The 72089-nt window shown below is 42.4% G+C and overlaps 1 protein-coding gene across 1 annotated transcript; it reads left to right on the forward strand.

Annotated features, from left to right (window-relative positions):
- The first annotated feature begins 5889 nt into the window (after positions 1 to 5889).
- Positions 5890 to 55230, forward strand: LOC139560659 (ephrin type-B receptor 3-like). The gene is made up of 15 exons (XM_071377645.1): positions 5890 to 6406; positions 13155 to 13219; positions 15404 to 16076; positions 19073 to 19228; positions 22381 to 22716; positions 23167 to 23291; positions 33446 to 33602; positions 34341 to 34449; positions 34738 to 34790; positions 35269 to 35391; positions 37014 to 37261; positions 46091 to 46306; positions 47070 to 47219; positions 48647 to 48840; positions 53247 to 55230. The coding sequence occupies exons 1-15, from the start codon at positions 6343 to 6345 to the stop codon at positions 53359 to 53361; spliced, it is 2784 nt and encodes a 927-aa protein (XP_071233746.1). The 5' UTR covers positions 5890 to 6342; the 3' UTR covers positions 53362 to 55230.
- The last annotated feature ends 16859 nt before the right edge of the window (positions 55231 to 72089 follow it).

The following is a 72089-nucleotide window of genomic DNA, read 5'->3' on the forward strand; positions in this document are numbered from 1 at the left end:
CAGTTGCGATACCAAGCGGTGATGCAGCCAGTCAAGATGCTCTCAATGGTGCAGCTGTAGAACTTTTTGATGATTCAAGAGCCCATGCCAAATCTTTTCAACCTCCGCACACACACACACACACACACAGATGCACAACCCCCCCCCCCCCTTCCCCCACACACACACACACACACACACACACACATACAGTAGCAGAGTTAGACATAATTCCAAAGTAGCTTCCAGGAGAGCTCAGGCTGTGAAATGATCTGTCATCCTGTCCTGTCAGCTGCTGTTTCTCAGCTGATACCCCCCCCCCCCATTGCAATACTATATTCCCAGGCTTATCCTTCTCTGAGTCCCAAATGGCACCCTATTCCCTACATCGGTGCACTACTTTTGACCAGAGCCGTATGGGTCATGGTTAAAAGTAGTGCACTATATAGGGAATGGTACCATTGGGGACATACAGATGCCGTAACTTAATTTGATCATCCTGTTGTTTCTGGAATTTGCATACTTGTAGTGTATTCAAGGTTTAAAAAGGATTCTAAAGTTTGGAATTTCCACTTTAAAATGTCAGACTTGATTTGCCCGAGCAATAAAATGATCAACCCCCAAAATCGAAATTGTAATCTACATAATAATTAACATTTCCTGTTGCTGCAGGATTATTTTACTGCTGTAACAAACTGGCTCAAGTTAAGATCCTACATCTGTAGCCCTTGAATCGTGTCATATCATGGCAGCCTCTCTTCGCCATGCTTTGTGAAATATATATTTTTCCACCTCATCCCAAGGACTGATTTCTCATTTGTGGACTGCGGCGGGATGGCAAAAGGTTCTCTCAACCATGATTCTTCATAACACACCACTTGCCGTCACAGCAAAAGCCCAGACGCATATATTCTCAGTCTATGATCAAAGCTATAGTATATGTGGTAGACTTGACTGCCTGGGTTAGGATCTGTTTGAATGAATTAATGAATTAATGAATGGGTGAGAATTATTGTTGGATGGATGGCTAAATTATTGAATGAATGAAGAGCTATAGATACGTTTCTTATGCAACAATAAAAAGCCTAACATCTTTAATGAGGGTGACTCAATATCAGTATTGAAACTTCATGAAGGCCTTTAAAACATACAGTAGCTATGTACCTATGGATCATGCAGTAAACATGTAACAGCTGTTGACCTCTGATTAACATACAGAATACTGTATAGAGCATTCTCTCAGGCCTCAACCTTCTGGAAACAGCAGAAAGAATAACGGTCATGTTGATGATAATGTGTTGACGATAATGCATTGACGATAGTGCGTTGACGATAGTGTGTTGATGACAATGCGTCGATAATGTGTTGCTAAATGCTGCCTCTGTTACTGCGTCTGTTTGTCACAATGTGAAACGCTGATCTGTTAAATCATACTTCCCTGTGTTTGAAGATTTTGTTGAATTCTCTATGTGTCGATGATAATGTATTGATGATCAAGTGTTGATTATAATCAAATCAAATACGGTTTTATTTGTCACATGCGCTGAATACAACCTTACCGTGAAATCCTTACTTACAAGCCCTTAACCAACAATGCAGACACAGTGCAATAGAATGCAATGTGCTGATGGCAATGTGTTACAGTTCTCCTTGATTGCTAAGACACTTTTAATGAAACTGGGGACCACTTGATGTCCATCATAGCCTAGACAGCACAACAGTATTCTGTTTTTGCAAAACTGTAAGTCATTTCTCATAGCTTTTACGCACAAAGCAAATGATAAGCACGTTTTTGCAAAACTGTAAACACAACTTTCTACAAAAAAACGCTAAACTCAGTTGAGTAAATCAAGACAAACAACATTTACACATTTTAGTCACAGCTGATACAAATTACTCCCATGAATGTGAACCTCTTCTGCACGTGTCCAAAACATTGCACAATTGTTCAATCAGTAATCAGTCCTTATTCATGCATAAAAGAGGTCACCTTTGACTTGCTGTTTGCAAGAATGGACCAAGTAAGAGGCAGAGGTTAAGGACAAAGAAGAGGTAGAGAGGCCCACAGAGGAAGATAGTTCTCAGTTAAAATGGAACCAGGTCAAATAAAGCCTTTTGTTTTTGAATATTGATGCTCTTGAGTGGCATTCTGCATTGGTCATCTTTGGTAAAATCATTTTAGGAAAAAGAATACAGCCCATGCTGTGATGATGTTTATTTGCCTTTTATGGTGCTGTAATTATATTATCAACAAATGGCCCAGACATATAATAGAGGGTTAAACATGTTAGGGTATATTGATAGCTGTAGTTAGTATTTATTGGGCCATTATGTAACAATTGATTGAAATAACTTTTCATTAGTTAACAAGTTGTATGTTTTGATGGAGGTAGTTGGTTTTGTGTCATGCATTTCATGTTTTAAGAGTCTTAATACATTATGTAAATGAAATGTGTCTTTTTGGCCAATGTGTTTCAGTTTGGGGCTGTGTTAATTGCTTTGAAGAAGGGAATTGTGTTTGGACAAATGTGCTCAAGCAATCGAGAAACTGTAATACTAGTGTGTTGATGATACTGTTGACCAACATGTTCCCAGGAAGAGGAAGTCACAGGATGAGTGAGAGGTTGAGACATCTCACACCCGTATACGTAGCTGCTTGCAACACTCTTCAGATGACAGTCCTTCCACTCTTCAGGAGCCCCTCTGTTGTTGACTCCAAACGCCTTTCAGTTGGGAAACACTGGTCCTCAGTTAAATCACAGACATTGATCCTCTCTCTCCTCTCAATTCAAATCAAAGGGGCTTTGTTGGCATGGAAAACATGTTTACATTGCAAAAGCAAGTGAAATAAACAAAAGTGAGAAGAAACCCCTGCAAAAACAACAACAAAAACCATAAACAAACGTACAGAAAACATTATAAAGGTTTCAAAAGGAGGCAATGGGTCACAAATGTTGCTGCTGTGATTGCACATAGGTATCCAATACACATAGTAGGGAGAGGGTGTGTTTACACCTACACAATCAAAGTCTTTCAAAACCCTCCTCCATAGGCTACTTAATTAATTGGCTATTGTATTCTTCCTCACAGCACTGGCTGTAAAAGTATTCACACCCCTGGACTTTTTCCACATGTTGTTGTTACAGCCTCATTTAAAATGGATTGAATTGAGGTGTCGTGTCACTGGCCTACACACAATACCTTATAATGTCAAAGTGGAATTATGTTTTTGGAAATCTTTACAAATTAGCACAAAATGAAAAGCTGAAATGTTTTGACTCCAGGTATTCAGGTATATATATATACTCTAGGTATTCAACCACGTTGTTATGGCAATCCTAAATAAGTTCCCGGAGTAGAAATGTGCTTAACAAGTCATATAATAAGTTGCATGGACTCACTCTGTGTGCAATAGTAGTGTTTAACATGATTTTTGAATGACTACCTCATCTCTGTATCCCACACATACCATTATCTGTAAGGTCCCTCAGTCACGCAGTGAATTTCAAACACAGATTCAACCACAAAGACCAGGGAGGTTTTCCAATGCCTCACAAAGAAGGGCACCTATTGGTAGAAATCAAATTAAAAAAGCAGATATTGAATGTCCCTTTGAGCGTGGTGAAGTTATTCATTACACTTTGGATGGTGTATCAATACACCCAATCAGTAAAAAGATACACAAGTCCTTCCTTACTTAGTTGACGGAGAGGAAAGAAACCGCTCAGGCATTTCACCATGAGGCCAATGGTGACTTAAAAATATTCCAAAACATGCATCCTGTTTGTAATAAGGCACAAAGTAAAACTGCAAAAAATGTGGTAACGAACTGAACTTCATGCTCAGAATAGAAAACGTTATGTTTGGGGGAAATCCAACAAAACACATCACTGAGTACCACTTCCTATTTTCAAGCAGGGTGGTGGCTGCATCATGTTATTATGGGTTTGCTTGTCATCGACAAGGTATAGGGAATTTTTTAGGATAAAAAAAATGGAATAGAGCTAAGCACGTAAAACCTGGTTCAGTCTGCTTTCCAAAAGACACTGGGAGACATATTCACCTTTCAGCAGGACAATAACCTAAAACACATGGCCAAATATACACTATAGTTGCTTACCAAGACGACATTGACGGTCCTGAGTGGCCTAGTTACAGTTTTTACTTAAATCGTCTTGAAAATCTATGTCAAGACTTGAAAATGGCTGTCTAGAAATGATCAACAATCAACTTGACAGAGCTTGAAGAATTTTTTTAATTAATAATTGGCAAATATTGTACAATCCAGGTGTGCAAAGCTCTTAGACACTTACCCAAAATACTCGCAGCTGTTATCACTGCCAAATGTGCCCTTTACAAAGTATTGACTCAGGGGTGTGAATACTTATGTAAATTCGATATTTCTGTATTTTATTTTGAATACAATTCGTAAGATTGTTTTCCCTTTGTTGTTATGTGGTTTTGTGTGTATATGTGTAAGGGGAAAAAAATATATTTAATAAATGTTGAATTCAGACCGTAACACAGCATAATGTGGAATAAGTCAACGGGTGTGAATACTTTCTGAAGGCACTGAATATTCTTTGTCTCGACATCGGCATAATGAGAAAACAACCCGCATAAACAGTAAATTGTTCATTTTCTCAAAAGAAAAACGCTACGGTTCCAGTCTGTCAACTACATTAAAGCACCCAATACATCACTAGATGCACACATCACAACAACACCAGTTGATTCCAAACCCCCCAACAAGTATTTCAATGTCTCTATAATAGACTACATGCTGCATTCCGAGCATTTACATAGATGACCCCCACTCTTTACAATGATGTCATTGATTCCATGAAGAAGCCAGGCAGCAGTGTCATATTTTGGGTTCAGTCAATGTAGTGGGATGTGGTTTAAAGAGCCATCCTGCCCGTCACTGTTTCAATGGAGGGGCTGACCCAAGCCTGCTGGGGACTGAACTGTAGGTAATTAGACCACAAAGACAGGGGGACAAAAGGAGTCCTGGGGGGGGGGGGGGGCTGAAGGGGAGCTGGCAGTGTGGGGGGACACAAGGGGATGTGGGGGGGGGGCATGACCGGGGGGATACGGGGTTTGGTGTAAAGCTGGCGGGCGCAGGAGGGGGGAGAGGAGACAGCGGGGACTGTCAAGAGATACAAACAAAGGCACATGGATTTTTTTATTTAACTAGGCAAGTGAAATGATTATTTACAATGACGACCTACCCCGGACAAACCCTAACGACGCTGGGCCAATTGTGCGCTGCCCTATGGGACTCCCGAACACGGGCCGGTTGTGATACAGCCTGGAATCGAACCAGGGTCTGTAGTGACGCCTACTTGCACTGAGATGCAGTGCATACACACACACGATAACATATGCACTATATATACACGTACACATGGATTTTTTCTCCAGCCCCATCCCTCAGCTTTTTAACGAAAGAGGGGCAGGGAATATTCTTTGTTATTGTTTCAATTGCTGATTGCCCCCTTAAAAAAAACAGATTACCGATAGTATGAGTTATGTTGTAATAGTTCAATAAATCACAGTAGGTCAACAGTAATTAAAATCACAGCATGCTAGCCTACAGTAGTAACCTTGACACTCTATAACCTGCGGGAGGCGCTATCTATCCATTTCAAAACAAGGCTTGGTTATTGACATTCGTCACCGATCCACAGTTCGTTTTGTATTGCACATTGATTCAGTCAGGTTATGGGGCTTGAATGAACAAAACCACCACATAAACCAAGAAAGGCTTTCTCTTCTCTCTAATGCTGGTCCCCAAAGTGCACGAGATTCTCTCTGCGTCTCGGGAGGGGTGTGACTTGCATGTTCGCAGAGCAAGGCAGAACCCCCCCCCCCTCCTTCCACCCGTCCCGTACACTCCCCAGCCCCCGTCTGTCTCGGCTGTCCCAATTGCCATTCCAATGCACACTCCTTGAGGAGCAACAGCTACAACGGAGTTAGTGAAGTGGATTGACTAGTTTTTAGATAGAAAATATTTGCTGTATATTTGGAGCAATGTGCGAGGGCATAGATGTGCGTTTGGCTAACAATTTGGCATCGGTAAAGCGCGAGAAAGGAGTTAGAGAAAGAGCGCATTGTAATGCTCCGTAAGCTTTGTCCATTCTCTTCGTGGATTTGCCCGATGATTTGAATGAAAAACAAAAAAGTGCTTTATTAATACTACTTTCGACTGGATGTAGTGGTATGGGATGGTTTTATTCTTTAGATGAATTCAAGAGACGTGTAAAACGTTCATCGACTCCAGTGCTATAGGTGGTGTATGTTGTGTGGCACCATCCGAAGGGTCCAGTCAAAGCCTTTATTCATGTTGCAAGATCCTAGTTTATGACAATGGATTACTTGCTGTGGATGTGCAGCGTTGTGCTTCCCGTGGTATTAGCTGTTGAAGGTATGTAAAAAATAATGTTAACGTACTACACTCTTTTATACGACTTTTCTTTAACGTATGTAGATGTTCCAAAGAATGTGTGTTTCCAAGCCTTGATGAACTGCCAATAAGGCATAATTTAATATGAATATTCGTTGTACAATATCATGAAGCGCAGCTTTATTTTGGCAATAGCATGGCTCATAAAAACATTCATTATTTTGATTGCAGTTTGCAGGATACCTGTAATAACCTAAAATAAAAAAAGGTTGCCAAAACGCTTGTAATGTTCCACAGTTGAAAATGGATAAGAGTAGATCGATTGTTTACGATACAAAGTTACCGTTTATGTTCATACTATTCAAATATGATTCAATACGTCGTGTTTCGTATCACACCATTTTGTTGTGTTGTGTTGTGGTTGTGTTGTTGTGTTGTGGTTGAGCCACACATTTGATGATTATTGTTCTATGAAACTGATCAATGACACACACACACACACACACACACACACACACACACACACACACACACACACACACACACACACACACCATTCTCAGTCCTCCATGTGTAACACTCCTATGCTTTCATTGCAACTGCATCCCTGTAGCTATTGTCGAGTACCTTTTGCTCTGTTGTCACACCCACAAGCTAAGGATGGCCTTCTGTCCTTATGCTGGGTTGCTTGACTAAACCCATAAAACAGCTCAGTTTGACATTCAGGATTAATGCTGTATAATACACCCAAATCAAATGGTTTCATATTTTACAGATGTTATCGCAGGTGCAGCAACATTATGTTTCTAGCTCTGACAGTGCTGTATAACAAAACTAAACACACAAATCCAAAAGATTAAGAAATATCAGAATGTCAGTGTCCGGAATATATATATAATTATATATGGTGTAATTAGTTCTCACAAAGTAAACAAGGGATTACACTGATGGGGAGGTTGTAGTTTTCATATTCAGATGTACAATCTTAATTTGAGCTAGTTTGCTAGGAGGAAAATAATCCTGCAACAACAGGAAATTTGAAATAATATGTGGATTATAATTAATGAACATTTTTTGTTAGGGCAAATCAAGTCTGAGATTTTAAAGTGGAAATTATAAACTTTTTATATCTTGAATACACTACAAATTTGCATTCTCAGCAACAAAAGAGTGATCAAATTAAGATCCTACATCTGTAAATTCAATTGGCATAACTCCAAAATAGGTGCTTCACATTACAACATGCACATTACATGCTTAGTGTAACAAGATTTAGCGTCAGTCTGTATATTTCCTTTCTGTAGGGAAAAGCCAATATCTTTAACAATTTACATCTTGAAGCTTCCTTTCAAAATGCTTCACTGATATGTAGTCGTTTCAGAAACTAAAATAAACTGACTAATTACCAGAGGATCATACTCTCCCAGTTGCTTGCCAACCGAAAGCCTGGTCCCAGATCTGTTTGTGCTGTCTTGCCAACGCCTTTGGTCATTGTCACATTTGGCACTGTCTTACCAACGCCTATGGTCAGACATTGTCACGCGAGTTGGCAAGACAGCACAAACCGATCTGAGACCAGGTTATTTCTACAGGGTGGAGCCCAGCCAATGTAAACCAAGGCAAATTCATTTAGGCTATACCAGCTCCTTTATACAGTGGGGAGAACAAGTATTTGATACACTGCCGATTTTGCAGGTTTTCCTACTTACAAAGCATGTAGAGGTCTGTCATTTTTATCATAGGTACACTTCAACTGTGAGAGACGGAATCTAAAACAAAAATCCAGAAAATCACATTGTATGATTTTTAAGTAATTCATTTGCATTTTATTGCATGACATAAGTATTTGATCACCTACCAACCAGTAAGAATTCCGGCTCTCACAGACCTGTTAGTTTTTCTTTAAGAAGCCCTCCTGTTCTCCACTCATTACCTGTATTAACTGCACCTGTTTGAACTCGTTACCTGTATAAAAGACACCTGTCCACACACTCAATCAAACAGACTCCAACCTCTCCACAATGGCCAAGACCAGAGAGCTGTGTAAGGACATCAGGGATAAATTGTAGACCTGTACAAGGCTGGGATGGGCTACAGGACAATAGCCAAGCAGCTTGGTGAGAAGGCAACAACTGTTGGCACAATTATTAGAAAATGGAAGAAGTTCAAGATGACGGTCAATCACCCTCGGTCTGGGGCTCCATGCAAGATCTCACCTCGTGGGGCATCAATGATCATGAGGAATGTGAGGGATCAGCCCAGAACTACACGGCAGGACCTGGTCAATGACCTGAAGAGAGCTGGGACCACAGTCTCAAAGAAAACCATTAGTAACACACTACGCCGTCATGGATTAAAATCCTGCAGCGCACGCAAGGTCCCCCTGCTCAAGCCAGCGCATGTCCAGGCCCGTCTGAAGTTTGCCAATGACCATCTGGATGATCCAGAGGAGGAATGGGAGAAGGTCATGTGGTCTGATGAGACAAAAATAGAGCTTTTTGCTCTAAACTCCACTCGCCGTGTTTGGAGGAATAGAAGGATGAGTACAACCCCCAGAACACCATCCCAACCGTGAAGCATGGAGGTGGAAACATCATTCTTTGGGGATGCTTTTCTGCAAAGGGGACAGGACGACTGCACCGTATTGAAGGGAGGATGGATGGGGCCATGTATCGCGAGATCTTGACCAACAACCTCCTTCCCTCAGTAAGAGCATTGAAGATGGGTCGTGGCTGGGTCTTCCAGCATGACAACGACCCGAAACACACAGCCAGGGCAACTAAGGAGTGGCTCCGTAAGAAGCATCTCAAGGTCCTGGAGTGGCCTAGCCAGTCTCCAGACCTGAACCCAATAGAAAATCTTTGGAGGGAGCCGAAAGTCCGTATTGCCCAGCGACAGCCCCGAAACCTGAAGGATCTAGAGAAGGTCTGTATGGAGGAGTGGGCCAAAATCCCTGCTGCAGTGTGTGCAAACCTGGTCAAGAACTACAGGAAACGTATGATCTCTGTAATTGCAAACTAAGGTTTCTGTACCAAATATTCAGTTCTGCTTTTCTGATGTATCAAATACTTATGTCATGCAATTAAATGCAAATTAATTAATTAAAAATCATACAATGTGATTTTCTGGATTTTTGTTTTAGATTCCTTCTCTCACAGTTGAAGTGTACCTATGATAAAAATTACAGACCTCTACATGCTTTGTAAGTAGGAAAACCTGCAAAATTGTCAGTGTATCAAATACTTGTTCTCCCCACTGTATATGTCTCTCCAAATCCCCCGTCTTTCCCTGCCTGCCTGCCTGTCCTTCTCCGAGTACAATCTGCTTCTCCTGGACGCCAGCCAGTATTATCCCTCATTAATTCTGGTGTCAGCATCTTAAATCAATGCAGCGGCAGCCGCAGCCTCCCTAGCTGGTCCCACTGGGCCTTTCATCAGCAAGTTTCTCCCCGACCAACAACTTCAGTTACTCAACACTGGGTTGTTAACTAATGTCTGTCCTCTGGGGATGGGCGGAGGTTAGAGTGGTTAGAGTGTCTTATGGGTTTTAGGGCTGTTAGGGTCCATGCCCTGTTGCCAGTACGATGGAGATGAGTTGGAATTTGGCTCTTAAATTGGCAGTTGCCTGTTGGTTTCCATTACTTCCATCCATAGAATTAATCCAATTCATTTGAGTTAAGTTTAGTGTCGTTTAGTTAATTCCAAGAGATGATTTGGAATTAATGGAACAATTGAATTGGCAGTTTCACATTGTGTTCCATGAGGATTTCTTCCCCCAGTATTGTATGTCAGTTTAATTTCGATTTGTTTTGAGTGCAGTGGCCAACTGCATCCTTGGGTTTATCCATGAGTTTATCTGGTGAAATAAGCTCTGGCCTCCTAGTCCCCCAGACATTGGAAATGTGACGCATTGACCCTGTCATCTTCTTTATAACTAACCCCTTTAACAGTAATGTTGTGTACCTGTACTATTTTTGAGTCACATGGTATTGGAACGTAAATGCAATTACATAATTGCTCAGAAAACCTTAACATTCTATAAAACTAACTGACGTAATAGGCGACGAAAAATATGCATGACTGCAGAACACACTTAGCCATTTTTTTCTGCACATACACGAGGAACATCTCTATATCAGTGCACACTTTCCTTATCTCTTGTCTGTACATTAGAGGTAAATATGAATAATTCTGAATTGAACCATATGTGCAGATGCAAATAGCCTGAAGGAGAATGTTGAATTAGGGTCAGCTTGAGTTGATTAAAGCGGTTCATCAAGCATCAAACATAACATCTCAACATAGCCAGAAGAGGAATGGCCACCCCTCAGAGCCTGGTTCCTCTCTAGGTTTCTTCATAGGTTCCTGTCTTTCTAGGGAGTTTTTCCTAGCCACCGTGCTCCTACATCTGCATTGCTTGCTGTTTGGGGTTTTAGGCCGGGTTTCTGTATAGCACTTTGTGACATCTGCTGATGTTGAAAGGGCTTTATAGATACATTTGTTTGATTGATTGATGAATGGAGATAGAAGATGCACTCATCTAGCGAGACCAGCGAAAGTAGTCAAACAGTAGACCTACGACCTCTGAATTTGCCGCTCCGTTTCCAGTCCAAAAACCCATGTGTTATGGCCTATGTCTATCTATATGTACCTGATTATGCACAGAATCAGTGGAGGGATGTTAGGCCTTTAAATATTACATCTATTTGTGGAAGTACGTGTCAAATTAATTGAATACGAGGAGCGGCCTTCCTTTCATAGCCTCCCAACTCAACAAAATGAATTAAACATTAGCCTGTGTGCTCCAATAGGAGCAGTGAGTAAGGAGTTACTGACGCATTTTGCTCCAGTGAATAACAACAGTAAACACCATGGGCGGTGATGGAGATCCTGTAAGTTCCATCGTTTTTTTTTGCCCTGGGGGAGGCATCACTACTGCCTGTAGTTTTATGGGAGAGTATCTTGACGGATTTGAGTAATAGCAACAAAGTGAGACTTTAAAATGGTACATGGAGGGCGAAGGGGTAGGTAGAGAGTTTTACACTTGAGACGCTATTCAATTAAAAGCTGTGTCTAGCTTTCGGGGGTCAAGTTAAAAAACAATTTTTTTTTAAAAAGACTTCCTGCGCAGCTGAAGCACGTTTGAATTAGTATTGAGCCTTCTGTCAAACCTTGAGAATCTGAATTTAACTCATGTGGTAAGCCTGTGGATAAAGTACTTCTAATCTACACAAATGTTCTTTGAGTGCTACTGCGAGGAGCGGTGGAATTCTCAGGCAAAGCCCTGTTAAGTAAGCCATAGCAAGGCTCACTGAGGTCGATGGAGAGTTCAGTAGGAGAAGAGTTTATGTTGCCTCAAGCAAAGGCTCTAACATCCAAGAAATAACCTGGAACCTGAGATAGATGGACTTGGGCTTGGCGCTTGTTGAACGTGAAGACAGCTAGTCAATGTTCTCGCTGTCTCATGACTGATGAACTGTTATTGGCATTTATTTCAATACTCGTTGTATTCAAGCTTCCGCAGCTGGCCAGCTCACATCTATGGTAATGTGATCATGTGTAGTGCAGCAACCATAGCTACACACCTGTTGTAACACTTCACTCTCCTCTTTGTCAACCAGGGGTAATCCAACACACACAATAGCAAACATGCACACCTTAATAAAAATAACTATAAATACCTTTTTATAGTCATTATAAGCCTTACAATTCATAATCATTTCTAACATTTATAATAATTTCTATAATGTTATTCATGTAAGTTATTATACAGTGGTACCCACACCTTATAGCACATGTAGATCCCCAACACAATATAGTAATGGGTGAGTCCTTACACAACTGTAAATTGGAGTTGCATTTGAGTAAAGAATTCAATGTTTAGATTGATTCTTAGAATGAAGAAGATAACCTTTGGCAATTTATAGCTAATGTAGGTCCAAACTACCATGAAAATAAGGGAGTCCTCATGCTTGATTTTCTATTCAAAGTCATTGACACAACTGTAAATTGGAGGTGCATTTGAGTAAGCAATGGAATCTTTATAATCAAGAAGATAGCCTTTTAACTGTGCCTTTTGTGTGGTTTAATGACCTACACTCAACCATCACACAGCTTGACAGGTGACACCAGTGTCTATTGATCCACTAATTTACGCTTTCTTTTCTTGTATTTGTTTAACCTCATCCCTCGTTCTGACATCGTAAACACAGAGGTGTAAAGAAAAAAGATACTAGGGTCATTTGTTGCTAGGCAGGAACAAACTGACTTTAATTCTCCTGATTCTTTCACAATGACCTGTATAATACAAGGGCAATACTCTGGGGAATCCACTATGGCATGGTCGCGGAGTGCTTTGTGATTGATTGCGATATCGTTTAGCAGTAAAGCTTTGAAATCCGATCAAGATGATTTCTCCCTTCTAGAGGATGAGGCATTTTTACCCATTTCTGTATTTCCAATTCTATCAAAGGCTGACAGGTTTTTTCTTCTATAATCTTATCTCTATTTGATGGGAACTTTATGTGTGATAACAGTTGTGTCATGATGACAGATTATTTATGTATTCAGTCCTTTTCTGTGTCTGTGCGTCTGTCTGTGTGGAATTGATGTGAAGACCACAGAAATGAATAGAATGAAAATACAGAAAATATTTCATTAAGTTAATAATAAACATCTGTGTGGGCTTTTTTGTTTGTGCTATATTTTTATATCCCATAAACCACCTCTTAATACTTAGTTTAACTAACCCTCTTGTTTTTGATTTACAGAAACACTAATGGACAGCAAGTGGGCAACCACAGAACTGGCCTGGACCACGTTTCCGGAGAGTGGGGTGAGTCTGTGTGTGTGTGTGTGTGTGTGTGTGTGTGTGTGTGTGTGTGTGTGTGTGTGTGTGTGTGTGTGTGTGTGTGTGTGTGTGTGTGTGTGTGTGTGTGTGTGTGTGTGTGTGTGTGTGTGTGTGTGTGTGTGTGTGTCTGTGTGTGTGTGTGTGTGTGTGTGTGTGTGTGTCTGTGTGTGTATTTTTGGTACAGAATTTAAACCTTGACTTGTGTTCCTGCAGTATTCCACAGTATTAGTTCCATCTGCTAGTTAATAGATCTCCCCCGGACTTAAACGACATACCTCCCACTGTTTTATACCTCTGTTTGTTTTCTTGGTTGCTAAAAACAAATGATAAACATACACCTTTAAGTTTGAAATTTAAGCAAAGTTTCTCGCATATCAGGATTCCCAAAAACATAAAATTCTAAAATAGTCCAAAACACAAATCACCAAAATAGTCCAAAAATAGGAAACTCAGCTGCATAGTCATATTGGGTACACAGACCCACACAGACCCACACAGACCCACACAGACCCACACAGACCCACACAGACCCAAACAGACCCACACAGACCCACACAGACCCACACAGACCCACACAGACCCACACAGACCCAAACAGACCCACACAGACCCACACAGACCCACACAGACCCACACAGACCCACACAGACCCACACAGACCCACACAGACCCAAACAGACCCACACAGACCCACACAGACCCACACAGACCCACACAGACCCACACAGACCCAAACACGTCTGCAAGCAACACCAGCTGTAGAGTGTGGAAATATATCTCTTAAGGTGGAAGAAACACATAGGCAAATTACAGCAGGGAGTTAATGTTTCAGATGATGCTATCCCCCGTAGGAATGATGAGAAAATAAAACAACATGAATTTGACCCCCAGGCTAACAGCTTGATAGACCTCCCCCACTCCAGGGCAGTGTAATTTGTCTTTGGTACGTGAGCGCAAAGTCAGTCAATGGAAACGATGTGTTACTATGGCAACAATCTTAGGCAGTCCAGCTTTCTCGAGCTTTTCTGCAGGCTCACATCAAATGTCTTTGCACCCCTACAAGCCATACGTCATAAGGGCAAGATGGCCCTTTCAAAATGTGTGACAATCCCATACGTTCTAGCCGGGTGCAATTATCATATTTGTGAGGTATTACGGCAATGTGCTGCCCTTGATTTATGGTGTACGATGCTGAATCCTGGACCCATCGTTTTGGACTAAATTGTATGCGTGTGTGCGCCACCATATTGAATTATGCATTCTGTTCCTCCTGTTGAATTGATCGATGTCTGGAGCCCTCATTAAGAATGGAAATGTATTATTCAGGTTGAGTTGTTAGAATCAAAAGATTAACTTCTTAGAGGAGATGACTATTTCCTTGGGCAAAAATCTGTTAATAACCCAGTTAATTAGGATCATGGTTAATTATAGATATAATCCTCAAATAGATGGCTCTTTGACTATTTCCTTTAGGTAGTCATGCCTATATTGTAATAATGTCAAATGTCTTTGATATAGAAGATCTGCTGATATGAACTGATGTAAATGGTTTATTCCCCGACTGTAGAGAACCATATCATCGCTGTTGAAGTTAAGTGCTGTGAAATGATTTATTGACTGCTCGACTGGACCACATTTCATAGCATGCAAAAATACTCCTCGTGACTTGAGGTGTAGGCTTAGAAAATGTTCCACTTGAATCTTAAAAGATACTCCATAACACCTCTGTGATGCAACCAGCAAGATGAGATTTCGCTTGAATCGCCTCTTCAATAGATAATACACTGTTTGTGATGAGATGAGGTAGTTCTCATTGAGGACATGCCCTATAATCTATCTCAATAGCAGCACCTGCTAAGTGACTTATTTCATAGGAACGACATTCTGATTGCTGCCTTCTCTGTGCAATGATAATATGATTATAAGCAGACCTAGGTTCAAATAGTATTTGTTTTCTTTCAAAGACTTTGAGCGAAAGATGGAACCTGCCTGGAATTGCCAGCTGGGTGGGGTTTGCGCTTTTGGGATGATTCCATTGGTTCCATTGCACCTGGCAAACTCAATCAAGTGCTAGGTTTTGATCGAAAAATACTATTTGAACCCATGTCTAATAATGTGTACAGTTCTCTCTCTTCACTTGTTACAGTGTTTGTCTCTGTTTTCCTGCAGTGGGAGGAGGTGAGTGGCTACGATGACTCCATGAGTCCCATAAGGACGTATCAGGTGTGCAACGTGCGCGAGCCCAACCAGAACAACTGGCTGAGGACGGATTTCATCCCCCGTAAAGGCGTGCTACGCGTCTACGTGGAGCTCAAGTTCTCTGTCCGCGACTGCGCCAGTATTCCTAACATCCCCGGCTCCTGCAAGGAGACCTTTAACCTCTTCTACTACGAGTCTGAAGGCGACACCGCCACGGAAAGTAGTCCATTGTGGAGGGAGAACCCTTACGTGAAGGTGGACACCATCGCTCCCGATGAGAGTTTTTCCCTTTTGGTGGCAGGCAGGATCAACACCAAAGTGCGAAGCTTCGGACCTCTCTCCAAGGCCGGCTTCTACCTAGCCTTCCAGGACCTGGGGGCTTGTATGTCCTTGATATCCGTGCAGGTTTTCTTCAAGAAGTGCTCGACGACCATTGCAAACTTCGCCGTCTTCCCTGAGACGGCTACAGGGGCCGAGGCCACCTCCTTGGTCATCGCCCCAGGGGCATGCGTGTCCAACGCGCAGGAGGTGTCCGTCCCTCTGAAGCTGTACTGCAACGGGGATGGGGAGTGGATGGTTCCCGTGGGGTCTTGTACCTGCATGCCAGGGTTTGAGCCGGCCATGACCGACACACAGTGCCAGTGTGAGTCTTTAGTCTACAGTCGACTGTTTTGACTTTTAACTAAAGCCTGTTTTTAATGCCCAATGAAAGTCACAGTCTACACCATCCTGTCTGTGTGTATTGTGTGGCACATGAATGAAGGGTGAAGAAGGATGGAGAGTTTGCATTAATGAGCTGTTGCAGAGAGCAGCAGCATACAAATATTGAGAGAGGGCAATCAGAGGGAGAATGAGATAGTGAAAGGGGACAAGATAGTGAGGCGAGAAAGCAAGATAGTGGGAGGCAGGGCGAGAGAGAGAGACTGAGAGAGAGAATCTTTTTGTAGGGTTTGTAAAGGAGAAAGAGATTGTGAGGGGGAGAGAGAGAGACTGTGAGGGGGAGAGATATACTGTGAGAGGGGGAAGGAAAGATAACACATAGAGGGAGCGAGAGAAGGACTGAGAGATAGAGCCATGAATTTCCCATTGCCCAGGACAACATCAGGAGCGGTCAGAGAAAGAAAGAGAAGCCTCCACGCACCTCTCCTGTCTTTACATGGGCATGAGGAATGGTAAATAACGAGCCAGAGAGCTAATTTAGCGCCATTTGGCGGCTCAAGGTTAAAAGCCTGCCGTCGACGCCTGATAAAAGGCTCTCCAGAGGCTTCAGGCGCGGTGGTGGCGAGGAAGAGGAAGTGTCATTTCCTCTATGTTCTCCCCACCGTTAGTTCATCTACAGTCGGCTGCACTCATTAACACCGCTCAGACCACCGTGAGCCAACACTGCCACCGCTCACCATTAATCACAGGGATGTTTAATCTCTTACCTCAGTCTAGAGCGAGAGAGAGGGAGGAAGAGGGAGGGAGGGAGAGAGAGGGTGGGAAGAGGGAGAGAGGGAGAAAATAAGAAAGGGGGGAGGACGAGAGGAAGAGAAGGACTATGGGGATGTAGGGGGGGTGAGAGAGAGAGAGAGAGAAGGACGATGAGGGTATAGGGAGGGGGTGAGAGAGAGAAAGAAGGATGGTGAGGGTGTAGGGAGGGGGTTAGAGAGAGAGAGATGGCGATGGGAAGGAGGGAGTGGGTATAGAGGAAGCGGAAGAAGGGGAGAGAGAGAGATGTTTACTGTTCATTTTTTTGTTGTTTATTTCACTTTTGTTTATTATCTATTTCACTTGCTTTGGTAATGTAAACATATGTTTCCTATGCCAATAAAGCCCTTTGAAATTGAAATGAATTGGAATTGAGAGAGGGAGAAAGAGAGAGAGAGGGAGAGAGGAAGAGAGGGAGAGAGAGAGAGAGGCCAGTGAGGGCCACAGAACTTTCCGGTATCAGAGAAGACACAAACAAAAGGGCATGCCCTCCAAGGAGGTTAACGAATGAAGCGATTCAGGTGATGCAACCCTTCTCCTCCAGAAAGAGCAAAACAAAACGATGATGCAGTGTGTAATAAGACAAATATAAATCAGATTAAAGTGTTTCAGGAGTGTTTCAGGACCTGCGGTCTTTGTTGAATTACGAGAGCTAAAACACATTTTCGTGTTATCTTAACTTGGCTATTTATTGCATGTTTCTTTTTGTTGCTAGAATGTGGAGCATTAAAGTTCACTAATGTCACTGAAAGTGGCATTCCGGAGAATTAGTACGGAGCCTAGTTCAAACTGGAAAACCACTTAGCCCGACTAGTTAATCACACCCTCGCCAGCCAGGTTTTTATGGGCCCTCATACTGATAAGACAGATGTTAACCAGAGCCTCGGTTTTACACCACACTTAAAGAACAAAGGTCAAAGTAAAGTCTAGCTCCTAAGTGCTATTTGCAACCTTTTATGCTGCATTTAGTGTAAACACCCTTATGTTACTGGGGAAATGGTGTCTCCATAACTAGGGCTGACAGTGAGGACAGGATCAACAACCTCTGCATAATCAAAACCCCTTGCTTTGTGAGGTTTTGTTCACATTTAGCTATTGTTATGGAAATGCCAGCTGAAAAGTATCAGTGGCCTGGCTTTGGCCCCAAGTGAGAGCAGGTCCGTCGGAGCCATGGCTCAGAGAGACACGGGTGCCGGCCTGCGTAGATGGAACAAGAAAAGTCTGAGCTTTTTGTGTTAAACACTGGGGTAAATGCACCATTAGTGTACATTTCCTTAATCCTATTTCAGGTTGAGACCTGTGTTGGTTTATCGGGTAACTTTTCTTATGACATTACATTTACATGTTAGTCATTTAGCAGATGCTCTTATCCAGAGCAACTTACAGTAGGGAGTGAAAACATTTTCGTACTGGTCCCCCGTGGGAATTGAATTAACAACCCTGGCATGGCAAGTGCAATGCTCTACCAACTGAGCCACACGGGACCTCATTTAATGAAGTTGGAGATTGACTTGATAGAGGATAGGCCCCCCCAAAAGAGAAGGGCTGCCCAAAAGAATGCCTGTCTAAAACAAAAAAAATACCTTATAAGGTAGTATCTCTATAGTTGCACTTGATTGATGATCAAGCTGCTTTGGATGCGTGCCGAACCACCTCTTGAATGACGTGTTGAAACGGTGAGTTCTTCTAAGCCCCAAGTGGACACTGTGTGATTGATGTAGGTGTATCCTAACTCTCAACAGCGTCCTCCATCCCTCTTAGCCAGACAGGAGCAATCAACTGTCGTCCCTCCATCTTTATCGTTCCCTCTCAATTTATCTGTCATCCTTAGACCTATCTGGGATAGATTGATATCCCTTGTATGTTATGATGAAAATGTGAGGGTATGAAGGATTTGAACAGAAATACCCCTTATAAAGAGTTAAAACTCCCTCACATATTTCAACCCCACCCAGACAAAGATTATGACATTATGGTTTGAAGGATTTGGACTGACTAACTCCTCTCTATCACTCATCTAGAACTAGCCCAAGAGTTAGGTTGTTGTCACAAATGTCAACCCCAGCCAGACTGAGATAGTAGTGTGTGGCGTACCTTGGTTTGGTTTTGTGCTTTATTGATGTTGACAGTGTTCTGACTGTCCCTTTCGTTTCTGCCTTTCCTGTATAGCATGTACCCCCGGGTCATTCAAGTACAAACATGGGGAGGACTCATGTTACCCTTGCCCCCCCAACAGTCGCACCAGCTCCAGGGGGGCCAACATCTGCCCATGCCAAAATGGCTTCTACCGTGCCGACAGTGATTCTCCGTACTCAGCCTGCACCAGTAAGTCAAGCTCCTAGCTTTTTCTCAGCAGTTGTCATTGGCTGTATATATTCTTTGGGATTCTTTCCTGGACACAGACTGAGCCAAGTCATGGACTGAAGTGTACGCTGAATGGAGATTCCCCATTGAGCATGCTATTTCCTTAATCTGTGTCTGGGAAACCAGCCCATATGTGTCAAAAAGCACTAGGGTGTACGTGTCAGTAGAGGTAGGTTTAGTGTTAAACTGAGTGCCTATATGGTTGTTTCTACAGACAAAGCTTTGTTGATGTCAGATAATTGGTACATAGCCTAACAACCAATACCTTTTTTCACTGACATGACATTAATGGAATGTGACCGAGCCCAAATGACTCTTAATCGACTCTCCTTGTCCAGAATTCCGAGTGTTCCATTTTGGGGTGGCAGGTAGCCTAGTGGTTCGAGCATTGGGCTAATAACTGAAAAGTTGCTGGATCGAATCCCTGAGCTGTCAAGCTAAAAAAATCTGTTGTCCCCTGGACAAGGCAGTTAACCCAGTGTTCCCCAGTAGGCTGTCATTGTAAATAAGAATTTGTTCTTAACTGACTTGCCTATTTAAATAAATGTTAAATAAAATAAAAATCCTTAGGTCATTTGGGCTCCATACTTCCCCTGTAGCCTGTCAGAGCTTGTGCCAGTCCACGTAGCTCATGTTTTGCAAGGGACCGAGGGTGCCGTACTATAGAGCTCAGCTCGGGCCAGCTCCGGATCTCTGTGGGAGCCCAACGTTTCAGACTTTGTGCCCAATTAGATCAGGCCATACTTCAAACTGTGTCAGTCTAATTGGATAGGACAGAGCATGGGGGAAAACACACTCCACTCAGGGTGAACAGGCAGAGGAGCTGAACTGAGCTGGTTGAGATGTGTGAACTGAGACACTCTGAAAGCATTTCTATCTTCTTGCCGTGTGCTGCTGCAGAAGTGTTGTTGTCTGGATCTGCTTAGAGAGAGAGGGGTTTGATTGCTCATCAGCCTTAGAGAGGGGTTCGGTTAGATTATCCTTCAGCCTTAGAGAGGGGTTCGGTTAGATTGCTCATCAGCCTTAGAGAGGGGTTAGATTGCTCATCAGCCTTAGAGAGGGGTTCGGTTAGATTACCCTTCAGCCTTAGAGAGGGGTTCGGTTAGATTACCCTTCAGCCTTAGAGAGGGGTTCGGTTAGATTGCTCATCAGCCTTAGAGAGGGGTTAGATTGCTCATCAGCCTTAGAGAGGGGTTCGGTTAGATTACCCTTCAGCCTTAGAGAGGGGTTCGGTTAGATTACCCTTCAGCCTTAGAGAGGGGTTCGGTTAGATTGCTCATCAGCCTTAGAGAGGGGTTCGGTTAGATTACCCTTCAGCCTTAGAGAGGGGTTCGGTTAGATTACCCATCAGCCTTAGAGAGGGGTTCGGTTAGATTGCTCATCAGCCTTAGAGAGGGGTTCGGTTAGATTACCCTTCAGCCTTAGAGAGGGGTTCGGTTAGATTACCCTTCAGCCTTAGAGAGGGGTTCGGTTAGATTACCCATCAGCCTTAGAGAGGGGTTCGGTTAGATTACCCATCAGCCTTAGAGAGGGGTTTGGTTAGATTACCCTTCAGCCTTAGAGAGGGGTTCGGTTAGATTACCCATCAGCCTTAGACACGGGTTCGGTTAGATTACCCATCAGCCTTAGAGAGGGGTTCGGTTAGATTACCCTTCAGCCTTAGAGGGGTTGGGGCTAGATTACCCTTCAGCCTTAGAGAGGGGTTCGGTTAGATTACCCATCAGCCTTAGAGAGGGGTTCGGTTAGATTACCCATCAGCCTTAGAGAGGGGTTTGTTTAAATTACCCTTCAACCTTAGAGGGGTTGGGGATAGATTACCCTTCAGCCTTAGAGAGGCGTTCAGTTAGATTACCCATCAGCATTAGAGAGGGGTTTTGGATAGATTACCCTTCAGCATTAGAGAGGGGTTGGTGATAGATTACCCTTCAGCCTTAGAGAGGGGTTGGGGATAGATTACCCTTCAGCATTAGAGAGGGGTTGGGGATAGATTACCCTTCAGCATTAGAGAGGTGTTGGGGATAGATTACCCTTCAGCCTTAGAGAGGGGTTGGGGATAGATTACGCATCAGCCTTAGAGAGGGGTTGGGGATAGATTATTGGATGAAAGGAACCTTCTTTTTTCTTCACCAGTTGACCCCGTAGCAGTTATCACACCTCACCCAATTCCATACAGTTCTTATTTAAAGAACTCGTCTTTTTTGAGTAACACAGGCCCATGGATATATCATGCACCACCACTGTGCCATAGATACAAGCATTGAAATTCAGATGTTTTCTATTTCATGGGTGTTGAATCAATGTTTCATGAAGGGTAATGTTTGTGAATAGTAATGTTTAAGTCATGAAGGGTAATGTTTGTGAATAGTAATGTTTAAGTCATGAAGGGTAATGTTTGTGAATAGTAATGTTTAAGTTGTGAATAGTAATGTTTGTGAATAGTAATGTTTAAGTCATGAAGGGTAATGTTTGTGAATAGTAATGTTTAAGTCGTGAATAGTAATGTTTGTGAATAGTAATGTTTAAGTCATGAATAGTAATGTTTAAGTCATGAATAGTAATGTTTAAGTCATGCATGGCATGGATGTGGTTTCTATTCACTATATGAATACAGCTATTTATTTTGTCATGTATATCATAACTTATTTCTACTTTAATGGAATGAACTCCCATTGGTATTTAATAGGTACTGATTTAAGTTCCTTGAACTATAATGTTGAAGTCATGCATGGAAAGAATATGGCATATATAATAAGAATGAAGTTGACTATTTGTTTAATTCTGTGCTGGAGGTCATATTTCCCCAGAAGAAACAGAACAGTGAACTGTATGGGCCCAGGAAGATAAGTGCTAATGGACCAATGACTATCTTAGTAAGCTAATCATAAACTAAATAATTTACACCGTCAATAGTAAGGTTCTAAGAGTGGGGTTCTAAGAGTGGGGGTTCTAAGAGTGGGGTTGTTAAAGTGGGGTTCTAAGATTATGGTTCTAACAGTGAGGTTCTAAGAGTAAGGTTTTAATAGTGAGGTTATAAAAGTGAGGTTCTACTGTATTTGCCTATATAAACAGTGTTCAGAGGATATCACTAACACGTCTGTGGTGTTTCTGTGCAGCCATGCCCTCGCCACCTCAAAACGTAATCTCCACCGTGAACGAGACTTCCATCTCCCTGGAGTGGGAAGAGCCACTGGACACCGGCGGACGGGATGACGTCATCTACAACGTGGTGTGCAAGAAGTGTCTGCACGACCGGAGCCCGTGCACGCGCTGTGACGACAATGTGGACATATCGCCGCGCCGACTGGGCCTGACCCAGAAGAAGGTGGTAATGAGGAACCTGCAGGCTCATACCCGCTACAGCTTTGAGATCCAGGCGGTCAACGGCGTTTCTGGGAAGAGCCCCGGCGCACCGCGCTACGCCACCGTCAACATCACCACCAACCAGGCCGGTAAGTATCGCCATAGCGCTGGACGCCGGCACTTAACGTTAGCTGCACTCAACATTAATACTTGATATCAGCACTCACTATCACTTCACCCCACGACACTCAAGGTCACCACAAGTTTACCTCTCAGCTCAGGCTAGCTGCATCTTACAATGGCACTTACTTTTACTGCCTCATCTTGTGATCAGTACTGATGCTTTGCCTGAGTTTATGGACTCAGTATGTGTCATTTCAGCTTAGTACCAAATTAATAAACTGAAATGTCACGTAGAAGGCACAGATAAATGTCATGGTAAGAAGTGAGATAATCGTAAACAATGCTAGATGAAGAGCGTGTACATTTTTGCTAATTTCATGTATACAGTGGAACAAAAATACTCTTGACATATTCGACATGAAAGCTTAATTTTTTTAATTTTATTAACGTCCCCCATTTTTATTGTCCAATCACAGCACCGTCAGCAATACCCACAGTGCACCTGATGAAGTCCACATCAGACACACTCAGCCTGTCCTGGCTGCCCCCAGAGAAACCCAACGGTGTTATCCTAGATTACGAGATTAAGTACTACGAAAGGGTAAGGCACTGTTTTATAGCCTAGTCCCAGATCTGTTTATGCTGTGTAGCCCACTCCCATTGCCATTGTCAGAATGATCTAGCCTGGTCCCAGATATGTTTATTTGGTGTATTCCACTCCTCCTGTTCTCTAATTCAACTATGATTCACTGAAGTAAACATTTACTCTGTACCTTAATTTTGAAGAGCCACTGGAGACAAAACCCTTGTATGAAATATGTTTGAAAATGAATATGCCATGTGTGTTCTGTCTGATGTAGATGGTTGACAGAGTTGTTTGGCATTCCACAGGTTAGTGCTCACTTGATGCAGCTGTGTAGCGTTTTCTTCAAAAGCATCATGTGTACTATGTCAGCATGGACATAGACATGCTGCTGCTATAGAAAATACTATGAACCAAATACACTCGACTACATCAAGTGAACGCTGTCCCTTTAACAAAAGAACGAAGAGTTTAGTATGTTTTCTATTCTAATAGATGTGTTGCTGTGTTCCTTGATGTTTTCTTTCCATCTAGGAAGTTTATCTTAGCCAATGTGCCTCTGCTTCAGATTTCAGTCTGTTAGGTTCTTAACAAAAATAGTAAAAACTCAAAGGGACGACTAGGAAAAGCTCAGACCAAGTCTATTCACCCACAGGGTCATACAGCTGCAAAGAGAACATACAAGTCACACACGCACACATGTTTATACCTTCCGACTGGGCGGAGTCATCTCCTTCCATGTCTAAGATAGACTGTCCTTCTCTGTTGTTAGTCAGAAACACAGGTAGGTTCCTCTTACTGGTATTGTCATGGCCCTTAAAAAAAGAAAAGGAGAGCCTCACACTCTAGGAGCTCAGATGCAATAACCTAATAACCAACGTTTCGACAGACAAGTTGTCTTCATCAGGGTATAATGACAAAGACTGCAGGTCACTAGTTTATATAGTTTCAAGGGACACACAGGTGTCTATAATTATGGCCGGGTGTGGTTTATTTTCGTTGGTCAGTTTACATATATAAATAGAATATATAAATCTGACTGCATGGAGATGCTTGGGAACATGGTCAATACGGGGGACCATGTTGTGGGTGTTTCATGGAAAAGGTGTACATTTGACCTCCATCATCTAGGACGTGACAATGGTTAATAAAATCTCTCCATTTCTGCCCATTTTTTTTTTGCACAGTCTTGCAGGCCTTCTCATACAGCTGCAACTGTATATGCATTCGTAAATCAAGACCTTTCTTGAGTTGGGCTCTGGGATGGTGCAACTGTTAGAATCTGAGTCTATGTTTGTGTGGGGGGAAAGGGTTGAGAGTGTGTGGGTGTATGTGCATATCCCACAACTGTTGCGAAAGAGTAAAAGATGTTAGGGACAATATAGGATCATTCACAATAATTGTTTGCTAATATAATAATTGCTTGCAATAATGTAATTTTGGTAATGGCGAAACTGGTTAGAGGTAAAATCCTTTGCATAAATTGCCTACATTACTTCAAATATTGATAGCTAATTATGGAAAATAAGAAATAGGATTTTTAAAATAGATATATATATTTTTTTGATGGCTATATATAATACAAATCGAGGTGAGGGCGATGGAAATGCATTTGGCGGTAGATCTACTTCTGTTCTGTAAATGGCACTGTGTGCTCTTTTCAAAGGAGGGGTCCCGGTGTCTCCGGGGCTATGGGATCCGGGGGGTCGGTGGTGGTCTGCCGGGCATTGGGATGACAACCTCGGGATGAGGAGGGCTTTTAGCGGGTGGAATAGTGGGGACCAATTGGAGGTTTACTTAGTAGCAATGCAAATATCATGGTACAGCTATATAGACACTCAATCATGTTAATTTTTTATGGTACGTTTATAAACATATATTTTGATAAATTGAATTGAAACTTGTCTCATTATGGTAAGTGGTGAAATAAGTATAGCCAGTTACAATTGTAATGGCTTAGCAGATAATAAGAAAAGACAATAAGTATTTACCTGGCTAAAAGACAAGGAATATAATATCTATTGTTTACAGGAAACTCATTCAACAATTTTAGATTAAGCTTTGTGGAAAAAGGACTGGGGGGCGAAATATATTTCTCCCATGGGCAAAGAAATTCAGAAGGGGTGATGGTTTTAATTAACAGTAATTTTGATCCAAATGAGCAAATTGTCCAAACAGATCATCAAGGTAGATGGATTATTTTAAATATGTTTTTGGACAATAAACAGATATGGCATATTAACCTATATGGTCAAAATAATGATAATCCAAGCTTCTTTGAAAATATATATAAGAATTTATCAACTCTAGAAGTAACACTAGACTCTATTATTATGGTGGGAGATTTTAATATGGTTTTAAATACCTCTATGGACCGTAAAGGAAATCACACTACAAACTACCACCCTCAGGCACTTAAGGAAATCATGAATGTCAAGGATATATTGGAATTTGTGGATATATGGAGACTTAAATACCCTGACCTAGTGAGATATACATGGCAGAGGCATACTCTCTGGCACCAAAACTTTAAAAAGTGTTGATAGGGGACAGAATGTGGTCGGATCATCACATAATTGGCATATATATTACTTTTACAGAATTTCCACGTGGGCGAGGATATTCGAAATTTGATCAAATCCTACTAGATGATAAATTGTTTATAACTAGGACAGAATAATTTATAACTGACTTTTTCAGACATAACATAGGTACAGCAGATCCCCTTATTGTATGGGGCACTTTTAAATTCGCCTTTAGAGGCCAGTACTCATCTATAAAACAAAAGCAATTTAGATCAAAAGATTCCATATTAACAAACGAAATTGAAGGAGAAAAAACTAAAACAAATGGAGGAACTTATTCAAGAAAGATCCAGTGTAATATATTATAAAAATTAAGTGAACTGGATGGAATATGGGGAAAAATGCACCAAATTATTTTTCAATCTTCAATATATAAATGCTACCAATTTTTTTTTAAATTGAAACTTGTTACCAATGATGGAGTCATGCGTGATTCACCAAATTATATTTTGAAAGAGGAAGTAAAGTACTTTAAGAATATGTTTTCATTTCAGTCTCCTCCATCTCCACTAACTGAATCTAATTGTATGGATTTTTTTCCTAAAAGTAATGTAAAATTAACATCTGTACAGAAAGACTCATGTGAAGGCCAAATTACAGAGGAGGAACTTCTTGATGCAATTAAAGCCTTTAAGGCTGGGAAAACTCCAGGGCTGGATGGCATACCAGTGGAAGTATACAAAACTTTTTTTTATATACTCAGAGGACCATTATTCGCATGTTTTAACCACTCCTATATAAATGGTAGATTATCAGACACGCACAAGAAGGTCTGATATCATTATTACTGAAACAGGACCCAAGTGGTATATATATAGATTCAGTCCATTTAAAAAATTGGAGACCTCTTACACTTCAGTGTTGTGATGCAAAAATTCTAGCTAAATGTTTGGCGCATAGAATTAAAAAAGTATTGTCAGATATTATTCATCCTAATCGGACAGGTTTTCTACATGGACGATACATAAGACAAGTACTGGAAACAATAGAATATTATGAAATATCGGGGACATCAGGCCTGGTTTTCATAGCTGATTTTGAAAAGGCTTTTGATTAGGTACGACTAGAGTTTATATACAAATGCCTAGAATGTTTCAATTTTGGGGAATCTCTTATAAAATGGGTTAAAGTTATGTATAGTAACCCTAGGTGTAAAATAGTAAATAATGGGTAGAACTCAGAAAATGTTAAACTATCTAGAGAAGTAAAACAAGGTTGTCCACTATCGGCATATCTATTTATTATTGCCATTGAAATGTTAGCTGTTAAAATTAGATCAAACAATAATATTAAGGGATTAGAAATCCGTGGCTTAAAAACTAAGGTGTCATTGTATGCTGATGATTCATGTTTTCTTTTAAAATCACAATTATAATCTCTCCACGGCCTCATAGAGGATCTAGATACTTTTGCTATCCTCTCTGGATTAAAACCAAATTATGATAAGTGTACTATATTACGTATTGGATCACTAAAAAATACAAATTTTACATTTACTGTGTAGTTTACCAACAAAATTGTTTGACGGAGAGATGTGGACATACTCGGTATACAAATCCCAAAAGAAAGAAATTATCTCACTCCAATACATTTTTATAGAAAGTTAGCAAAAATAGATAAGATCTTGCTACCACGGAAAGGAAAATACCTGTCTATTTGTGGAAAAATCACCCTGATTAACTCTTTAGTCATATCACAGTTTACCTATTTGCTTATGGTTCTGCATACACCTAGTGACCTGCTTTTTAAATTATATGAACAAAAAATATAAAATTTTATTTGGAATGGCAAGCCAGACAAAATTAAAAGGGCCTATTTAAATAACGATTATGAATTCGGAGGGCAGAAATTATTAAATATTAAAGCATTAGACCTCTCACTAAAGGCATCAGTCATACAAAAGTTATACTTAAATCCAAACTGGTTCTCTATTAAATTGGTAGGAATGTCTCACCCCATGTTCAAGAATGACTTTTTTCCCTTTATTCAGATTACACCTGCTCACTTTCAGTGGTTTGTAAAGGAAATAATCTCCAAAATATCGTTATTTTTTAAACAAGCCTTAGAAAGTTGGTTGCAATTTCAGTTTAATCCACCTGAAAATACAGGACAAATAATACAACAAATATTGTGGTTAAACTCAAGTATACTAATTGATAAATAAAAACCTATTTTTCGAATACATTTTTAAAAAAGGTATAATTTTAGGGACTGATATCATAAATAGGACTGGTGGAGTTATGTCACACATGCAGTTAACACAGACATATGTAAATGTCTGCTCTACCCAAAATTATAACCAACTATTTGTAGCATTACCACAAAAATGGAAGAGGCAAGTAGAAAGGGAAAAAGTAAGGAACTTGTATGTCGGCCCTGTATTAAAGAACATGAATGGTTAAAGAAAAGTGTGATAAATAAAAACATATACCAATTTAATTTAAGGACCAAAAATCTGACAAATGTGCCATATAAATGACAAAATAGTTGGGAAGAGATTTTCAATGTACTCATTCCATGGCACATGGTTTATCAATTGATATGCAAAACAACGCCGATTTCAAAACTTCAAATTTTTCAATTTAAATTTCTATACAAAATTCTTGCAACCAATAGAATGTTATATATATGGGGGATACAATCTTCCCAGCTCTGCAGATTTTGCTGTGAGGAGGCAGAGGCATTAGATCATTTATTTTGATATTGTCCATATGTAGCTCATTTTTGGTCACAGGTCCAGGAATGGCTAAAGAATTGCAACATTTGCCTAGAACTAATGCTACAGATAGCAATACTGGGGGATTTGAAAAGCCATAGTCAATCAATCAATAATATAATAATTATTTTAACAAAAAAATATATTTTTAATTTACAATCTATAGAAGCTATGAGAATAGAAAGGTTCAGTACTTTTGTGAAGCATCACAGCACAGTTGAAAAATATATGGCAAATAGAAATCCAAAATGGATGGTGTTGAGAGATAGATGGGAGGGGTTGAATGGAGCTAAAGGATGGGACTAATAACAAGATAACCAATGTAAAACATACGGGGTCTGTAAAATGTATATAGGTTCAGAAATGTTGTGAAATAGCACAGTTACAAATAGAAATCAAACTGGATGGACATCAGAAATAGAGGAAGGACTAAAAACAAACAAAATATAACTATTGTAAAATAGATTGTCTGTAAAATGTGTATAAGATGTATAAACTGAAGGTAGAAGTGTTATTGTTTATTAGTTTACTCCAATTGGGGGAAGGGTGGTAGGGTTTGCGGGGAATAATTAAGGTATATTCTAAAACAAGTATGTATATCTATATAGGTATGTGTAAGTATATATGTGTATATGTATGCATATATGAGTATGTAAGTGTATGTATATGGATATATATATATTTACCAAAAAAAAAGATATGGGGGATTGGAAATGATGCAGACAATTACATTGATGGAAGCATCAATCTATCCACAATATTAAGCTGATACACCCCTTAGAAATAAATAAAAAACATAACTCAGGCAGTAGGAAGCTCTCTCATCCATTTATATGCAGATGATACAGTCTTATACTCAGCCCCGGATTTTGTGTTAAACGCTCTACAACAAAGCTTTCTTATGCTTCCAACACACTGACACACGTCATTGCGCAAAATAGTACACAGCATCATCTGCATATGTATGTGTGCAACAAAAGTTCAACATTCACCTTCTGCTACCATTTCTGTCAAGCCGTCTACGCATACAGTTTGATCGCATACGTTCGACAAATCCAACATACAGTATGCACCACACAGAACACACTGCAACTGCCTCTGCAACGCTATGCTGCAAGTCAAACGCAGCGTTTCATTGGATGTAATTCTGGTGTACCAAAATGCAATGCCGCTGTCTGAGTTTCTGAAGCGGTAGAGTCCAACAAGCTTTCTCTGCCCTTTAACCCTGTTCTGAACATCTCCAAAACATTGTGGTTTGGTAAGAAGAATGCCCCTCTCCCCACCAGTGTGATTACTACCTCTGAGGGTTTAGAGCTTGAGGTAGTCACCTCATACAAGTACTTGGGAGTATGGCTAGACGGTACATTGTCCTTGTCTCAGCACATATCAAAGCTGCAGGCTAAGGTTAAATCTAGACTTGGTTTCCTCTATAGTAATCGCTACTCATTCACCACAGCTGCCAAAATAACCCTGATTCAGATGACCATCCTACCCATGCTAGATTACAGAGACATAATTTATAGATCAGCAAGTAAGGGTGCTCTTGAGTGGCTAGATGTTCTTTACCATTCGGCCATCAGATTTGCCACCAATGCTCCTTATAGGACACATCACTTCACTCTATACTGCAGCCCTCATCCTCCACATACAACACCCTTTCTGCCAGTCACATTCTGTTAAAGGTCCCCAAAGTACACACATCGACTGGAACGAGCTGCAAAAACACTCAAGCTGGACAGTTTTATCTCCATCTCTTCATTCTAAGACTCAATCCTGGACACTCTTACTGACAGTTGTGGCTGCTTCGCGTGATGTATTGTTATCTTTACCTTCTTGCCTTTGTGCTGTTGTCTGTGCCCAATAATGTTTGTACCATGTTTTGTGCTGCTAACATTTTGTGATTCTGCCATGTTGTTGTCATGTGGTGTTGCTACTATGCTGTGTTGTCATGTGTTGCTGCCATGCTATGTTGTTGTCTTAGGTCTCTCTTTGTGTAGTGTTGTGGTGTCTCTCTTGTCGTGATGTGTGTTTTGTCCTATATTTATATTCTTAAACCCAGGCCCCGTCCCCGCAGGAAGCCTTTTGCTTTTTGGTAGGCCATCATTGTAAATAAGAATTAATTCTTAACTGACTTGCCTAGTTAAATAAAGGTTAAAAAAATAAAATAACAAAAATGGCAAATAGGCCTAAAAACATTTACAATGAATAGTAAAATCACAGTAATGGCTTTAGATCATTGTCATGGCTTTAACTAAGTCTAGGACCCTCATGGGCATGGAAATGTGTGTGTGTGTGTGTGTGTGTGTGTGTGTGTGTGTGTGTGTGTGTGTGTGTGTGTGTGTGTGTGTGTGTGTGTGTGTGTGTGTGTGTGTGTGTGTGTGTGTGTGTGTGTGTGTGTGTGTGTGTGTGTGTGTGTGTGTGTGTGTGTGAGATAGGACACCGTTTTTGTTGTTGTTGTTGTATTTAACCTTTATTTAACTAGGCAAGTCAGTTAAGAACAAATTATTATTTACAATGACGGCCTATCCCGGCCAAACCCGGGCCAATTGTGCGCTGCCCTATGGGACTCCCAATCACGGCCAGATGTGATACAGCCTGGATTCAAACCAGGGACTGTAGTAACCCTCTTGCCTTAGACCGCTGTGCGACTCGGGAGCCCTATAATAAGTAGTTCCCTGGCAGGGAATCGAACCAGGTCCACGGCGGTGAGAGTGCCGAATCCTAACCGCTAGACAGCGCAACCGCAACCGCTCCCTACCATAATCAGATGGTCTTCAGGGTGGGCCCCTGTGGCCCCCCTTCCAGCAGTGTCTTCTCTCTTCATCTGTTGACCTTATCTCAAGTTGAGTTCCACATCCCTCATGGTCCTGGTTCCACAGGAACTGGCCTGCCCTATCAGGAACTGAAACTAGACTGTTGCCCTTTTTCACAATAACTTTCTGCATTTCCCCTTTTCTCAGTCAGTAACTTCCCACATACCAAGTTCCTCTTGACATTTCCTCGACCCCTAATATATACATTCCTTATACATATAAAGTAATCAGTAAGTTGTAGCATGGTAACATGAATAAGTATATTTCCAGCTAGAATCCAACAAGTCTAATTCAGGGACCCCGTTTTTTCCGCCAGAATTTCTGAGGACCCCCAACTTTGAATACCACTGGTCTAAGCTGTGTTCCTGTAAAAGCATGTGACAACTGCTGATATTTAAAGGGCTTCATAAATACAGTGGGGAGAACAAGTATTTGATACACTGCCGATTTTGCAGGTTTTCCTACTTACAAAGCATGTAGAGGTCTGTCATTTTTATCATAGGTGCACTTCAACTGTGAGAGACGGAATCTAAAACAAAAATCCAGAAAATCACATTGTATGATTTTTAAGTAATTAATTTGCATTTTATTGCATGACATAAGTATTTGATCACCTACCAACCAGTAAGAATTCCGGCTCTCACAGACCTGTTAGTTTTTCTTTAAGAAGCCCTCCTGTTCTCCACTCATTACCTGTATTAACTGCACCTGTTTGAACTCGTTACCTGTATAAAAGACACCTGTCCACACACTCAATCAAACAGACTCCAACCTCTCCACAATGGCCAAGACCAGAGAGCTGTGTAAGGACATCAGGGATAAATTGTAGACCTGTACAAGGCTGGGATGGGCTACAGGACAATAGGCAAGCAGCTTGGTGAGAAGGCAACAACTGTTGGCGCAATTATTAGAAAATAGAAGAAAATAGAAGAAGTTCAAGATGATGGTCAATCACACTCGGTCTGGGGCTCCATGCAAGATCTCACCTCGTGGGGCATCAATGATCATGAGGAAGGTGAGGGATCAGCCCAGAACTACACGGCAGGACCTGGTCAATGACCTGAAGAGAGCTGGGACCACAGTCTCAAAGAAAACCATTAGTAACACACTACGCCGTCATGGATTAAAATCCTGCAGCGCACGCAAGGTCCCCCTGCTCAAGCAGGCGCATGTCCAGGCCCGTCTGAAGTTTGCCAATGACCATCTGGATGATCCAGAGGAGGAATGGGAGAAGGTCATGTGGTCTGATGATTCAAAAATAGAGCTTTTTGGTCTAAACTCCACTCGCTGTGTTTGGAGGAAGAAGAAGGATGAGTACAACCCCAAGAACACCATCCCAACCGTGAAGCATGGAGGTGGAAACATCATTCTTTGGGGATGCTTTTCTGCAAAGGGGACAGGACGACTGCACCGTATTGAGGGGAGGATGGATGGGGCCATGTATTGCGAGATCTTAGCCAACAACCTCCTTCCCTCAGTAAGAGCATTGATGATGGGTCGTGGCTGGGTCTTCCAGCATGACAACGACCCGAAACACACAGCCAGGGCAACTAAGGAGTGGCTCCGTAAGAAGTATCTCAAGGTCCTGGAGTGGCCTAGCCAGTCTCCAGACCTGAACCCAATAGAAAATCTTTGGAGGGAGCTGAAAGTCCGTATTGCCCAGCGACAGCCCCGAAACCTGAAGGATCTGGAGAAGGTCTGTATGGAGGAGTGGGCCAAAATCCCTGCTGCAGTGTGTGCAAACCTGGTCAAGAACTACAGGAAACGTATGATCTCTGTAATTGCAAACAAAGGATTCTGTACCAAATATTAAGTTCTGCTTTTCTGATGTATCAAATACTTATGTCATGCAATAAAATGCTAATTAATTACTTAAAAATCATACAATGTGATTTTCGGGATTTTTGTTTTAGATTCCGTCTCTCACAGTTGAAGTGTACCTATGATAAAAATTACAGACCTCTACATGCTTTGTAAGTAGGAAAACCTGCAAAATTGTCAGTGTATCAAATACTTGTTCTCCCCACTGTACATGTGATTGATTGATGTGTTCCACAGGGCCAGGCCATGTCTCACACGGTGACAGCCCAGCACAGCTCAGTCCGTGTGGAGGGATTGAGGGCTGCCACTCCCTACGTGGTCCAGGTCCGGGCTCGCACCGTGGCTGGCTACGGCCGCTACAGCATCCCTAAGGACTTCAGCACCTCAACACACAGTAAGTAATTTCATTTCTCCTCCTCCTCCTCCTCCTCCTCCTCCTCCTCCTCCTCCTCCTCCTTCGCTATTTCATTGTCACACTCTTTCTCTCTGCGTTCTGTGTCTCTCTCTCTTTCCCTCTCTCTCCTCCTTCTCCGCCTTCACTACTTTGTCTTTCCTTCTCTTTCTCTGTCTCTCTCCCTTCCCTTCTGTCCCATCACTATTTATCATTGTCCTTCATCATTGATAATGCCTCATCTTTTTATTCACCAGTGTTCTAAAGATTTTCTATGTTATCTTTAATCAGTACAATCCATCCAAGCAGTGAAAGAACTCTGAACAAGCTATTTCAAGGAGCTGTGCTTTTTTTTTACGGGCCCTTCCCAGCAATGCAGAATAAAATGTAAAGGAAAAAAAGTGAAAAATAACAACACAAGGAATAAATACACGACTTGGCTATATACACAGGGTAGCATATTATGGTAGCAGATGAATGCAAGGTGAATACAAATAACATTGAAGTAAAATTAATATTAGAATATAGTTTATATTTTTTACTGTGCATTGCTTTTCATAATGACGTGTATTTATTGTGAAGAAAAAAAATAAATACATGTATACACAGATTGGAATACAATGTCCATTATTTGTTTTGCCATGAATCTGCCTCCATATTTCGCTAGCTGTTTCTTTAAGAATTTATTCAGTGACATTCCATGTGTTTATTCTTTGTTCTTTATTCTTCGATGACCTTTAGGTGACCCTATGAAGTCAGTGCAGGACCAGCTGCCTCTCATAGTGGGTTCAGCGTCCGCCGGTCTCGTGGTCATCGTCGCCCTTGTGGTCATTGCCATAGTTTGCTCTCGGTAAGTGTTTGACTTATTTGTATTTATCTAAACAGGCCTTTTTGGTCATTATTTTGACATTTTCAGTCATTGTTTGGTATCTTGGTTCCTTGAATCCTGAAAAGGCCCTTAGAAATCCTTTAGCCACCCTGAGCATTGTTCCATTCTTCCAATCCCGACTGTCTGCAGACAATCTACTATCTTCTGCTTGTTATGTGAAAGCAGCCTGTGTATCTACTGTGGAGTGCCTGCCAAGACAGAGGATGGATGATGTGAATGAGATTGTGCGTGTGTGGTCCTTGTTTGTAGGAAGCAACGCAGCGGTTCGGAGCTGGAATACACAGAGAAGTTGCAGCAGTATGGTGAGTACTGAGGGGAAGGTGTGTGTCTGTTGGGGGAGGGGGTTGTGTGTGTGTGTGTGTGTTGGGGGAGGGGGTTGTGTGTGTGTGCGTGTGTGTGCGTGTTGTGCATGCAGACTTGGAGAGCTGCGCCTTTCTGTGGTCCTTTGTTCAAACCAGGACAGTAAACCACCTGATTTAATCAATTATCCAATCACCTGACCAAAGCAGGAAACTACATTTGCTCAATGAAATCATGATTATCTAGATCAGGTGGTTTATGAAACCCCAAAGTGTAGCAGACTCCCTTTTCAAGACTCAAAGAGCTGTGTGATAGATATGTCCAACTGCTGTTCATGCATCAAATTTGATTCCATTCATAACTGTATTAGTTAATAATGCCGCATTGGAACGCAACAACAAAAAACTGCCAGTGTCATGAATATCTGATGAATGTGTATATTCAAGAACATCTGATGCATTCCTCCCTTCATCTCTGTAGTTTCTCCTGGGGTGAAGGTGTACATTGATCCGTTCACTTACGAGGACCCCAATGAGGCAGTCCATGAGTTTGCCAAGGAGATTGACATCTCGTGTGTGAAGATTGAGGAGGTCATTGGTGCAGGTAACCAACATAGCTAGGTGTTGAAGTGCGGTGTTTGGAGGGCAGGGTTTTGTGGAGGGAGTGGATTTTGTGTTTTGGGGGAGGGGGATGGGGGGGGGGGGTATTTGTGAAGATGGAGGGATGTTTTGGGACAGCTGTGTGTTTAGGGGAGTGGGTGATATTGGGGTGGGTTGTTGGTTGAACAAGATGTGTGTTGGGTGGTAGGGGCAGGGGCAGGGGTTGTTGGGCGGAGGTGTGGAGGGGAAGTGTGGAGAGTAGGTGTGGAGAGTAGGTGTGTAGGGGAGGTGTGGAGAGGAGGTGTGGAGGGGAGGTGTGGGGGGGTGTGGAGGGGAGGTGTGGAGAGGAGGTGTGGAGGGTAGGTGTGAGGGGGAGGTGTGGGGGGAGGTGTGGGGGGGGTGTGGAGGGTAGGTGGGAGGGAGATGTGAGGGGGAGGTAGGTGTGGTGGGGGAGGTGTGAAAGGGAGGTGTGGGGTGGAGGGGAGGTGTGGAGGGGGAGGTGTGGGGTGGAGGGGGAGATGTGGGGTGGAGGGGAGGTGTGAGGGGGAGGTGTGGGGAGTAGGTGTGGAGGGGAGGTGTGGAGAGGAGAGGAGGTGTGGAGGGTAGGTGGGGGAGATGTGAGGGGGAGGTATGGGGAGTAGGTGTGGTGGGGGAGGTGTGAAAGGGAGGTGTGGGGTGGAGGGGAGGTGTGGAGGGGGAGATGTGGGGTGGAGGGGGAGGTGTGGGGTGGAGGGGAGGTGTGAGGGGGAGATGTGGGGTGGAGGGGAGGTGTGGAGGGGGAGGTGTGGGGTGGAGGGAGAGGTGTGGGGGGAGATGTGGGGAGTAGGTGTGGAGGGTAGGTGGGGGGGAGATGTGAGGGGGAGGTATGGGGAGTAGGTGTGGTGGGGGAGGTGTGAAAGGGAGGTGTGGGGAGTAGGTGTGGAGGGGAGGTGTCAGTGAAACAACTTCTTCTGTCGTCCAGCTAGTTTGCTGTTTCTTCTCCAAGAGCATGTGTTCTTTCTCCTGACTTCACCCTGAACCATATGTCCCTTTATTTCTCTTCCTCTTTCTCTCTTCTCCTTTATAAACACACAACTTTTTACCAAGGCACCAAAACTCCCAGGCTCCTCCTCCGTTCCCTCTCCCCCTCCACCGGTCCCAGGCTCCACTCCCGGTCACGGGATGATCTTTCCTTCTCTCCATCCCTCCCCAACCTCTCAGACCCCTAAGTTTCCTGTCTCTCTCTTTTCCTACCTTCCTCATTCACTCTCTCTCCTACACAGCTCAACCCCCATCTCTCGCTCTTTTACAATCTCCTTCTTCCTTTCACTCCTATATTTCTAGAGTTTCTCCTCCTCTTCCTCCTCCTCTTCTTCCTCCTCCTCGGTTCAACCAGTAATGCTCCCTCCCTCCCTCTCCCTCACTCCTCCTCCTCTTTCCGCTCTTCCTCCACTCCCCTCTCTCCCTCCTCCCTCTTCCTCCACTCCCCTCTCTCCCTCCTCCCTCTTCCTCCACTCCCCTCTCTCCCTCCTCCCTCTTCCTCCACTCCCCTCTCTCTCCTCCCTCTTCCTTCACTTCCCTCCCCCTTCCCAACCCTCACACCCTCTCCCCCCTCCACCATCCCCTTCCCCCCAACCCTCCACCCAGGTGAGTTCGGAGAGGTGTGCCGCGGGCGCCTGAAGCAGCCCGGGCGCCGTGAGGCGGCGGTGGCCATTAAGACACTGAAGGCAGGCTACACGGAGCGCCAGAGGCGGGACTTCCTTGGCGAAGCGTCAATCATGGGCCAGTTTGACCACCCCAACGTGATCCGGCTGGAGGGCGTGCTGACCCGCAGCTGCCCCGTGCTCATCATCACCGAGTTCATGGAGAACGGAGCGCTGGACTCCTTCCTCAGGGTGAGTGAAGCTGACACCAGTTGTGGCGATGTGCGGAATTGTACATGATACATCTAATTGATATCGAGTCTACCGTACTACATAAAAACCTGGAATCACGCATAATCACACATACCACCACCTACACACCAGTAATGCTTAGAGTCGTACCGAACACACACCAGTTATGGCGATACGCTGAACCGTTCATGATACCCCTGACCAATAGTGATAGGAGTTGTGCTGTTGAAAATCCAGAGACATGCATAGTCAGACACAACATCGCTGACTGATAGGAATTCAGCTGTACTACATGTGGTCCTCTATAGCTCAGTTGGTAGAGCATGGCGCTTGCAACACCAGGATATTGAGTTTGATTCCCTTGATCACCCATAAAGAAAATGTATGCACGCATCCCTGTAAGTCGCTTTGGATAAAAGCGTCTGCTAAATGACATAAAATGTAAATTATTATATTACTACACCTGGGGACAAGGACACACACCACCTCCTACACGACAGTGGACGCTGATGGGGGAAGTACAGAACTTCTACAACTTAGAGTTCTATTACATGATTCCTACAGTAGGCAATAGGCAGTGGGCAGTGTACACACACACAGTAATGCTCTCTCACTCAGTAAGAGTTAATTAACCTCGATGAGCTCATACGAGAATGGCGCACCGTTCAAGTCCATTCATAGGTGGTCAAACTTAAGCAATAAGGCACAAGGGGGTGTGTATATGGCCAATATACCACGGCTAAGGGCTTATGGGCTGTTCTTAGCACGACGCAACGCGGAGTGCCTGGATACAGCCCTTAGCCGTGGCGTATTGACTGTATATCACAAACCCCCTAAGTGCCTTATTGCTATTATTGCTATCCCGCCTTATCGCAGCTCACTGGTCACCATAGCAGCACCCACCCGTAGCACACGCTCCAGCAGGTATATCTCACTGGTCACCCACAAAGCCAATTCTTATTTTGGCCGCCTCTCCTTCCAGTTCTCTGCTGCCAATGACTGGAACGAACTGCAAAAATCTCTGAAGCTGGAGACTTTTACCTCCCTCACTCGCTATAAGCACCAGCTGTCAGAGCAGCTCACAGATCACTGCACCTGTACATAGCTCATCTGTAAATAGCCCATCCAAACTACCTCATCCCCATACTGTAGTTATTTATGTATCTTGCTCCTTTGCATCCCAGTATCTCTAGAGACATAAAAAGGCTCTCTAAGGTCAGGGCGTGACACCAATGTTGTCCTATATATTTTTTTTTTAAATCCCAGCCCCCGTCCCCGCAGGAAGCCTTTTGCCTTTTGGTAGGCCATCATTGTAAATAATAACTGACTTGCCTAGTTAAAGGTTAAATAAAAAATAAATGGTGTATAACGTTAATAAATACAAATAATCTCTCTTACTGGATAAATTTACGATCATAAAGTACAGAGCAATTTCCATAACCCTCCTTGGTTCATTTCATTACATCTCATTTCATCTCATTTCAATTCATCTCATTTAATTTAATTTCATCTCATTTAATTTCATCTCTCGTGACTCAAGCTCATCTGGTGACTCAAGCTCAGCCTCTCACTCCTTCTCACACACTCCTGTCAGTCAGATGTCCATCCAGCTGCATTTATGTGTGTTTGTGTGTGTGACTCATAGATACACACTGCAGTGATCTTGTGATGTCACGTCAAACTACTGTGCCTGGCTCTGGGATGCAGACAGAACTACACACATGTACACATGTGAACGCACATAACACATGCATAACAACAAGAAACACATTTGCACTCAAGGATAAACACAAACACACACTCCCAAGCAGGACTGTCCTATCCATCTATGCCTCCAATGCATTAGGGCTGTGACGATATCAGCATTGTGATATTTTTTCCATGGCAAACATGAAAACAAAAAGCAGACCAAACTGTGCTGTTGTGCTATAGCTTGTAAAATAAATAAATGTGACTCTGGACGACAACATAATGATGTTTGTTTCCAACATTAGGGCTGTTTTCCTAAAGAAGTTACATCTGCTTATGGGGTTTGTTTCCTTGCCACCCAGCCTTGTTATGAATCACAGGGGTGCAACTTTGGTTTTAGTGGGGGGGGCATAATTGTATTTTTTTATTTTTTTGTTTAAATCCAGTCGGACAGCTTCCTAAAGCATGCCGTTGCCTAGTTTTGTTTGACATTCCAATGATAAAACTGGGGGGGACAAAAATGCCATTTCAAAATGTGAAAGTTGCCCCCCTGAGTTCCCCCCTGATGGTGTTGTTGTTAACATACCCATCCAAATGTGTTTTCATGTCAAACTCCATTCAAGTGTAAATAACAAAGCAGTATGTTTAGATACTTGGCACGTTGGGAATCTAACCCTCCTGAGTTCATGACAAATGAACCTTGATTTCTAGGCTCCTTGAGACATGGAAGTATGCCATCACAAAACTAATGAGAAATGGGACTGATTATGGAGCTGTTTATAAAAATAGAATCATTAGAACGAACATCCCCATTCAAGTCAGAAGGTTGGCATTTATTTGAATGACTCATGTACTGGAGGCAGCCCTGCAGAGTGGTCTCTAGCTGGCACAGCCACAAAGTCATAAAATCTGATTTTAAACCCAACCTTAACCCACTGTTAACCCTAATGCCTAACCCTAACCTTAAATTAACCTAACCCTAACCTAAACATTTTTGTTTGCATTAATTTTTACGATTTCGACAATTTTGACTTTGCAGCTGGCCCATCTAGTGGAAATCGCCCAGTTCGGCCTCCAAGGCAAGATTCATGACAATAAATGTCAACCTGCTTCAAGTCAAGGAGACATGATTTTCCATTCTAGTTATTGTAATTCTATGGAGCTGTTGTGAGTGGTAGCATGGTTCCATCAACTCGATGCTTAATTCATTTCAGTCAAGACTGGATAAGCAGAGAAAGGTCTAACCTCTAGTCATTCTGGGAAAAGATAATTGAATTCTAACTGTAACTAATTATCAGTGGACTGTCCTATTCACTTTCACGCTGTAGCAACACACACACACACACATACACACACACACACACACACACACACACACACACACACACACACACACACACACACACACACATATTTAAATTACTCATTAGGGATCAGACACATGGTAATCTGTTGCAGACTGATAGAACCAGTCATTGATAGTTATTCCATATGTTATGTTTATGTTTATGTAGGCTTATGTAGGTTTATGTTTATTATGTTTATGTAGGTTTATGTTTATGAAGGCTTATGTAGGTTTATGTAGGTTTATGTTTATGAAGCTTTATGTAGGCTTATGTTTATGTAGGCTTATGTAGGTTTATGTTTATGTAGGCTTATGTAGGTTTATGTTTATGTATGCTTATGTAGGTTTATGTTTATTATGCTTATATATGCTTATGTAGGTTTATGTTTATGTAGGCTTATGTAGGTTTATGTTTATGTAGGCTTATGTAGGTTTATGTAGGCTTATGTAGGTTTATGTTTATGAAGGCTTATGTAGGTTTATATTTATGTACAGTAGGCTTATGTAGGTTTATGTTTATGAAGGCTTATGTAGGTTTATGTCAATGTAGACTTATTTAGGTTTATGTAGACTTATGTTTATGTAGGCTTATGTAGGTTTATGTTTATGAAGGCTTATGTAGGTTTATATTTATGTACAGTAGGCTTATGTAGGTTTATGTTTATGAAGGCTTATGTAGGTTTATGTCAATGTAGACTTATTTAGGTTTATGTAGACTTATGTTTATGTAGGCTTATGTAGGTTTATGTTTATGAAGGCTTATGTAGGTTTATATTTATGTACAGTAGGCTTATGTAGGTTTATGTTTATGAAGGCTTATGTAGGTTTATGTCAATGTAGACTTATTTAGGTTTATGTAGACTTATGTTTATGTAGGCTTATGTAGGTTTATGTTTATGTAGACTTATGTCGTTTTATGTTTATGAAGGCTTATGTAAGTTTATGTTTATGTAGACTGACCTACTGACTGATTTTATCTCCCTCTTCCCTCTCTCAATTCAATACAATTCAAAGGGCTTTATTGGCATGTTTACATTGCCAAAGAAAGTGTCATATTATGGCTATATACAGTATTGTAATGATGTGCAAATAGTTGAAGTACAAAAAGGAAAATATATAAATATGTGTTGTATTTACAATGGAGTTTTTCCTTTTCTTGTGGCAACAGGTCACAAATCTTGCTGCTGTGATGGCATAATGTGGTATTTCACCCAATAGATATGGGATTTTATCAAAATTGGATTTGTTTTTTAATTCTTTGTAGGTCTGTGTAATCTGAGGGAAATATGTGTCTCTAATATGGTCATACATTTGGCAGGAGGTTAAGAATTGCAGCCCAGTTTCCACCTCATTTTGTGGGCAGTGTGCATATAGCCTGTCTTCTCTTGGGAGAAGGCCAGCTTGCTTAGGGGACTTCTCCAGGTTAATCTCTCTGTAGGTGATGGCTTTGTTATGTAAGGTTTGGGAATCGGTTCCTTTTAGGTGGTTGTAGAATTGAACGGCTCTTTTCTGGATTTTGATCATTAGTGGGTATCGGCCTAATTCTGCTCTGCATGCATTATTTGGTGTTTTACGTTGTACACTGGATATATTTTTGCAGAATTCTGCATCAAGAGTCTCAATTTGGTGTGTCCAATTTTGTGAATTCTTGGTTGGTGAGCAGAACCCAGATCTCACAGCCATAAAGGGCAATGGGTTATATAACTGATTCAAGTACTTATAGCCAGATCTTAATTGGTATGTCGAATTTTATTTTTATTTATTTTATTTATTTCACCTTTATTTAACCAGGTAGGCCAGTTGAGAACACGTTCTCATTTACAACTGCGGCCTGGACAAGATAAAGCAAAGCAGTGCGACAAAAACAACAACACAGTGTTACACATAAACAAACGTACAGTCAATAACACAGTAGAAAAATCTGTATACAGTGTGTGCAAATGGAGTAAGGAGGTAAGGCAATAAATAGGCCAATAGTGGCGAAGTAATTACAATTTAGCAAATTAACACTGGAGTGATATATGTGCAGATGAGGATGTGCAAGTAGAAATACTGGTGTGCAAAAGAGCAGAAAAACAAATATGGGGATGAGGTATGTAGTTGGTTGGATGGATGGGCTATTTACAGATGGGCTGTGTACAGCTGCAGCGATCGGTAAGCTGCGCTGACAGCTGACGCTTAAAATTAATGAGGGAGATATAAGTCTCCAACTTCAGTGATTTTTGCAATTCGTTCCAGTCATTGGCAGCAGAGAACTGGAAGGAAAGGTGGTCAAAGAGGAGTTGGCTTTGGGGAGGACCAGTGAAATATATCTGCTGGAGCGCGTGCTACGAGTGGGTGTTGCTATGGTGACCAGTGAACTGAGATAAGGCGGGACTTTACCTAACAAAGACTTATAGATGACCTGGAGCCAGTGGGTTTGGCGACGAATATGTAGCGAGGACCAGCCAATGAGAGCATACAGGTTGCAGTGGTGGGTAGTATATGGGGCTTTGGTGACAAAACGGATGGCACTGTGATAGACTGCATCCAATTTGCTGAGTAGAGTGTTGGAGGCTAATTTGTAAATTACATCGCCGAAGTCAAGGATCGGTAGGATAGTCAGTTTTACGAGGGTATGTTTGGCAGCATGAGTGAAGGAGGCTTTGTTGCAAAATAGGAAGAAGATTCTAGATTTAACTTTGGATTGGAGATGCTTAATGTGAGTCTGGAAGGAGAGTTTACAGTCTAGCTAGACACCTAGGTATTTATAGTTGTCCACATATTCTAAGTCAGAACCGTCCAGAGTAGTGATGCTAGTCTGGCGGGCGGGTGCGGGCAGCGATCTTTTGAAGAGCATGCATTTCGTTTTACTTGCATTTAAGAGCAGTTGGAGGCCACGGAAGGAGTGTTGTATGGCTTTGAAGCTTTATGTTCATTTTGATGGCGTAGAAGGCCCTTCTTGCCTTGTCTCGTTCACAGCTTTGTGTAAGTTACCTGTGGCGCTGATGTTTAGGCCGAGGTATGTAGAGTTGTCGGTGTCTAGATGGAATTTGTATTTGTGGTCCTGGCAACCTTTTTTGGAACGCCATTATTTTTGTCTGACTGAGATTTACTGTCAGTGCCCAGGTCTGACAGAATCTGTGCAGAAGATCTAGGTGCTGCTGTAGGCCCTCCTTGGTTGGGAACAGAAGCACCAGATCATCAGCAAACAGTAGACATTTGACTTCAGATTCTAGTAGGGTGAGGCCGGGTGCTGCAGACTGTTCTAGTGCCCTCGCCAATTCGTTGATATATACACTACCGTTCAAGAGTTTGGGGTCACTTAGAAATGTCCTTTTTTAAAGAAAAGCACATTTTTTGTCCATTAAAATAACATCAAATTGATCAGAAATACAATGTAGACATTGTTAATGTTGTAAATTACTATTGTAGCTGGAAACGGCAGATTTGTTATGGAATATCTACATAGGCGTACAGAGGCCCATTATCAGCAACCATCACTCCTGTGTTCAAATGGCACGTTGTGTTAGCTAATCCAAGTTTATCATTTTAAAAGGCTAATTGATCATTAGAAAACCCTTTTGTAGTTATATTAGCGCAGCTGAAATCTGGTGTCCTGAATTAAGAAGCAATAAAACTGGCCTTCTTTAGACTAGTTGAGTATCTGGAGCATCAGCATTTGTGGGTTCGATTACAAGCTCAAAATGGCCAGAAACAAAGAACTTTCTTCTGAAACTCGTCAGTCTATTCTTGTTCTGAGAAATGAAGACTATTCCATGTGAGAAATTGCCAAGAAACTGAAGATCTGGTACAACGCTATGTACTACTCCCTTCACAGAGCATCGCAAACTGGCTCTAACCAGAATAGAAAGAGGAGTGGGAGGCCCCGGTGCACAACTGAGCAAGAGGACAAGTACATTTGAGTGTCTAGTTTGAGAAACAGACGCCTCACAAGTCCTCAACTGGCAGCTTCATTAAAGAGTACCCGCAAAACACCAGTCTCAACTTCAACAGTGAAGAGGCGACTCTGGGATGCTGGCCTTCTAGGCAGAGGTCCTCTGTCCAGTGTCTGTGTTCTTTTGCCAATCTTAATCTTTTATTTTTATTGGCCAGTCTGAGAAATGGTTTTTCTTTGCAACTCTGCCTAGAAGGCCATGGACATTTCTAAGTGACCCCAAACTTTTGAACAGTGGTGTATGTTGAAGAGGGTGGGGCTCAAGCTTCATCCCTGTCTCACCCCACAGCCCTGTCGAAACAAATGTGTGTTCTTTTGCCAATTTTAACCACACACTTTTTGTTTGTGTGCATGGATTTTAGAATGTCTTCTTTTTTTCCCCCCAACACCGCTTTCCATCAATTTTTATAGCATACCCTCATTCCAAATTGAGTCAAAAGTTTTTTTGAACTCAACTAAGCATGAGAAGACTTTTCCTTTGTTTTGGGTTGTTTGTCAATTAGGGTGTGCGGGGTGAATACGTGGTCTGTCATACGGTAATTTGGTAAAAAAGCCAATTTGACATTTGCTCAGTACATTGTTTTCACTGAGGATATGTACGAGTCTGCTGTTAATGATATAATGCAGAAGATTTCTCCAAGGTTGATGTTGACGCATATCCCACTCCACGGTAGTTATTGGGGTGATCAGTCCTTGGTTCCAAATATTGGGGAAGATGCCAGAGCTGAGGATGATGTTAAATAATTTAAGTATAGCCAATTGGAATTTGTGGTCTGTATATTTTATCATTTAATTTAGGATACCATCAACACCACAAGCCTTTTGAGGTGAGAGGGTTTGTATTTTGTCCTTTAGTTCATTCAATGTAATTGGAGACTCCAGTTGGTTCTGGGAGTCTTTAATTGTTGATTCTAAGATTTGTATTTGGTCATGTATATATCTCAATTTTGGATAAATAACTCTTCTTGTTGTTGTTTGTTTAGTGTGTTCCAATTTTCCCAGAAGCGGTTAGATTCGATGGATTCTTCAATTACATTGAGAGGATTTCTGACGTGCTGTTCCTTCTTTTTCCGTAATGTTTTTCTGTATTGTTTTAGTGATTCTCCATAGTGAAGGTGTAGGCTCAGGTTTTCTGGGTCTCTATGTTTTTGGTTGGATAGGTTTCTCAATTTCTTTCTTAGGTTTTTGCATTCTTCATCAAACCATTTGTCATTGTTGTTCATTTTCTTAGGTTGGCTGCCTGCAATTTTATTGCTGTGATCTGATAGGGGTGTCATTGGGCTGACTGTAAACACTCTGAGAGACTCTGGGTTGAGGTCAGTGATAAAGTAGTCTACAGTACTACTGCCAAGAGATGAGCTACAAATGTATCTACCGTAGGAGTCCCCTCGAAGCCTGCCATTGACTAGGTGCTGTACAAACCCAGCGTGCGACAGAGCTGCGGGAGTTGTGACCCATTTCTGTTGGTTATGTTGTCGTAGTTGTGCCTAGGGGGGCATATATGGGGGAGGGAATGCTGTCACCTCCAGGTAGGTGTTTGTCCCCCTGTGTACTGAGGCGGTGTCCTTTCTCTCTCTCTCTCTCTCTCTCTCTCTCTCTCTCTCTCTCTCTCTCTCTCTCTCTCTCTCTCTCTCTCTCTCTCTCTCTCTCTCTCTCTCTCTCTCTCTCTCTCTCTCTCTCTCTCTCTCTCTCTCTCTCTCTCTCTCTCTCTCTCTCTCTCTCTCCCTCCCTCCCCTATATATATTTCCTCTCCCATCTCCCCCATTTCTGTCTCATCCCCCTCTATCTACCCACTCCCTCTTTCTGCATTAACCCTCAATCTATCTACCCTCCCCATTACCCCTCGCCTCCCTCACAGCTGAATGATGGGCGCTTCACGGTGACCCAGCTGGTGGGCATACTGCGTGGCATCGCGGCGGGCATGAAGTACCTCTCGGACATGAACTACGTTCACCGGGACCTGGCTGCCCGCAACATCCTGGTTAATACCAACCTGGTGTGTAAGGTGTCCGACTTCGGCCTGTCCCGTTTCCTAGACGACTCATCAGCCGATCCCACTTACACTAGCTCTCTGGTGAGTGACCTGGATGGAGAGTGGGGTTGTGGGTATGGGTGACCTGGATGGAGAGGGTGGTTGTGGGTATGAGTGACCTGGATGGAGAGGGGGATTGTGGGAATGAGTGACCTGGATGGAGAGGGTGGTCTGGATGGAGAGGGTGGTTGTGGGTATGAGTGACCTGGATGGAGAGGGTGGTTGTGGGTATGAGTGAACTGGATGGAGAGGGTGGTCTGGGTATGAGTGACCTGGATGGAGAGGGTGGTTGTGGGTATGAGTGACCTGGATTGAGAGGGGGGTTGTAAGTATGGATCTTGTTAGCTTGGTCTGTGTTTAATCGGTCTTTCTATTTTTGTCTTTGTGTGTTTATCTGTGAGATTGCTTGTTTGTTTGCTTTCTTTGTTTGTTTGCAATTTTGTGTGTGTGTGAGTGTGCTCACTCATTTGTGTCTTTGTGTCTCTCTGCATTCTGTGATCATGTTTGTGAGACTTTGGTTACCTGTGTGTGTGTCTCTGCGTGTGTGTGTGTGTCTCTACGTGTGTGTGTGTGTGTGTGTATTTCTTGCGTATGTGTGTTTCTGCGTGTGTTTGTGTGTCTCTGCGTGTATCTCTGCATGTGTGTGTATTTCTGCGTGTGTGTGTCTCTGCGTATGTGTGTGTGTGTGTCTGCCTGCGTGTGTCTGTATGTGTCTACCTTCCTCTCTCTGTGTGAGTGTTTATAATGGATCCATCGCCCAGCATGCTCCACTGTATCAACCCCGCCTCCCCCTGTGTCTCTACAGGGAGGGAAGATTCCCATCCGCTGGACCGCCCCTGAGGCCATTGCCTTCAGGAAATTCACCTCGGCCAGTGACGTCTGGAGCTACGGCATCGTCATGTGGGAGGTGGTGTCCTACGGAGAGAGACCCTACTGGGACATGGGCAACCAGGATGTGAGTTAGTTAGTTCCTAGCTCCCGTTGCGTCTGATAGGCTCATACTACGAGAAGAAGTGTTTCAATATCTACTGTAGCAGACTAGAACACACTAGCAGGCGACCTGGATGTCAGTTAGTTAGTTCCTAGCTCCCGTTGCGTCTGACAGATCAACACAGAGTGTGGAATATGGTTCCAATACCCATACTACTTATTTATTTATTCAGGGTATTTATTTGATAGGGACAGTGCACATTAATCATTGAATTAAACATTTCAGTTTCAACATCAATGTAAAAGTCCCCGTTTAGCAACAAAGCAAATTTCCATCCATGTTCCCTGAATGAATTACTTAGAATGAAATAATTTATTGGGCATGAATTTAAAGTAGTATGCTAGTATGGATGTAGGAATAGAGCCACTGTTTTATTTCAGATTCATAGTCTTGAAGGGATAGTTTACACTGAGGTACATTGCAGCTGCACTTTTAGTTTGAGCTTGACAGTTATGCTTGAGAGTTTTTATCTTCACCGTGCAGGTGGTTAGTGCAGCTGTGTTGACGTTTTTTACTTTGTCTCCTGCTACCCACGTCTCCACCTGTATCTTCAATCCACAGATATTTACCACGGCAGAGTAGTTAACTACCACACACACACACACTCATACGCACGAGCTCACACACACCATCGCGCACACACACCCACTCTCTATCCCCAAAACACATCTTACCATCTCACTGGGCTTCTACCTTATTAATGAATAGAGCGCAATTATGCTCATCCAAACGTGGCATCCAACATGTTGTATCACTACAGTAGCCAGTTTCAAAAGAATCATTACATTTGTGAGCAGCGAAAAATAGGAATATGAATAGTATAGATGTTGTATGATCCCAAAGGCAAATTTGCATTGCAGCAAGAAGTAACCAAAATACATACCGACAGCATATGGATATAAATAGCTTTGTAGAGAATACAAACACGTCATGACAAATAAATGAGGAAACGGGGAGTGCAAGTTGTGCAGTGCAGTAGAGATATTCTTCATCTTTTACAAAGGCCCATTTGCTTTGTAGCAAGTAGTCAAATACATGTGAAGTTTATAGAAAGTAGAACAGAAAATAACATGTTGTTACAACAGTAATCAACTGTAATCAACTGTAATCAACTGTAATCAACAGTAATCAACAGTAATCACATGTAATCAAAAGTAATCAACTGAATTAACTGACTCTTACTTTCTTTTTTGTTCTTCCTCGTGAATTAGAATTTCAAAACACTTTTTAAATTGACAGGAATTGAGAATGGAATTGATCCCTAAACCTATTCTATCATATCATATGGTATTGTATCCTGTGGTATCATAACGTATCATATTGTATTGTACCACATTGTATACTATCACATTGTATCGCATAGTATCATATCGTATTAACCCTTTCCTTAGGTGATGACTGCGGTGGAACAGGACTACCGTCTGCCCCCACCTATGGACTGCCCCATGGTGCTGCACCAGCTCATGTTGGAGTGCTGGGTGAAGGAGAGGAACCTGAGGCCCAAATTCTGCCAGATCGTCAGCACCCTGGACAAGCTGCTCCGCAATGCCGCCACACTCAAAGTGGTCACCAGCACATACTCAGGGTGAGTGGAAGAGACTGGAGAGGAATTATTTCTTTATTTCTTTATCATGTATTTATTTCTTTATTATTATATATTTTTTAAATAATAATTATTAAACTCAGCAAAAAAAGAAACATCCCTTTTTCAGGACCCTGTCTTTCAAAGATAATTTGTAAAAATCCAAATAACTTCACAGATCTTCATTGAAAAGTGTTTAAACACGGTCTCCCATGCTTATTCAATGAACCATAAACAATTAATGAACATGGACCTGTGCAACGGTCGTTAAGACACTAACAGCTTACAGACGGTAGGCAATGAAGGTCACAGTTATGAAAACTTAGGACACTAAAGAGGCCTTTCTACTGACTCTGAAAAACACCAAAAGAAAGATGCCATGGGGCCCTGCTCATCTGCGTGAACATGCCTTAGGCATGTTGCAAGGAGGCATGAGGCCTGCAGATGTGGCCAGGGCAATAAATTGCAATGTCCATACTGTGAGACGCCTAAGATAGCGCTACAGGGAGACAGGACAAACAGCTGATCGTGCTCGCAGTGGCAGACCACGTGTAACAACACCTGCACAGGATCGGTACATTCGAACATCACACCTGTGGTACAGGTACAAGATGGCAACAACAACTGCCCGAGTTACACCAGGAACGCACAGTCCCTCCACCAGTGCTCAGACTGTTCGCAATAGGCTGAAAGAGGCTGGACTGAGGGCTTGTAGGCCTGTTGTAAGGCAGGTCCTCACCAGACATCACCGGCAACAATGTTGCCTATGGGCACAAACGCACTGTTGCTGGACCAGACATGACTGGGTCGCGGTTTTGTCTCACCAGGGGTGATGGTCGGATTCGCCTTTATCGTCGAAGAAATGAGCGTTACACTGAGGCCTGTACTCTGGAGCGGGATCAATTTGGAGGTGGAATGTCCATCATGGTCTGGGGCGGTGTGTCACATTATCATCGGACTGAGCTTGTTGTCAATGCAGGCAAACTCAACGCTGTGCGTTACAGGGAAGACATCCTCCTCCCTTATGTGGTATCTTTCCTGCAGGCTCATCCTGACATGACCCTCCAGCATGACAATGCCACCAGCCATACTGCTTGTTCTGTGCGTGTTTTCCTGCAAGACAGGAATGTCAGTATTCTGCCATGGCCAGCGAAGTGCCCGGTTCTCAATCCCATTGAGCACGTCTGGGACCTGTTGGATCGGAGGGTGAGGGCTAGGGCCATTCCCCCCAGAAATGTCTGGAAACTTGCAGGTGCCTTGGTGGAAGAGTGGGGTAACATCTCACAGCAAGAACTGGCAAATCTGGTGCAGTCCATGAGGAGAAGATACACTGCAGTACTTAATGCAGCTGGTGGCCACACCAGATACTGACTGTTACTTTTGATTTTGACCCCCCCTTTGTTCAGGGACAAATTATTCAATTTCTGTTAGTCACATGTCTGTGGAACTTGTTCAGTTTATGGCTCAGTTGTTGAATCTTGTTATGTTCATACAAATATTTACACATGTTAAGTTTGATGAAAATAAACGCAGTTGATAGTGAGAGGACTTTTATTTTTTTGCTGAGTTTATATAAATTTTGTTATTCATATTTTTTATATATATTTATATATATATGTATTTTTATATGCACAACAAGACCGGTGTAAAGAAAAAGTTAAATAGTTTCTAAACAACAGTTTCTAAATAAGCCGAGAAACCTACAGATTTGCACAAAAACCTCTCCCATGATAATGAACAGAAATTCAAAGTATACTGTCAATAGTAATAATTATCGAAACACCAACCTACACATTTAGTGGTTTTTACAGATATGGTCATATTTTGCTGTTGTTGCTGGTTTGATTTGTTGTTTTGGCGTGCGATCAACGATATCAACAGCAGCGTGTTGGGCCTAAACTGATGTATAGGGCATGAAGCTCTGGTTCAGCTCTTTGTACCCCACCAAACAAAACCACAAAATTATCATATTCCACTTATCAGTTTCTCGCTTGAGCCTCAATGTCTTCCAGTTTCACTGTTGCAGCATTACCCCAAGAGTGATTCCTATTGCCAGGAGCGGGCCTCTGTGAAGCTAATTGCGTGTGGAAATGTAATATCTGACCTATGTTTAATTCCCCGTGCTCTTGGCTGCCTCCTGAATGTAGGTAATAGGACAGAGAAAGAGATGGCGCAGACAGAGCCAGTGCTGCTGATATAGAAACAGACTAACGGACAGCTGAGATGATGGGGGATGTAGAAACAGACTAACAGAGAGCTGAGGTGATGGGGGATGTAGAAACAGACTAACAGAAAGCTGAGATGATGGGGGATGTAGAAACAGACTAACAGAGAGCTGAGGTGATGGGGGATGTAGAAACAGACTAACAGAGAGCTGAGGTGATGGGGGATGTAGAAACAGACTAATGGAGAGCTGAGGTGATGGGGATGTAGAAACAGACTAACAGAGAGCTGAGATGATGGGGGATGTAGAAACAGACTAACAGAGAGCTGAGGTGATGGGGGATGTAGAAACAGACTAACAGAGAGCTGAGATGATGGGGGATGTAGAAACAGACTAACAGAGAGCTGAGATGATGGGGGATGTAGAAACAGGCAAACAGAGAGCTGAGGTGATGGGGGATGTAGAAACAAACTAATGGAGGATGTAGAAACAGACTAACAGAGAGCTGAGGTGATGGGGGATGTAGAAACAGGCAAACAGAGAGCTGAGGTGATGGGGGATGTAGAAACAAACTAATGGAGGATGTAGAAACAGACTAATGGAGATATGAGATGATGGGGGATGTAGAAACAGACTAACAGAGAGCTGAGGTGATGGGGGATGTAGAAACAGACAAACAGAGAGCTGAGGTGATGGGGGATGTAGAAACAGACAAACAGAGAGCTGGGGTGATGGGGGATGTAGAAACAGACAAACAGAGAGCTGAGGTGATGGGGGATGTAGAAACAAACTAATGGAGGATGTAGAAACAGACTAATGGAGATATGAGATGATGGGGGATGTAGAAACAGACTAACAGAGAGCTGAGGTGATGGGGGATGTAGAAACAGACAAACAGAGATCTGAGATGATGGGGGATGTAGAAACAGACTAACAGAGAGCTGAGGTGATGGGGGATGTAGAAACAGACAAACAGAGAGCTGGGGTGATGGGGGATGTAGAAACAGACAAACAGAGAGCTGAGGTGATGGAGTGTGGGTAATAAGACAGATTGAGGAGAAGCTAAAAGAGGAATGTATTTAATTAGGTTGCTAAGGGAGGCCAAGCCCATTGCTGTGATGGGCCAAATGGGGAAGTTTGTGTGTATGTAGGTGTGTGTCTTGCGTGTGTTATGCTACGTGTCATTGTATGCCGATGACATGCCGATGATTAATTTATGGACTCATCTGTGAGTGAGTGAGTGAGTGCGAGAGTGAGTGAGTGCGAGAGTGAGTGAGTGCGAGAGTGAGTGAGTGCGAGAGTGAGTGAGTGCGAGAGTGAGTGAGTGCGAGAGTGAGTGAGTGCGAGAGTGAGTGCGAGAGTGAGTGAGTGCGAGAGTGAGTGCGAGAGTGAGTGAGTGAGTGAGTGAGTGAGTGAGTGAGTGAGTGAATGAGTGAGTGAGTGAGTGAGTGAGTGAGTGAGTGAGTGAGTGAGTGAGCGAGTGAGTGAGAGAGCGAGTGAGGGAGCGTGTGAGTGAGGGAGCGAGTGAGCGAGCGAGTGGGTGAGTGAGAGAGCGAGTGGGTGAGTGAGCGAGCGAGTGGGTGAGCGAGTGAGCGAGTGAGTGCCAGAGTGAGCGAGTGAGTGCGAGAGTGAGTGAGTGCGAGAGAGAGAGTGCGAGAGTGAGTGAGTGAGTGTGCGATAGAGAGAGATTGCGAGAGTGAGTGAGTGATTGCGAGAGTGAGTGAATGAGTGAGTGAGTGGAGAGAGAGAGTGACTTAGTATCTTTAGAATGGAGATGACGGAGGTACTAGTTTTTATTACAACCCCAACATGATTAATTTATTCTGCTCTGAGGTTAAATTGGATTTTGTAAGTGGTGCAACTGGCTTCTAGGTTGTCTTTTCCATGATCGGTATCAACACATATTTGATGGATTCTCACTGTCTGCTGTGCTGTGTGCTGTCTCCCATCAATGTTGTTGACAGCGTAATACTATACCACCTAACACAGCAGCGTTCTTCAGTCCTGTTCCTGGTTAAATAAAGTTTCAAATAGATAAGTGTAGCACTAACACACCTAATTGAACAAACCAAGGGCTTGGTGATTAGTTAATAAGTTTAACATTTTGTGCTAGCACTGAGCTGGAACAAAACCCTGCACACCCTATGGCTCTCTGCTCCAGAACCAGGAATCTAATAACACTGGTGTAACAGTTTGTACTCTTGAAAAAAAAAACACGTGACTGACCTATTGCCTCTGTTGACAGGGATCTGATGCGGATCGGGGGGACGTTGCCTGGCCACCACATGAAGAGCCTGGACAGCAGTCAGAATGACATCGTTCGACAACAGATGAGCGCAACTCTCCCCATAAGGGTCTGAGGTTTGGATCTGGACCAACAGAACAACAAACCAACAAATCAGCAGAGGAAACTGGACCCACTAGAAACTACCTAGGAGCTCTACTTGCAGAACCCAATGAATGAAGGAATGGATGACCCATTCCTAGACAAAACAAAAGTGGTCTGCTGTACCTAGACAAAACTAACATGGAAAAGGACATCTTGACTTTGGACAGCTTCAGTGGAGCTCTGTTGAGAATAGACTCTTGAGCAGCTTGTGGAGAACTTGTTTATTGGTGTGTGCTCGTACTCAGTATTGACATTTGTGATTTCGAGAACCGTCCATTGACAGAAAGCCAAACTCCCCCTCAGGTTATGTTTGCATGTCTGCATGTGTTTTCTGCTGCCTGGGAAGTGTCCTTTTGCCAAAGTGATTCCCATGTCTTCCCTGCCTTTATATTGACTTTGACCACGGATGGGAACGGATATGGATACTATGTACTGGAAAGATACAGGCGCAATGATGATACAAAAGGGTTTGTTCAAATGATGAGTCTTTGAGGATGGATTCTATGGATTCTGAAGGAACGCGGACACCTCAAAAGATTGTATCCTAATGCCCTTGGTCAGAGAACTTGATTGTGGACTTCTATAAGAATTGCTGTTTTTTTATTATCTTGTTTTGTCCACTTTCTTTAATTGTGGTCTTTCATGTCAGTGGAAGGTTTTGATCTCATGCTACTGTATGTGTCTTTGCGTGTCCCATTCACCATCCCTGTATAAAGAGGCTGACTGAGTAGGACGTATTTGACTGTAACACAGTACAGGACACACCATCATGTGCATGCCAAATTGGAACTGTTGTGGATGAATGTCATGTGAACAAGAGACAATGGTTTCGCATAACTACTACTCTATTTTCTTACTCTTATTTTATTCAACTATGTCTTGTTTTGGATGCTAAGTTATTACTTATAGTTGAAAATAGTATTGCGTTTTCTACAGTAATTGAGGGATATCTTTTTTTATTTTTTATTCTTTCACACATTAACGTAATACACTAGACAGTGAATTTAATGATTAAACAAGAATCAAATATTTTGCGTCAGCTGTGGCTCGTAGGAAAGGGTTAATGATGAACCCTAGCTACTATTAGTCACCATTGCTTGCCCACATTGTCAGCCTGTCAGTACAGTTGTCAATTCCATTATACTGGACACGCTACTGATATCTTAGCCTGGGGCTCCAGTCCGTTTGTGCTTTAACCAAATCCTCTCTGTGTTTTTCCATTGTCATGCCGAACATGTTTGGCCTGACACCGATAGTCAGGGAAGTTGGCTAAAGCACATAGAATATGGTACCAGGCTAACTGATATGTTGATGTGTCGGATGTTTTCTTAAGTAAAATGTGTCAAGGATCCCTTGCAAATGAAATATGTTGCCATTAAGATGATAACTATGTGACCTCAATATCAACCTGACCCACAAAAAGTTTGAATTATTCAGTGAATTACTCTTGACATGTTTTTTTTTTAAAGTACACCAGCTGTCAGCATCTGCCGTGTTATATGATCTCCCCATCCCTACTAAATCCGCTCAGAGTTCATCTTCATTTGACCCCTCTGACCTCCGTGTGAACCCTGGTTTGTATGTTTGTTTGTTGTTGGCAACATCAAAAGAAAAATGACAGTTAAGGGGCCATGTACCAGGATAAAAAAAATCTATGTGAAATAAGAAAAACAAGGAAATGTATGTCCGTCAGGGCAGACTTCTTTCTGTAAGACTAAGGTGTATGGAATTGTAAAAAAAAAAGTAAAAAAAAGAAAGAAACTAGAACAAAATACGCATTTCTCTCTTAGTATTTTTTCGATAATCATATGCAAATCAATTATTAAAGTGATCTATGGTATTCTCTTTTATTTCTCTGCGGGTCCAGCACAAAGTAATTCCAGGTCTTCTCTTCTTCCAGTCATAGGACGAACATAGGGAATAGCAAGTATGTTTTTCTTTTAGAATATCATATTAGTTATGAAACTCATTCACTTTTAAGCTTAATCAAAGACCAGTCCACACAGCTCATTAATTAGTGAGAAAGCAGGACTATAGATTCGTCCTCCGTCATGGGAGACGCTTCAAGGAAGCGAGATAACCTGACATCAATCCAACACTGGTAGTGGATCTATGTGCATAGTGTGGCTCAGTTGGTAGAGCATGGCGCTTGCAACGCCAGGGTTGTGGGTTCATTCCCCACGGGGGGACCAGGATGAATATGTATGAACTTTCCAATTTGTAAGTCGCTCTGGATAAGAGCGTCTGCTAAATGACTTAAATGTAAATGTTTTGGCAACCTGTACACAACCTGTACACAACCTAGCCGTGGACACTTTACTGATGTTCTGTTTTTATTGACTGTGTTAAAACACCGACCCTCGTGGATGGCCTGGAAGGCTAATGCAGATCTTTTTTATTTTTTGGGGGGACCCGATGCTGAGCAAGCAGGCGTATGATAATCTCCCTGAGGAGAGATCGGTGGTGACATGTCCGTTCTCCTCCGAATTTGTCCTTGAGAAGATAGACGTACTGCCACCAACACCATATAGTGTCCCAGTTGAAGAAGAACGTGGGGATAGGTCATTGAGATGTATGGTTAGATCTGGCATGATTTCCTTCTTGTGTATAATAGAGTATATCTGGGCTATAATGGGTCTTGTTATAGATATTCTTCTTGTACTGTAGTCCTCAGTACCGGTTGTTTAGGAACATACAGCACTAGACGTAGATGGGAGAAAACCTATTAATATAGATACTGAAGCTGCCATCTTGGCCAGGTCTCCCTTGGAGAAGAGTCTATTTATGTCAATGGGTCAAATAAAGGTTGGGTTAAAGAATGAAGAATAGTATTGTAGGTTTTCGCTGTGTAGAGCTTTGAGTATACAGCACTTCAGTGCATTAGGTCTTGCAGACGAGGGCCTTGACTAACTAATGCCTTCAGCCAGAGTGTATGCTCGATATTGACTGAGTGTAGCGCCGTTGACCCGTGGTGTCAGGAGTGGGGTTTCGCATTCTATTTTTCTACAATGAAATCAATGTTGATCCAACACAATATCTCTCAGGACCACCAAGGACCACCACAGACTAGAAGCTAGAAATCTTCAATCTTCCATCACTTAATCTCAATAAAACTGTTTCGGAATCAAATTTTTTTTATCCTTCAATTTAATGCTAGACGACAGCAAGCTTCTCGGGAAAGGATGTGACACCATCTCCATATTACAGCCTATTAGGTAATGACAAATCAACTGAGACGGTTCATCTGTAGATTTTAATGAGCGTGCTTGATGGAGTAAGAACGGAGGACGCGGCGCGTAGATGGCAGGCAATTTCCTGCTTGCTTGTCGTATGCTCTTTGATGGCCAGACACTCGTGCAGTAGAACGTCAAATCTCCAGAGTGAGCCATGTGATTACTGGGAGATTAACAACAGACAAGCTCTTGTACGTACCACTGTGTGTACATGAGAGTGTGTGTGGGGAAGGATAATCATCCACCCACACACACACATGCCAGCATGTGTACACACACACACACACACACACACACACACACACACACACACACACACACACACACACACACACACACACACACACACAGAGGAACTAATACATGCACGTACACATGCACATTTGCTTGCACACACTCCCTTCCCCCCACACACACACAGAGAGACTAATACATGCACGTACACATGCACATTTGCTTGCACACACTCCCTTCCCCCCACACACAGCCACACACACACGCACACACACACAAAACAGACAGGTCACCCCCCCCCACACACACACTATTCCACTCCCCACACACAGATACATCCCCTAACCCCCCCCATCTCTCAATACCCTCTTCTGATTCTACCCCCCCCCCCATCTCTCAGTACCCTCTTCTGATCCCCCCCCCCCATCTCTTAATACCCTCTTCTGATTCCCCCCCCCCCCATCTCTCAATACCCTCTTCTGATTCCCCCCCCCCCCATCTCTTAATACCCTCTTCTGATTCTACCCCCCCATCTCTTAATACCCTCTTCTGATTCTACCCCCCCCCCATCTCTCAATACCCTCTTCTGATTCCCCCCCCCCCTATCTCTCAGTACCACCTTTTGGTTCCATCGGTACGGTTTCTGCCAAAGCTCATAGCGCTCATTTGCTATTCTGTCCAAAGCTAGTGTAATGCCTCCAATTACTGGAGGCTGTGCTAGCAGGCAGATTTGAAGCGAGGTTTGGCAGGCAGAGTTTGCTACGCATCAGGGACTTTTAACAGAGTAGTGATTTGCTGCTGGTGAGACGGCCGATGCTGTCTGTGCAGCCTCATCAGTGGAAAACTACCCCCTTCATGTAGAAAATGACAGGCTGTTCGGCTGAAAACTGCCGGGCTAGTCACAAAAAGATCTGCCTTTCAACTATGCCTGCTATCTCTCATTGGGAGGAAACCTCAACACAGCAGATTGAAGGGTTTATCAAGGAGGATGGGGAAAGTTGACAGGTGAAGTTGTTGGGAAATGACAAACTGATGTTGTGCCATCAATAATCTACATAATGCTGTTATAGTGAAGGCATCACATTGTTCAGTTGAGTCAACATACTGCATACTCATTTACAAGAGTCACGCTTTGTGTCATGACAGTGTAAAAGTTTAGTAGGTTATTTATTATTAGAAATACCCCAATATTCATTCAAATAAAATTATATAATTGAGACAAACAAAATAATCAAAGCAACGCAGCTCCAAGTCAACTCCACAACTCCACAACTTCTGCCAGTCTTTGTCATTAATGTCTTTAGTTTCCAGTGTTTTCCAGATTAGCATGACAGTGCACTTTGTGTGCGGCCGGTGAGGCTGAAGAGGGTAAGGCCTGTGTGTCTGTTTTGTATAGTTCAGTGTGATGCGATCCACTAAAGGCCTAAAGCCTGCCATTGATTAAATGGGTGTCAATACCCGAGGGCCTGAGTCTGATGGATAGGATGCAGGATGCATCACAATGTGCCTGGCTACATTCACAAACAGAGAGCCTCGCTCTTCCAATACTGCTCAATTACCCAAGGCCTGTCTGCCTGTCTGTGCCACCCACAGCTGTGTGTGTGTGTGTGTGTGTGTGTGTGTGTGTGTGTGTGTGTGTGTGTGTGTGTGTGTGTGTGTGTGTGTGTGTGTGTGTGTGTGTGTGTGTGTGTGTGTGTGTGTGTGTGTGTGTGTGTGTGTGTGTGTGTGTGTGTGTGTGTGTGTGTGTGAATTAATCTGTATTCTAAAATAGATCAATCTGAAGTCATTGGTCTAATTGAACCTGTGTGGTTTGTTAATCGACGGTTGCTCATCATAGCTCGAGGGATGACACTAATTCACTGATCTACACATCATCACGTGGAGCTGCATCACAAGTATGCCAATCCACTGATGTGAGTTTGAGATGATTGACTCTGACAACACTCAACGAAAATATGCCCTTTAATTGGAGTCATGCAAGCTCAAAGACCTCAAATTTGAGCCATTGGCAACAGTCAAAAATATTGTATATTTCACTGAAATTCCATCATTTTATTTTACTCTTCAAATACTGTCCATGTCTTCGGCTTTCAAAGTACAAGTTTGAGCCCTTGAATAAAAAGTAACATATCATCATCTCTGTTTTTCACTCGCAGATACATTTATGTGGTGATTTCTACCTTTCACCCCACAAAATATGCTAGGGAGATTTTATCAAGTACCACTTTACTTAAACCCAATAGGTATATTGTATTGTGCCGTTATAATGCATTTTATGACATGTCATAAGCATGCATGAACCCATTATACAGTCATATGTCATCTCATAACATACAGTACATGCTTATGTAACAAATAATAACTCATTACAGTGGGTGTCTCAGTGTGTAACAGGACAAATATTAGCACCCCCCCCCCCCCAAATTGTTATTAGTTAAAAACAAGTAATAACCCATTATTCCTGTCAGCTTTAAGTGTTAACCAATATACATCCGAGGAAAGAAGTCTTGATTCATGGCTTGTGGTGCCCAGCAGTCATTCCAATCACAGTGATGGACATTAGTTCAAAAGAAGAGCCTACCAAGACAAATTAGCTTGCATGTGAATGGGTGAGGGAGAAATGGCAGATTTAGCCAGATTATGCGTCTGAGTGTTTGCTGATGGGATTGGAAGGTCTCACAAACCTCCTGCTTGCATTACAAACCCCACCAGGGAGGGGAAAGAGAAGGATAGAACAAAGAAAAGAGAGAGATAGATGGGTAACATAGGCCTTTGAGCAAACTTTGTTTGATACTGGGGTGATGAGGTCTGAGGTCTCTGAACAGATGGTGAAAATTGGGGAAGAAAGAGAGAAAGTGAAAGGGGACTACTAGATCTAAAGCCTGGGAATATTTCACCAAAAAACGAATATCTGTAGAATGTAGTATAGCAGGCAGCCGTAGATCTAAAAGGGTATTTCAAGAGTGTGGCCAGAGGGCATGATGACTCTTTGTAATGTGAACAGACTGGCACGGCTCTGAACCATTTCAACAAGATTTATATTAAAAATACAAGGAGAGAAACGCAAACAGATTTCCCGAACCAACAAAAAAGTATTGATGTAGAGACGCGTTTACCATAGCAACAAAGCCACCTCAAATTACTTTTTTGGGTTGTTTGGGTCATACAGGTATTTATAGGCAACCTTTGGCATATTCTGAACATTTGACTCCGAAACTAATAAACACAAAGGCATACCATGGCAGATTCTTATTATCTGAAACTACCTGGTATATGTGAAATAGATGGGCCTGTCGAGCGTTTGATGGGCTGGCTCCAAATCCCACATGCTTATACTGCCTCGTCTTGCTCTTAAGTAATCATCCCCATGGAAACACCTGACACCAACGATTTATTACACACCCCATAGAACTCCAGCTAGCATGTACACAACACGACACCTGTTTTAACTTTTAGAACCCCTAGCTGACAAATGACTTCGCGGGAGTATAACGATGCATACGGCTCACTCCAATCAAATCACAACGACCTTGTTAACGTGTCAGCTCGTTGGCGCATGCCACTATGTGTGATGCATCATTTGTCATTGATGGACATGAGCGGTTATAAATGATTGTGCCAGGCGGCATGTGATGAATACGAATGTCCTCTCTTGATTTTCTAGTGTACTGTTACCCATGACGACCGTTCAGTTCTTTTCAATCGACTACAGGCTTAACTGAATGACAACAAGGACAGAATGCAATATGGAATTTTATTGAATAGTTTGGGGTATGGCCTCTTCAGATGCTGATGACAGGTTGTCTTATGCTAGGCAGCTGGCATCGAACCCCTATATTCATGTAAATACTTGCTATGCTGATGAGGTAACATGATAAACACTACTGTATGAATACCTGCTATGCCCGTGCGATAGGAAGTGATGTGAATTATATTGTGTTTAAGAGATGAATTTAAAAGTGACAAGCCATTCAGACCAGCCTTCCTGATTCATCCTTCGTAAACTACATTTGTCAGTTTTGAAGTGCAATGTATCTTGATGCTAACCTCTGTAATTGAATTGAGCTTGTTCTTGTTCTTTGTAAGAGTACCAGGAGTGAGTAGTGCACAATGCTCTATCATAGACCACTGCAGAGTTCATTGTCCTCATTGTGTTTGTGTGTAATAATTATAATTTGGTGGGTGCTTATATTTGTCCTATTTCACATATGTATGAATGAATTGGAAATGTGTTTTGTTTTTGCATATCCCACTCTCCCTGAGACACCCTAGAAGAGTGGGATCACGGCCCGGGTCTACTATTATCAACTGCTACCCTGGAGCAATTTTGTTGGCTCGGGGATTCGAACTGGCAACCTTTCAGTTACTGGCCCAATGCTCTAATCGCTAGGCTACCTGCCGCCCTAACTTCAAATATTGCATATGGAAGTACCTTTATTTAAATAGGCAAGTCAGTGAAGAACAAATTCTTATTTCACAATGACGGCCTACCCCGGCCAAACCCTCCGCTAACCCGGACGACGCTGGGCCAATTGTGTGCCACCCTATAGGACTCCTGATCACGGCCGGTTGTGATATAGACCGGGATCAAACCAGGGTCTGTAGTGACGCCTCTAGCACTGAGATGCAGTGCCTTAGACCGCTGCGCCACTCGAGAGCCTAAAACATTCTGAACTGAATACCTCAGCTAGTCAAATTGTACATAAGATACATCCTTAATGGCTCCATCAAAGGAGGATCAAAAGAAGGGATTTAGTCCAACATAACAGAGGGTGTGTGGATAGGAGTTCTTCTTTAAACTCCAGTGATAGGAGTTCTTCTTCTTTAAACTCCAGTGATATGAGTTCTTCTTCTTTAAACTCCAGTGATAGGAGTTCTTCTTCTCTAAACTCCAGTGATAGGAGTTCTTCTTCTCTAAACTCCAGTGATAGGAGTTCTTCTTCTCTAAACCCCAGTGATAGGAGTTCTTCTTCTTTAAACTTCAGTGATAGGAGTTCTTCTTCTCTAAACTCCAGTGACAGGAGTTCTTCTTCTCTAAACTCCAGTGATAGGAGTTATTTTCTAAACTCCAGTGATAGGAGTTCTTCTTCTCTAAACTCCAATGATAGTTCTTCTTTTCTAAACTCCAGTGATAGGAGTTCTTATTTTCTAAACTTCAGTAATAGGAGTTCTTCTTCTTTAAACTCCAGTGATAGGAGTTCTTCTTCTCTAAACTCCAGTGACAGGAGTTCTTCTTCTCTGAACTTCAGTGATAGGAGTTATTCTCTAAACTCCAGTGATAGGAGTTCTTCTTCTATAAACTCCAGTGACAGGAGTTCTTCTTCTCTGAACTCCAGTGATAGGAGTTCTTCTCTAAACTCCAGTGATAGGAGTTATTTTCTAAACTCCAGTGATAGGAGTTCTTCTTCTCTGAACTCCAGTGATAGGAGTTATTCTCTAAACTCCAGTGATAGGAGTTCTTCTCTAAACTCCAGTGATATGAGTTCTTCTTCTCTAAACTCCAGTGACAGGAGTTCTTCTTCTCTGAACTTCAGTGATAGGAGTTCTTCTTCTCTAAACCCCAGTGGTAGGAGTTATTTTCTAAACTCCAGTGATAGTAGTTCTTCTTCTCTAAACTCCAGTGATAGGAGTTCTTATTTTATCAACTCCAGTGATAGTAGTTCTTCTTCTCTAAACTCCAGTGATAGGAGTTCTTATTTTATCAACTCCAGTGATAGTAGTTCCTATTTTATCAACTCCAGTAAGTAGTTCTTATTTTATCAACTCCAGTGATAGTAGTTCTTATTTTATCAACTCCAGTGATAGCAGTTCTTCTTCTCTAAACTCCAGTGTGCTTCTCATTCCTTCGTCCCTGCGACCAGTAGCCATGGCAACAGCTAGATGGAGGAAAGAGCACCCATGATAAGGGATGAAAGAAAGGGATGAAGGGGTCGACAGATCGTTTGGAGAAGACTGACCCTTCTGTTGAGGACCTGTCTCGTCTGGTAAATTAATACCGAACGCAGTTGGAGTATAGAGCTGGACAGTTTCTGTCCCCAAACGCCCTCGGGGGGCAATTTAACACATCTCATGAGACAAGATTGTTAACTACACAGACACTACTGAGGCAAGTCTCTCTCGGTGGGTCTTTCTCACTTTACTCATCGAGAGTGAAGGTGCCACTACTTTGTTTTTCGCTCACGCACTATTAGAAACACTCTTTGCAAGCCAACCTACTTTACATGATACGACTCACTCCTCTTGGAATAATTGCTGCTCATAAACAATAACAACAACAAAATAGTGAGGGAAATTTGGGTACACCAAAAACATTTAAACTCAAAATCAAAGCTACCTTGGATTAGAAGCCACTGGAATTGTTATAGCTCCTCACTTCATTTTGGTTGTTGTTGTATTCACACTGCCAAATAAGCTGCTTGTATGCTTCAGTATTTACTCAGGTCTTAAAGGCTGCCTCAGAGGCAGCTTGACAGATGTGGGGCGTGATTGGACAAACAACATTTGTTTTTCGCAGCAGTGAATCGGGCTGAGTGTGCCTAACTAGGCAAAATGGCCGCTAATTGAGCTCCAGCTGTATGTAACGAGATATGAGTCTACTTCCCCGAAACACTACGAGCTCTGAGATTCATCCTCTATTCTTCTACCCCCCCCCCTCCTCCCAGTAATGAGTACTGGGGAATAGACTGGAGTACAGTAGAGAGGGATGCTGTACTTTGTTTCTTGCTATTCGCTTGAACAACTCAGTGCTGCAAGTATATTTTGCTGTCTATGCGAGTTTCTGCCCTGAAAACTCCCATTTTAATAAAATATTAGTTCTAGAAATTAAGGAAGGATTATTTTAATCCATGTCCATGGATATATTAAAGGTCCAATGCAACCGTTTTTATCTCAATCTCAAATCATTTCTGGGTAACAATTAAGTACTGTACCTTACTGCGCTTGTTTTCAATTAAAACTGTCAAAATAAACAAAAATTGCTTCTTAGCAAAGAGCAATTTCTCAAGCAAGAGTTTGCTAGGACTGTCTGGGAGTAGTTTGAGTGGGGTGGGGAAAACTGAAAAGTAGCTGTTATTGGCAGAGAGGTTTGGAACTCTCTTATTGGTCTATGAACTAATTTAGTGGCTGGTGATGTTACCAGGCAGGCCTAAACACAATCCTACCAAAAAAGGCTGAAATGTCAAGCAGTCTTTTCAAACAGCTCTTATACTCTAAAAGGGCATTCCCACTGGGCACACCACGTCATTTCAACGTGGAAATGTGGATCGTATTTGGTTGAGATGTTGATCAATGATATTTCAACCTTTATTCACACACTCAAAAAGAGAGCCAGAAGTTTGTTGAATTCCCAATGTGTTATCACTATGCTTTCAACCATACAGAAGCACAACCAAATTCCAATGTTAAAACAATTTCACGTTTTGGTTTAGTTGTCATCTAAATGTGTTATCACTGCTTTCAACCATTTAAAAACACATCAAAGTTCAAATAGGAAAACAAGTTTTTTGAATTTTTTTCTAATTTCTTAAAAAAATTAAAACAGAAATACCTTAGTATTCAGACCCTTTGCTATGAGACTCGAAGTTGAGCTCAGGTGCATCCTGTTTCCATTGATCATCCTTGAGATGTTTCTACAACTTTATTGGAGTCCCACTGTGATAGATTACAATTGATTGGACATGATTTAGAAAGGCACACACCTGTCTATAGAAAGTCCCAGAGTTGACAGTGCATGTCAGAGCAAACACCAAGCCATGAGGTTGAAGGAATTGTCCGTAGAGCTCCGACACAGGATTGTGGCGAGGATCTGGGGAAGGGTACCAAAACATTTCTGCAACATTGAAGGTCCCCAAGAACACAGTGGCCTCCATCATTCTTAAAAGGAAGAAGTTTGGAAACACCAAGACTCTTTCTAGAGCTGGCCGCCCAGCCAAACTGAGCAATCGGGGGAGAAGGGCCTTGGTCAGGGAGGTGACCATGAACCCAATGGTCACTTTGACAGAGTTCCTCTGTGGAGATGGGAGAACCTTCCAGAAGGACAACCATCTCTGCAGCACTCCACCAATCAGGCCTAATTGTAGACTGGCCAGACGCAAGCCACTCCTCAGTAAAAGGCACATGACAGCCCGCTTAGAGTTTGCCAAAAGGCGTCTAAAGGACTCTCAGACCATGAGAAACAAGATTCTCTGGTCTGATGAAACCAAGATTGAACTCTTTGGCCTGAATGCCAAGCGTCACATCTGGAGGAAACCTGGCACCATCCCTACGGTGAACTATGGTGGTGTCAGCATCATGCTATGGGGGATACTTTTCAGCTATATAGGCCTTAATAGTATAATTGATGATATACTGTATGGCCTATACCGTGCATTTAATTTGCTCTGTTAAACTTGGTAGTAGTCAGTGACAAATATCAAAGCTAAGCTGGGCTTGGTTAAAACCCTGGATGGGAGACCGAAGGGATGGCTGTAGATAGAACAACTCTCCAGTAGTAGGACGTGCTGCCCAGCCTATTGTTTATTTTCTGATAGAGGATATAACTTTGAAGATATGACATTGTTTCAAAGATACAAATTCAACATATTTTATACAAGGTTTGTCTATGTTTAAAATTGGTTACTATGATGACATAATCCTGTGGTTTGTAACGATCTTCTTCATCTGAGGAACAGGAAAGATCGGACCAAAACGCAGCGTGGTAAGTGTCCATGTTAATTTAATATAACTGAACACCAAATACAAAATAACAAAGTGAAACAACAAAAATCTAAACAGTCCTGAAAGGTGACACAACACAAAACAGGAAACAACTACCCACAAACACCAGGTGGGAAAAGGCTACTTAAGTATGGTTCTCAATCAGAGACAACGATAGACAGCTGCCTCTGATTGGGACCCAACGTGGAATAGACGTTGAATTGACATCTGTGCTTAATGGGTTATCATCATTTTCACAATTTCACAGTATTATTCCAGCCTCATATTGTGGAAATGTATAAAACACAGGAAAAATCATGTTGTTGACTGCACTGGGCCTTTAAATATGTATTTAAATAGTATACTTAAAATAACTTTCATGTTTGCAAAAGAGGGAGAAGATTAGACGCTTTGGATTACGCGCAGGTTGAACTTGAGTAACAAAACTATGAATAATTCATTTTCAAAGGATGCATCCACACAGCTTCTTAGGGCTGACTGAAGATAACATGCACTTCTCTCACATTTCACAGAAAACAGCTGTTAAAAACTGACATTTTCAACTGAACCCCCACAAGTTATATCGGTTTGGTTACTAGGGTTCTTGAAGGATGACATTTTCTGTGCGTCTCTTCTGTCTTTGTCATCAAAGTGTTGGCGTGCGAATTCTCTCTAATCTTATTTCGTAGTTAGAGCCACAAAGAAGCCTTTGCAGGAGTTGGCCCTCGACATTAAAGAAGATGATGTGTTCCAAATGGCACCTTATTCCCTATATAGTGCACTACTTCTGGTCAAAAGTAAGGAAAGGGAAAGGGGGATACCTAGTCAGTTGTCCAACTGGATGTATTCAACTGAAGTAGTGCACTACTTCGGGTCAAAAGTAGTGCACTATGTAGGGAATAGGTTGCCATGTGGGATGCAACGTGAGACACAATTTGGGCTGAGAGTCACTGGCTTTATCAATAAGTGCATTGAGGACGTCGTCCCCACAGTGACAGTACGTACATTCCCCAACCAGAAGCCATGGATTACAGGCAACATTCGCATTGAGCTAAAGGGTAGAGATGCCGCTTTCAAGGAGCGGGACTCTAACCTGGAAGCTAATAAGAAATCCCGCTATGCCCTCCGATGAACCATCAAACAGGCAGTGTCAATACAGGACTAAGATCGAATCGTACTACACCAGCTCCGACGCTTGCAAACTATTACAAACTACAAAGGGAAGCACAGCCGAGAGCTGCCCAGTGACACAAGCCTACCAGATGAGCTAAATAACTTTTATGCTCGCTTCGAGGCAAGTAACACTGAAACATGCATGAGAGCATCAGCTGTTCCGGACGACTGTGTGATCACGCTGTCCGCAACTGATGTGAGTAAGACCTTTAAACAGGTCAACATCCACAAGGCCGCAGGGCCAGACGGATTACCAGGACGTGTACTCCGAGCATGCGCTGACCAACTGGCAAGTGTCTTCACTGACATTTTCAACCTCTGTAATACCAACATGTTTCAAGCAGACCACCATAGTCCCCATGCCCAAGAACACTAAGGTAACCTGCCTAAATGACGAGCACTCACGTCTGTAGCCATGAAATGCTTTTAAAGGCTGGTCATGGCTCACATCAAAACCATTATCCCAGAAACCAAAGACCCACTTCAATTTGCATACCGCACCAACAGATCCACAGATGATGCCATCTCTATTGCACTCTACACTGCCCTTTCACACCTGGACAAAAGGAACACCTATGTGAGAATGCTATTCATTGACTACAGCTCAGCGTTCAACACCATAGTGCCCTCAAAGCTCATCACTAAGCTAAGTACCCTGGGACTAAACACCTCCCTCTGCAACTGAATCCTGGACTTCCTGACGGGCCGCCCTCAGGTGGTGAGGGTAGGTAACAACACATCCGCCACACTGATCCTCAACACGGGGGCCCCTCAGAGCTGCGTGCACAGTCCCCTCCTGTACTCGCTGTTCACTCATGACTGCACGGCCAGGCACAACTCCAACACCATCATTAAGTTTGCTGATGACAGTGTTGGGCCTGATCACCGACAACGATGAGACAGCCTATAGGGAGGAGGTCAGAGACCTGACCATGTGGTGCAAGGACAACAACCTCTCCCTCAATGTGATCAAGACAAAGGAGATGATTGTGGACTACAGGAAAAGGAGGACCGAGCACGCCCCCATCGATGGGGCTGTAGTGGAGCAGGTTGAGAGCTTAAAGTTCCTTGGTGTCCACATCACCAACAAACTAACATGGTCCAAGCACACCAAGACAGTCGTGAAGAGGACACAACAAAACCTATTTCCCCTCAGGAGACTGAAAAGACTTGGCATGGGTCCTCAGATCCTCAAAAGGTTTTACAGCTGCATCACCGAGAGCATCCTGACGGGTTGCATCGCTACCTGGTATGGCAACTGCTCAGCCTCCGCCCGCAGGCACTACAGAGGGTAGTGCGTACGGCCCAGCACATCACTGGGGCCAAGCTTCCTGTCATCCAGGACCTCTATACCAAGTGGTGTCAGAGGAAGGCCCTAAAAATCCAGCCACCCTAGTCATAGACTGTTCTCTCTTCTACCGCACAGCAAGCGGTACTGGAGTGCCAAGTCTAGGTCCAAGAGGCTTCTAAACAGCATCTACCACCAAGCCATAAGACTCCTGAACAGCTAATCAAATGGCTACCCAGACTATTAGACTATGCCCCCCCCCCCCCCCCCTTCTACACTGCTGCTACTCTCTGTTATTATCTATGCATAGTCACTTTAATAACTCTACCTACATGTACATATTACCTCAATTACCTCGACACGGGTGCCCCCACACATTGACTCTGTACCGGTATCCCCTGTATATAGCCAGCCTATAGGGCTGTGTTATTTATTTATTTATTTACTGCTGCTCTTTAATTATTTGTTATTCTTATCTCTTACTTTTTTTGTTGGTATTTTCTTAAAACTGCATTATTGGTCAAGGGCTTGTAAGTAAGCATTTCACTCTAAGGTCTACACCTGTTGTATTCGGCGCATGTGACACATACAATTTGATTTGATTTGAGAATCTGTATCTTAAATTCATATAGTTTTATGGGATAGGCGCTGCAAAAATGTATGGTGTATAAACACATAGTTTAACTATAAAAATATGACTGATTGTGTGTACTATTTTAACTTAATATTACTATCTTAACTTTGATGAATGTTTGAAACTAGGCTTTACATCACTGCTTTAAACCACAAGTATTCCTTCATAGACGCATTTACAGGTAGCTGTCAAAATAAAGGAAACACCAACATAATAATCTTAATAGGTGTTGGTATAGATTCTACAAGTGTCTGGAACTCTATTGGTATAGATTCTACAAGTGTCTGGAACTCTATTGGTATAGATTCTACAGGTGTCTGGAACTCTATTGGTATAGATTCTACAGGTGTCTGGAACTCTATTGGTATAGATTCTACAAGTGTCTGGAACTCTATTGGTATAGATTCTACAAGTGTCTGGAACTCTACTGGTATAGATTCTACAAGTGTCTGGAACTCTATTGGTATAGATTCTACAAGTGTCTGGAACTCTATTGGTATAGATTCTACAAGTGTCTGGAACTCTATTGGTATAGATTCTACAGGTGTCTGGAACTCTATTGGTATAGATTCTACAAGTGTCTGGAACTCTATTGGTATAGATTCTACAGGTGTCTGGAACTCTATTGGTATAGATTCTACAAGTGTCTGGAACTCTATTGGTATAGATTCTACAGGTGTCTGGAACTCTATTGGTATAGATTCTACAGGTGTCTGGAACTCTATTGGTATAGGTTCTGCAGGTGTCTGGAACTCTATTGGTATAGATTCTACAGGTGTCTGGAACTCTATTGGTATAGATTCTACAAGTGTCTGGAACTCTATTGGTATAGATTCTACAGGTGTCTGGAACTCTATTGGTATAGATTCTACAAGTGTCTGGAACTCTATTGGTATAGATTCTACAAGTGTCTGGAACTCTACTGGTATAGATTCTACAAGTGTCTGGAACTCTATTGGTATAGATTCTACAAGTGTCTGGAACTCTATTGGTATAGATTCTACAAGTGTCTGGAACTCTATTGGTATAGATTCTACAAGTGTCTGGAACTCTACTGGTATAGATTCTACAAGTGTCTGGAACTCTATTGGTATAGATTCTACAAGTGTCTGGAACTCTATTGGTATAGATTCTACAAGTGTCTGGAACTCTATTGGTATAGATTCTACAAGTGTCTGGAACTCTATTGGTATAGATTCTACAAGTGTCTGGAACTCTACTGGTATAGATTCTACAAGTGTCTGGAACTCTATTGGTATAGATTCTACAAGTGTCTGGAACTCTATTGGTATAGATTCTACAAGTGTCTGGAACTCTATTGGTATAGATTCTACAAGTGTCTGGAACTCTATTGCAGGGATGTGACACTATTCTTCCATGAGAAATTCCATAATTTGGTGTTTTGATGGTGGTGGTGGAAAACGCTGTCTCAGACGCCACTCTAGAATCTCCCATTAGTCTTCAATTGGATTGAGATCTGGTGACTTTGACACACACACACACACACACAGACAGACAGACAAACACACATAGACAAACACACATACACACACATAGACAAACACACATACACACACACCCTTTAAAACCCCTAAGCTCCTTTGAGACTCCTCTTTCAAAGTCACTGAAATCTCTTCTTCATGGTAGCCAAAATAATGGGCATCTGGGCATTATTATACATGACCCTAAGCACGATGAGATGTTTATTGCTTAACTAACTCAGGAACCACACCTGTGTGGAAGCACCTGCTTTCAATATACTTTATATCCCTCATTTACCGAAGTGTTTATTTTATTTTGGCAGTTACCTGTAGATTAATGATTAACAAACACAATGAGGCCTATTTAGAACAGGTGGCATATAGGGGGTCGTATTCATCCTTTATATTGTTTTCTCTTTTTCTCATTAATACTGACAATACTGCTTCAGTGGGTGAAACAAATACCATGGTATTTGTTTCTTTGTAATGCTGCATAAATAATTGCATTGCATTGCTATTATAGTGCATAAAAAAAATCTCACATTTGTCCTTTTTAAAAAGCCAACAAAACATAAAATGTAAGGTTGCCGAAATTGCTGTATATCACATAACCATGTGGGTTTGCTGTCTTTAATCTAATGTCAATATTTAATCGTCCTTTAAACGCAGAAGCTAAGCCTCCATAATGGCCCACAAGTGCCCAGCAGCAGATGTTCTGTAATTTTGCCTTCTGAGGGGAGGAGTCAATGAAGTAGTGCACTCCCCCCAGCTGATTTAATTCGTAGTGCTAAAGATACGCTTTATACCGCGATTGACAATTAATGACAATGTTCCCACGGTCGACGAGACAGAATTCACAGTAAACACATATACCTGATCAATCAGAAAAAAACTTTAAATTACCTCACTGATACTTCATTTATTTTTTTAACCTCAGCCAAGTAACAGTACCATGTTCTGAATTTGAGTTAAGGTTAAGGTTAAGGGGACACCTGATTTGATTAGGAGGAAGGGTCTCGCCAGCGGGGACCCGGGATTGGGTTGTTTTTCTCCTGACTCCTCTCATTGCATTTTTATTGAACCGAACTACCCATATCTCTGACAAATATAAATATGGTCATAAGATTAGACCCACCCGTTGTATAAATGGTCTGTGGTGGAAATTCTACACAGAGACAGTCCAAGTCAATCTTAAATGAATCATTGTTTATTATCAGCGCGCTGGAGAGGTTCCAACCAACTCAATACACCAAGTACACATGTCGATCAGGAGGATATTTCAAACATTTCTAACGTTTGTTGAAACAGGTTCGCATTGGGTTTTTCAGTACATTTCTTATCAAGGTGGATTGTGTGTGGGTGCTGAGGTGTGTGGTAAAAATCATAGGGTAAAAACAAATAAAATGGCCTGGCCTTAATTTGGGAGCTCCCTCCACAGCTGGATCCGGGCACCTTTACACTGTACAGTAGTAAAGGTGCTACAGGTAGCCTAGTGGTTAGTGCATTGGACTAGTAACCGCAAGGTTGCAATATTGAATCCCTGAGCTGACAAGGTAAAAATCTGTCGTTCTGCCCCTGAACGAAGCAGTTAACCCACTGTTCCTAGCCCGTCATTGAAAATAAGAATTTGTTCTTAACTGACTTGCCTAGTAAAATAAAATGTTTTACTTAAGTCACTGGTGCTACCCAAACTATAGAATTGAGTAATAAATTGTCAGAAATGTGTCTTATTCAATTATTCATACCTCTGTCCAAAATTTCCGCACTGTTTCCCTTACAGCCTGTTTGAGTTCAGTGTGTACTGACGGCTATCTATTGTTCCACAGGAAGCTTATCTCTAACCCAAACACCAGATGGTGGCCTTATACCTCTGTTCGTCATGTGACCTTGTATTTAAACATTTACTTCTTCAAATTACTAAGATTATTAGAGTGCTATCTGAAAGCCAATTACCATTCACTT

Source organism: Salvelinus alpinus, chromosome 30, assembly GCF_045679555.1.
Source record: "Salvelinus alpinus chromosome 30, SLU_Salpinus.1, whole genome shotgun sequence".
NCBI lineage: Eukaryota > Metazoa > Chordata > Actinopteri > Salmoniformes > Salmonidae > Salvelinus > Salvelinus alpinus.

Excerpts from the sequence above, each read along its gene's own strand:
- LOC139560659 (XM_071377645.1), top strand. The coding sequence starts at position 6,343 with ATGACAATGGATTACTTGCTGTGGATGTGCAGCGTTGTGCTTCCCGTG. Across the intron at positions 16,077-19,072 it reads GACCGACACACAGTGCCAGT|CATGTACCCCCGGGTCATTC; the intron begins GTGAGTCTTTAG and ends TTTCCTGTATAG. Across the intron at positions 37,262-46,090 it reads CGCTGGACTCCTTCCTCAGG|CTGAATGATGGGCGCTTCAC; the intron begins GTGAGTGAAGCT and ends CCTCCCTCACAG.